Genomic DNA, 72,089 nt, shown 5'->3' on the forward strand with positions numbered 1-72,089 from the left:
GCGAATATTTCTTCCTGAAAAGTGGGTTTTAATAAGAATATTTAATGGAATCTTTATGGATCCGAAATCCTTAAATTCCTTATGATTCCCATCTGGCTCCACACAATGAAAATGAGTTTCTTTTATATGAAATGACTTTGTGTGTCGAATACGATTATTTTTACGTAACGAGAATGAATGTTTAATTTTTTTAAGACGAGAACTTTGGTTTGAAATGTGCTTAATTGTTCTCAAATCTTAATGGTCCTTAAAATAGGCTTCTTCATACGAGATACCATTTCTCGTGCCTGTTTCTTTTGATTTTGGAGTGAAATGTGACCCGCACACTTCGTGAGATTCACTCAGAGAGAGAGAGAGATAATGAAAGGAGAAAGAACGAGCACGGGGAAGAGATGAAGGCAGACAGCTGTGTTTTTGTGTTGCTATTTTAAATGTCTGGCCGCTGCTCTACTCCCCTGGTCTGGCCCGGCCTATTTCTGTCCTGGGCTGGTCCTGCTGCTATTCTTGGCACCTGAGAGAGAGAGAGAGAGAGTGGTAAGAGAGACAGCGCTGTTAGGACGAGTAACAGAGAGAGCATGAGACAGAGCAAGAGTGCATTGTTTGTAGAGAGAGAGAGAGAGTAAAACGGTTGATATTGTCCATCTTTGATATATAGCTCGAAAAGAGGCCCGGGAAACTAGAACAGCTTTTCAGGAGAGAGAGACAGATCAGAAGAGAGGACGTTTGGACATTGAGAGAGAGGAGACAGTGCTCTGTTGAGAGGTGAAACACAAGTTATGCTGCAAACCATTTATGAGGCAGACTCCAGCATCTCTGCGGACTGGAGGAGGAGAATTGTGGACACACGGGACACTACAATCGAATCAGGTACCACATGTGAGGAGAAGTCCCTGAGGTTTCTCCTTCATAGCTCAGGAGACTTCACTGAAGCATTAACTTCCTCTAAAAGATGGTTCTTCTAAAATACCTTTGTATAGCAACACAAGTAGATGCAAATTAGACCATTGTTGGCATGCAGTATAAATAGTGAGGTATAGAATTAACATGGATAGCAGAGCTCGGATCATTTAGCCTTTGAGAAATATAACGAGAAACGTTTGAGATGCTATTGAAAACTCTAGACTTCGGTGTCTTGGTTTTAATTGCATGACAAATTCATAACAATATTTACAAAATATACATATAGTGAATTAAGCATGATGTGAAGTACTTCGTTAAAAGTAAACACTTCACATTTATGCTAAATTTGTGAGAATGTAGATTATTTAAAGGTTACTTAACGCAGTTCGATGGCAATTTGCCGTACAATTGAAATGCGTACGTAGACGTGCATCACGGAGGATTATTTTGCACTTGTGCTTTTGCTATTTTGCCTACTATTAACTTAAAATGAGTATGTGAAACAGAATGCATTAGCATTTTGAAAAGTAGTATGCTACATTGTTGTCATATGACACCATCACAGCTCATGTCTCTCTTCTGTGAAACGCTAAGCACTTGTGTCTTCCTCTAAAATCTCCCATGATTCTCTGACGGACCTTCGGGAGATACCTGGAGTCATTCTGAATAAGATGAAAGGTCCTCAGGGTAGTGAGAGTGTGTGGTTGCGTCCCATTTAGCATGTTTTTGCTACGTGCTACAAGCATGCACTTTGCAGGTGATGAGAAAGTACATACTACACTACAGAGTGTGTAATAAGACAGGACATCAGTATTGGGACAGTCTATCATGTCATAAAATTGTGAATTGATACTACAAACCCCATTGTTGTACACTGTTTGCGTTAGCATGCAAACATTAGCATGTAGCTAAATTCATTCCCTTCACATGCGTTATTACATCACATTGTTGTTACATACCTGGTCACTTTTGTATGCTTGTAAAAGTTTAAAGAGAACCGTAACAGACTCATCCTCTTCCGTAGGGGCAAGGAATGCATGCACAGATGCACACTTCTAAAGTCGACTAGAAAAAGTAGGCCTTATGATAGCTCAAACACATCTTTGAGATATCGGTTTAAGAACGTTTCATCTGGAAATCATCGGATTCTGATTAACATCTGATGAACATCTTAAAAATATCCGATTTTCTCCCCAATTTGTAACGCCCAATTCCAAATGCGCCCTAAGTCCTTGTGGTGGCATGGTGCCTCGCCTCAATCAGGGTGGCAAAGGACGAATCTCAGTTGCCTCCGCGTCTGAGACCGTCAATCCGCGCATCACGTGGCTCATTGAGCGTGTTACCGTGGCGATGTTGCGCGTGTGCAGGCTTCACGTTATTCTCCGCGGCATCCACGCACAACTCACCACACGCCCCACCGAGAGCGAGAACTACATTATAGCGACCATGAGGAGGTTACACCATGTGACTCTAACCCTCCCTAGCAACCGGGCCAATTTGGTTGCTAAGGAGACCTGGCTGGAGTCACTCAGCACGCCCTGGATTCGAACTTGCGACTCCAGGGGTGGTAGTCAGCGTCTTTACTCGTTGAGCTACCCAGACCCCCAATTTACAAACATTCTTAATCATAAACGTTTTAAAGATATCTCCCGATGTTTGACAACCGAGAAGAAACACACATATCTGGTTGATGCTTGTGTGCCATCAGGGTACCATATAGGCATCTATAGTAGAGGTAGATCGATATATCGGTTTTACCGTTAATCGGTGCCAATTGTTGCTTTTTGGTTATTGGCAATGTCGATAGTTGCCAATAGTTTTATCTTCATTTTGTCATTTTAAAATAAGAGTCCCCAGTGTGATTCAGACTTGTAAAAACATTATGCATCAACTGTAAAAACAATTGAGTAATTTAACTAATGTGTAAATGGTTTGTAAACCCATTATGTATTTGAAGGAGTCTGTAAGTATGTATGTAAATGATAAAATTTTGCACATTTTGGCATCTCAGGGTTAAAATCCGAGAGAACGGGCATCTCGTATGGGATGTTGTGATTTTTAGTTGGCAACCCTAACTATCGCAAAATGTGTAGCAGGTGAATGTATGTTGACTTGATTTGAGTTTTTTCAGAAAAAGCTACGAGAAACACGTTTGGTCGTCCTCAAGTGTTTTTGTGCGTGGCAGTCTGCTTTAGCTATGGCGTGAGAGGGCAGTTATTTACCCCTCAGTGCCTCTGCACCCCGTTAATGCCCGCGGCTGCATGTTGAATGTTCTGGCCTCTTGACTTCAAGCTCGACTATTCTTAGCCGCTGTATTTCGGGCTTAAGGCATTAGGAGGCTAAGATTAGCCCCGGTTATCATTCCGTCTGAGTTAACTCCTCACACAACTACACACCGGAAGGCTTTATTTATAATGTACACTTGTTTCGCAGTTTTTGTCAAATAACAGCAGCTAATCTCAGTAGACACAATCATTGAGAGGTTTTCGATAGAAAGACTGAGTTTTATAAGTCACAGAGTTGTGTCTCATGAGCGTCTCGTCTCTTCTATTGCGATCAGAACACATGCGGCGGTATTTTTGGTGTTAAATGACACCTCTGGACAGTGTTGTGGTACTGTTTTGGTGGTTGGTGTATTCTGGGCAAGGGGCCCAATGGCGTCTCTGTGGCGAGAGATGGTTCTGTTTTTATTTCAATGCTTGCAGGCGACGTTATGCTGATATTAATAGTCAAATGCAACTGTCGCCTGTAACATAGTTACCCCAGAAGTGGCATCAAAGAATAACTGTGTGTGTATTACCTCAGATGACGGTTTTATTGCTCAGGTTGCTATTTCATAGCGTGGAGATTTGGAATTCTCAGTTATGTTGCAATTAAGTATCAACGGTGTCACAATGTTTCTCAGAACATTCCGTAGGAGAATAAAATGTGACAACTGAGACTGACAACAGTGACAGTATAGAGCTATACAATTAATGTGGCTTGCATAGTTCAGATATTCTGGTCTTGGTAGAATTTGATGAGAAATGTTTCAGTTCTTATCTCTCACTTTTGAAGCAGACTTTGATATCTTGGCAAATTGTAAGTATAGTTTAAGACATTGTTGAGATGTCTTCTGAAACTTCAGCCAGATAATTTTTTGCTCATTTTTTCAATTAAAGGAATATTCTGGGTTCAGTACAAGTTAAGATCAGTCAACAGCATTTGTGGCATAAAATGGATTACAACAAAAATGTTATTTAAAATGTCTTTAAAAAAGAAAAGTGTTAGATTGAGGCACTTACAATGGAAATGACTGGGGCAAATCTGTAAACAATAACACCTTGAGACCCCGCGTCCACATGCGTGGACGTTACATTTTGGCTTCGCTATACGCAACGCATAATTTAATTTCATTTAAAACAGACTGATCTCAGTTCAGGAGACTCTAAGCTCTCATTAAAGGGTTAAACTTTTGATGCACAGTGTCATGTGACATAACAACATGGTGCTGATCACAGCGGAGTTTGTATTTGGGAGAAACGCCAACAAAACTACGTCTGGTAAGAATACTAATTAAGTTTTTACATTAAAACCCATTTGAGTCAAAAGATCAGAGTCTCTAGTTTCATCCGATATGCCATTTCTAAAGTTTGAGCGATATATCGCGATACAGCACGCTGTTAAACACAACGACCACATTCGTGGACTATAGGCTCAGTTTCATTTAAAATATCCTATATATTTACTGTGCATTTTCAGAGGCTTTATATGGAGGCAAGATGAAAATAAGGTGCATTTTAAACTGTTCTGAGATCAGTGCAGACAGACAGCACACTGGAGGTTAAGTCATTCACTAAATAGGGAGCAAGGGAGCGTCTTATAGCTCTCAAGTGCGTTCACTCCTAAAATCTGATCAAAAGTTCAGTTTCAGGCTGCAGACCAACACTCCTGAAAACATTTCTGACTTTCTATAGCTTGATATAATTTAATATTTCACGACTTAGTCCCGCTGTCCACATATGTTATGTTTTTTCATGCTTCTTAGGGGCTACTATGGCTTCTATGCCATGATTACGCAATGCTGTAAACTGTAAAACCCTAACATGACTATAAAAACAACGATTTAACAACTTTACATGAGTTTTAACTGAAGAATTAATGCAAGTGCTTTTATAAGTTTATAAACTTCACATTTCTGCCTTTAAACCTCTAAAAATTGGCCCCATTGACTTCCATTGTAAGTGTCTCACTGTAACTTCCATTTTAGCAAATTGTAGTTTTTAACGAAAAGGACGTCCCAGTTTAAATACATTTATGTAGTAATCAACATGATGCAACAAATGCTGTCGTTTGAGTTGAACTTGTATTGAACCCGGATTATCCCTTCAATCTCATTGCTGCTGGGAGAAACCATTAAGGTTTTAACGAGATCTCACTGGGGATTTTTCTTTCCTATGGTTGTGCGTGATCTCCCTACAGAATGCATAAGGAAAACAACGCACAAATAGGTTTATTAGTGCACAGTTTGTCTTGGGCTATAGATTAAGGGCATGTTTATGAGTGAGTTTTACGGCGCCACTTTTTGGGCACAAAGCCAAATCATTCTCGCGCGCGCACACACAACATATACCCACTCCAAACCACTTTCCTTTTTTCTGCTGTTTTGTTGTGTAAAAATACTTCAACTGCATCTCAAATGTGACCGTCACATGGAGTCTCACTTTAGATGGCACTTAAATAAGATTTGGTCTTGAACGGCAGGGTGTTGAAATACCTCTGTGTTTATGCTCGGGGTAATTGAAGTAGATCCCATAAAAAGACCCTCCCTGCTGATTACACCCGTAATTGCCCTCGAGTTTATTTAAAGACCTAAAGAAGGGCTTTAAATTGTCTTTTTCACGCAGCTAACACAGCAATCCTTCTTTGCTTCAGCACGACCACATACAGCACGCGCATGAACTGAACTCTGAAAGCGCGGGAGATGTTTCTCGCTTTGGCCTGATACAAGGAGATGCACTGGCAAAAGCCAAGCGAAACAAAATAGGTATTTATACAATATTCAGTGACATATTCATACCCACTCTCGCAGTATTTGGCTTGAAACGCATGAGCGAACACTTCTAGCTACACAAGCTCGGTATCGTGCGTCACGGCGTATTTTATAATGGTGCATTGCATTGCATCGCCACTAGGGGAACTATAGCGGACATTAGCGTAAACTGGCACCAAAATACGTTAAATTTACGGTGTTGTTTTTCAACCGTTTCATAATTTGAACAATTTAAAAACGACATATATTATCTTGTTAAACATAATATAAATGTACTGTTAATTATTTTATTTTACAATATTTTAGTGTAAAATTAAATGTATTGTCTTATTTAATATATTATAATTTTTATTTTTCAATATTTGAGTGTAAAATTAAATGTATTGTCTTATTTAATATATTATAATTTTTATTTTTCAATATTTGAGTGTAAAATTAAATGTATTGTCTTATTTAATATATTATAATTTTGTTTACAATATTTGAGTGTAAAATTAAACGTATTGTCTTATTTAATATATTATAATTTTTATTTTACAATATTTGAGTGTAAAATTAAATGTATTGTCTTATTTAATATATTATAATTAGAATTTTACAATATTTTAGTGTAAAATTAAATGTATTGTCTTATTTAATATATTATAATTTTTTTTTTCAATATTTTAGTGTAAAATTAAATGTATTGTCTTATTTAATATATTATAATTTTTTTTTTCAATATTTTTGTGTAAAATTAAATATATTGTCTTATTTAATATATTATAATTTGTATTTTACAATATTTTTGTGTAAAATTAAATGTATTGTCTTATTTAATATATTATAATTATTTTTACAATATTTTAGTGTAAAATTAAATGTATTGTCTTATTTAATATATTATAATATTTATTTTACAATATTTTTGTGTAAAATTAAATGTATTGTCTTATTTAATATATTATAATTTTATTTTTACAATATTTTTGTGTAAAATTAAATTTATTGTCTTATTTAATATATTATAATATTTATTTTACAATATTTTTGTGTAAAATTAAATGTATTGTCCTATTTAATATATTATAATTTTTATTTTACAATATTTTTGTGTAAAATTAAATTTATTGTCTTATTTAATATATTATAATTTTTATTTTACAATATTTTTGTGTAAAATTAAATGTATTGTCTTATTTAATATATTATAATTTTTATTTTACAATATTTGAGTGTAAAAATTAAACGTTTTGTATTATTTAATATATTATAATTTTTTTTTAAATGTTTTTTTTTTTTTTACCATATCTGTTAATTTAACTACCCATTAATCAATTAAAAATTACATTCTTTAACTGTTAAAGTTACGAATATCAGTTTTTACTTAAAGGACATCAAACTGATCTGTCCAAACTAACTAACCAGTTCAATAAAATGATTTTAAATTCTTAACGCTACTTGAGAGAAATGGAGGATATTTTAGAAGTAGCTACTTGCTGTAAAAAATGTAGCTAAGTTAGTAGCATCGTTACTTTCAGTTAGATACACCACAACACTTCCTCTAACATCTCGACATTTACTCTCAAATGTAACTTTGGCACCTTTTATATTAACTGTATTTGCTTTCTGTCAGGTTCAGAGGCGTTGTCTGCGGTGGACAGGTCTGAGGTCAGTATGTTGGACTGGGATTGTGACTCTGACGAATGGGAGAAGCAGTTACAGCACGAGCTGCTTCTGATCCAGAGACAGCAGCAGATCCAGAAACAGCTCCTCATCTCTGAGTTCCAGAAACAACACCAGAACCTCCTGAGACAGCACCAGGCGCAGCTCGAGGAACACATCAAGGTCTCAGGCTTTATTACACGACTATCAGGAATATATTATTCTAATCTGTTTACATTAGTAAGACAACAAGACACTTAAACAACTCAAATTGGATACAGTGAGTATTTGAATGTTTACGGATTGGCCCATTCACTTTAAAGCAGGTCAGTGGGATTTAAGTTCACTTGGTTGGAGAAAACGTCGACTAAGAGACTGGAAGAAAAACATGATTGATTAAGTCAGAGCGGCTCAGTCAGGGATTATTGTGGTAGTGCTAAATCTCATTACACTGATGTGTATGTGTGTGTGTCATGCTATATAGCCCTGTGCAAATGTACAGCGGCTATAATACCATTATATCTACATACTGCTCACAGGTATTTCTGTGCAATAGCATTACACACGGTAATATGATGGTATATTCAATATATACCATTGTACTGCATGATTACCTTATTCAAGTCTTATTATATATTTGTGGTTGTCTTACGGATTGCATGACAGTCCTTAAAATGTCAAAAATTCCTTAAAACAAAATTTTCCAGCATGAAGTTTTCAGTCTCAAATAACTTTAAAGAAATGTTGTACGCACAACTATGCCAGAACGTTTATTGAATACAAATGAAGTTATAAAGATTAACATTATTTTAACATTGTCCCTACCCTTAAAATAACGTTAGCTAAAACTGTTGTGACTTTCCCAGTTTAATAGAAAACTATTTATCTCTTAACCTATAACGGCACCTCCATCAAATTGAATTAGCTATTTTCTAGAGCCTGTGCATCATTAACATAATCAAAGTTTTGCTGACAACCCTGTTGTCTGTAATGTACTAGATGTCTGCTGCCACATGGTGGACATTTCTGGCCATTTCTTGATGAAAAAATATTTTAACCTTCCTTTCCAAACATGTTTGCTTTTAAAAGTGACAGTAATGATTATACGGTTAATGATATTTTAAAATGAATATTTGCTGAATATAAGCAACTTGTGCTTGATTAAACTTTTGTATATCATTTAATTGAAAATGTCCCTTTGAAATCCATGTATCAAATATGATACAACAGGCTTTTGAGGAATATCTCTCAATCACCATTATATTACATTCATGCTCACCACAAAAAACATCATTTACTTGTTACAAGATATATTTAAAGTGTGAACTAATATTTCTGTGCGTTTTCATACCTGTCATTATAAAGATCTCATTATTTTACATTACAAGCTATTATGATGTCATCTTACCATACAAGCTATTATGATGTCATCTTACCATACAAACTATTATGATGTCATCTTACATACATGCTATTATGATGTCATGTTACCATACAAGCTATTATGATGTCATGTTACCATACAAGCTATTATGATGTCATCTTACCATACAAGCTATTATGATGTCATCTTACCATACAAACCATTATGATGTCATCTTACCCTACAAGCTATTATGATGTCATGTTACCATACAAACCATTATGATGTCATCTTACCCTACAAGCTATTATGATGTCATCTTATCATACAAACTATTATGATCTCATTTTACCATACAAGCTATTATGATGTCATCTTACCATGCAAGCTATTATGATGTCATCTTACCATACAAGCTATTATGAGGTCACCTTACCATACAAACTATTATGAGGTTATCTTACCATACAAACTATTATGAGGTTATCTTACCATACAAACCATTATGATGTCATCTTAACATACAAGCTATTATGATGTCACCTTACCATACAAACTATTATGATGTCATCTTACCATACAAGCTATTATGAGGTCATCTTACCATACAAACTATTATGAGGTTATCTTACCATACAAGCTATTATGATGTCATCTTACCATACAAACCATTATGAGGTTATCTTACCATACAAACCATTATGATGTCATCTTACCATACAAACTATTATGATGTCATCTTACCATACAAACCATTATGATGTCATCTTACCCTACAAGCTATTATGAGGTTGTCTTACCATACAAACCATTATGATGTCATCTTACCATACAAGCTATTATGATGTCATCTTACCATACAAACTATTATGAGGTCATCTTACTATACAAGCTATTATGATGTCATCTTACCATACAAGCTATTATGAGGTCATCTTACCATAAGTTCAAATTTTTTATTCATATTGTATTTGATGTGCTGAATTACGGAAGCCCTGAACCGCACGCAAGGTGAAAAAAAAAATTGGGGACCAATTTGGGGACCAATTTGTTTGGGTTGAGCATTTTACATCGGTGTAACTGCCTAGCTCATGTTTCGACAGACCAACAATATTTGGATATTTATTTGACATTCTTCGTCTGGAACTCTTCACTCCTGCAGTAGACAGTGTGTTTCAAAAGCATAGAGAACTTATTATAATTATATTTCACCATGAAAATCTGCACATGACATATAGCAACAGAGAAAGCATTAAAAGCATAAGATTACATGTTTTCTGATAGTGGCACCTGGTGGTCAATGTTGGTACCGCATGGCTTTTTTTGTACAATGTTTTTGAAGAGAGAGAGAGAAAAACACTTTTTAAGAGAAAATTGATTTTTAAGAGAAAAAAAAACTTTTTGAAGAGAGACATTTTTTTTAAGGCTCAGGAAGGAACTTTTATTTTGTTTTCTCCACCATTTTGTTTTTCTCCACCTTGCGGTTCAGGGCTTCCATACTGAAATGAACTGTGATACATTTCAGTCCATATTTACAGAGCAAGGAGAGGAAGTTGTCACGGCCAAACTCTCAAACATTTGGTATCTCTGAAAAGCCCAGAGAGTCCTCTGATAATACCCCAAGATTTACCCCTGTAGAAAAACGTACTTAACAAATGTCCAACACAAAAATGAATCGCTGGAACTCAGGAGGAAAATGACCTTTAAAGCCTAATTACCAAATATGATAAAAACAAAAAACGTGCAGTTTTTTATAGTTTGTCTAATGGTACTAAAATGAATCAATCAATCAATATCAGTAACCCTATAAAAGATGTTTAATTCTACATGGAGAAGGTCATCTGAAACTGAAAATTATTGATTTTAAATGATGCTGCATCCAAACCACTAGGTGTCAGTGTAAGTCCAAGATGACACAAAGACAAACGTTACAGAGTACACATTTAAAGGTTTGCATGACTTTTAAAAATGGCCAAATGTTGCACAAAGAACACTTATAATGTCATAACGGAGTTCCATTAACATTATTTCAACATTGTTTGTTACTAACGTTACCAAAACGTTCCCTTTGACATAAGGGTGGTACTTTGACATATAATGGTACTGAATGATTACTATGTTCAAGAATCATGTTCTTTCTAGATACTTTAAAGTATATTATGGTGTTAATGCAGTATATGTCACAAAACAAACAAAAGAAAATACAAGATAATAGCTTTATATTTCATGTCAGAGTGAACAAGCTCTCTCTGTGTCTCTCTCTCAGCTCCAACAGGCTCTGTTAACTCTCCGCCAGCAGCAGGAGGTGTTCACTGAGGAGCGTCGGCTGGTGGAGGAGGAGAGAGAGGAGGTGCACGAGGAGGAGAAGGAGATTCACAGGAGGGAGACACAGAAACAGATGCAACACAGGAGGAAGGAGCGATCTAAAGAGAGTGAGCAAAACATCCAATCCCCATGTGAGGCCTCAGTGATGTCACTGTCATCAAAGTTCCATTTCATAAACATTTCATGCACAATGTGACACTATTCGGAATGTTCGGAATAGAATAATCAAGCCAAGCAAGTACAACCCCCCCAATATTTATACAATACAAATGTACTGTAGTAGGGTTATTTGACTTATTTCAACATTTATTATCTCTCTAGGCCAGACTTGTTTTGAAGCAGGGTGCCAGTTACAGACCACAAAAATAGTCACCTAAAAATGTCACACTGAATACATACTTCATACTACTTTCTTTCAAATATGGTAGTTAGTATGCTAATTCCAACGTACTGAGGTGTTCTGCCCTGCAATGTGCTGATATTCCCACAAGGTGGCACTGTTTAGGCACATGTCAGTCCTCTCTTAATTTCACAGATGCATATTTTTATATTTCAAATAATAAATAGGCAAAGACTATCATAAAACTATTACAGTATGTGGACTATTTGAAAGACTATTTTCAAGATGACACCTTTGAAGGGGATCAAATAAAAGACTCTTTCATCAATCATAAGCTCAGCAATCAGGACTAAACAATGCATTTGTGTCATTTTCTTGCAGGTGCGATGGCGAGCACTGAAGTTCGACAGAAACTGCACGACTTCCTGATGAGTAAATCGGCTAAGGATCCATCTACATTCAGTGCTGGTTACCCTCTCAGCCAGCACGCAAAACTGTGGTACAGGTGCGTCATATCAGACATGCTAAAGCTTTAATAGAACAAGAGTAGAATACACATTAGTTGTAAATGAAGAAAGATAACAAAAGCGTGCTATTGTATTGTGATGTCATAATATGTGTCATCACTCCTTCTAGCTCCGCCCACCCAGGTCCCGCCGAGCAGAGCTCCCCACCACTAGGAGAGACCCCTCCCACCTTCAAATACCCTCTGACCTCTGGTCTGGACTACAGAGAGGACTTCCCTCTCAGGAAGACTGGTAGGTCAGAGTTCAGTGGTCACACCGAAGAATTCTGTTCTATGATCCTTACAAAATCAGGATAATCTGAGACATGTTTGGATGGCAAACCCTGTAGCGGGTTTGGGTCTTTAAAAAGGGCTTCTGGGATATATTGTGTGGTTATGTCCAATGAACGGATTATAAACAGAAGTGTTATACATGTATACAGGGTTTGGATTAGATGGACGCCTGTGTATTGTGCATCAGAACATTCTTCACTTCGGGAGCATACCTATGATGGCTTAAAATGCTGCCTGCATAGGCAGCTCAATAGGTTTTGGAACAGAGCCTATAGTTAGCATAAAAACACATAGCACGCACAAAACATTTCCCTGTAGCATTGTTAGTGTCAAGGTGTACTTTGGCAAACCTCAGGCGCGCAGCAATATTTTTATTAGAAAGCAGTGATGTCCTGCCAAGGACACCATACCTGTTTAATGTTTTCTGTATAATAGACACATAAACAGAGATGATAACCAGTTCCAATGATTTCTTCAAGTCTTTATCTGTCACTCTAGAGATCCTTTTTATCTCATTGTGCATTCTGTGGTGTGTCCTTTGAGTCATTTTGGCAGGACGGCCATGCTAGTGAGAGTACCTATAGTACTAAATCATCTCCATTTATAGACAGTTTGTCTAACTGTGCACAGATGAATATCTAACGGCCACTTCTAGTGAGAGTACCTATAGTACTAAATCATCTCCATTTATAGACAGTTTGTCTAACTGTGCACAGATGAATATCTAACGGCCACTTCTAGTGAGAGTACCTATAGTACTAAATCATCTCCATTTATAGACAGTTTGTCTAACTGTGCACAGATGAATATCTAACGGCCACTTCTAGTGAGAGTACCTATAGTACTAAATCATCTCCATTTATAGACAGTTTGTCTAACTGTGGACAGATGAATATCTAACGGCCACTTCTAGAGAGAGTACCTATAGTACTAAATCATCTCCATTTATAGACAGTTTGTCTAACTGTGCACAGATGAATATCTAACGGCCACTTCTAGTGAGAGTACCTATAGTACTAAATCATCTCCATTTATAGACAGTTTGTCTAACTGTGCACAGATGAATATCTAACGGCCACTTCTAGTGAGAGTACCTATAGTACTAAATCATCTCCATTTATAGACAGTTTGTGTAACTGTGGACAGATGAATATCTAACGGCCACTTCTAGTGAGAGTACCTATAGTACTAAATCATCTCCATTTATAGACAGTTTGTCTAACTGTGCACAGATGAATATCTAACGGCCACTTCTAGTGAGAGTACCTATAGTACTAAATCATCTCCATTTATAGACAGTTTGTCTAACTGTGGACAGATGAATATCTAACGGCCACTTCTAGAGAGAGTACCTATAGTACTAAATCATCTCCATTTATAGACAGTTTGTCTAACTGTGCACAGATGAATATCTAACGGCCACTTCTAGTGAGAGTACCTATAGTACTAAACCATCTCCATTTATAGACAGTTTGTGTAACTGTGGACAGATGAATATCTAACGGGCATTTCTAGAGAGAGTACCTATAGTACTAAACCATCTCCATTTATAGACAGTTTGTCTAACTGTGGACAGATGAATATCTAACGGCCACTTCTAGTGAGAGTACCTATAGTACTAAACCATCTCCATTTATAGACAGTTTGTGTAACTGTGCACAGATGAATATCTAACGGCCACTTCTAGAGAGAGTACCTATAGTACTAAACCATCTCCATTTATAGACAGTTTGTCTAACTGTGCACAGATGAATATCTAAGTTCTTCCAGATAACTTTGTAACCCTTTCCAGCTTCATGCAAAGCAACTATTCTTGATCGTAGGTCTTCTAAAATCAATTTTTTGCAATGCATGGTCCACGTCAGCAGATGCTTTTGTAAATAGCAAACTCAAAATGTTTGAGTGCTTTTTATAAGTCAAAGTAGCTCAAACCCACACCTCCGATCTCGTTTCACTAATTGGATGCCAACTCCTGACTCTGATTAGCTTTTGTTGACATCATTAGCCTAAGGTTTCACATCATTTTTAACAGATTGTGTTTCTGTGGAGCGGAGGGGGGGGGCCGGGCTAGAATGTCACATGCCCAGTCCCCAATCGGCCTGATTGGGGCGCGCGAGGGATAAAGGCGGCCGATGACGACGGTTCGAGAGAGAGAGAATTATGGGCATCCCTCCTCCTTCCCAGGTTTCGGCACCAATGTAAGGGGTTAGATGGGCAAAGAGGAGGCGAGAACCGGCTTGTCAATATAAATAATAATTTAATGGAAACTTAAACCAAAAGCACAAACATAAACACACACATGACGGACATGCCCGTAATTCTCTCTCTCTCTCGAACCGTCGTCACGCCACCTTTATCCATCAGGCCGATTGGGGACCGGCTTGCGACATTCTAGCCCGGCCCCGCCTACTTATACATCATTATAAAGCATGGGAGCGCACATGCTTTATAATGATGTATAAGTAGGCAGCTCACTAGGTTTTCTGAGATATGAATCAATCCGTTTTCTTGCTCAAAGCTCGTGTAGAATATAACAGCATTATACAAATGTCACAGGGGCTTGGCGGAGGTGACACTGCCTGAATGTTTGCAGATGAATCTTGCCGATATTTAATCACTGAGGTCAAGAGTGAACTGTGCATGTCAGTGAGTCTGTTGGCCTGTGAGTAATGCTAAATGGGGCTGGTGAGTGACCCTGTTTAGCTTTAGGGTCAGCCTGGTCAGAATGACCACGCTTATGTCCGTTCTGTGCCCTGAGGTGGCCGGTGCAGAGGTTTGCAAACAATTACCTACTGGAGGGGGTTCCTGAGACTGGACCCTGGCCGAGGCAGAAGGGTCTGGCTCTCTGCCCCTAATCAGTGAGGAGAGGAAGGGGAGAGAGGTTAACTCCTCCTGGGCGTAAGCAGGATGTAGGTGGCTTCCCAAATCACCCCGGAGTAATAGAAGTGTCCATCTGTTACTTGTCCTCGGAGTGGTCAGTGTGGGCATTTGATCTTTCACCCCACGCTTAATGTCTTCTGAGGAGCTAGAGAGATATTCAAAATTTTCATATTTTAGATTTGTACTTTTTCAAAAAATGTGAGTGATGTGCAAAACTTGCCACTTGTGGGTGGTTGCCATTGTATTGCTGTGTGGTTGCTAGGGTGTTGTGGATGGTTGTCAGCATGTTGCTATGCGGTTGCGAAAAGCACTCAGATCAACATAGCAACCGCATGGTGCTACAGTGTTGTGGATGCTTACCATTGTGTAGCTATGCAGTTGCTAGGGTGTTGTGGATGGTTAGGGTGCTGTGGGTTATTGCCAGTGTGTTGATATGCTGTTGCTAGGGTTTTCGGGTACTTTTTAGCATTTTGCAATGCATATGCCAGGGTGCTTTGCTAGGGTGTTGTGGGTGGATTCCAGTGTGTTGCTATGCAGTTGCAAGGGTGTTCTGAGTGCTTTTTAGTATGTTGCTATGTGGTTGCAATGCAGTTGCTGGGATGTTGTGGATGGTTTCCAGGATGTTGCTATGCAGTTTATTGCCAGTGTGTTGGTATACAGTTGCAAGGGTGTTCTGAGTGCTTTTAGGATGTTGCTATGCAGTTGCAAGGGTGTTTTGTTAGGGTGTTGTTGGTGGTTTCTAGTGTGTTGTTATGTGTTTGCTATGGTGTTCTGAGTGCTTTTAGGATGTTGCTATGCAGTTACAATATGGTTGATAGGGTGTTGTGGGTGGTTTCCAGTGTGTTGCTATGGTGTTTTAAGTTATTTTTAGCATGTGTCAATGTGGTTGACAGTGTGTTTTGCTAGGGTGTTGTGGATGGTTTCCAGGATGTTGCTATCCAGTTGCCAGAATGTTTAGGGTGTTGTTGGTTATTTTCAGTGTGATGCTATGTGGTTGCCGGGATGTTGTGGATTGTTGCCAGGGTGTTGCTATGTGGTTGCCAGGGTGTTTTACTAGTGTTTTGTATTTGGTTTTCAGTGTGTTGCTATGCAGTTGCTTTGGTTCTAAGTGCTTTATAGCATGTTGCTATGTGGTTACAAAGCAGTTGCTAGGGTGTTGTGGATGGTTACCATTATATTGCTATGTTGTTGTTAGGGTGTTCTCAGTGCTTTTTAGCATGTTGCTGTGTGGTTGCCAGGGTGCTTTGCTAGGGTGTTGTGGGTGGCTCTGGATGGGGAGTCTGGCAGCTGTCCTTTCTTTTAATTTAAATGTACTGGATTATTTTTTGCCAGTTTTATCGTCCTCAAGGTGAAAATATTACATCTCTGATCACTTTGAAGAGCAATAGCACACCTCTCCTCAACAAGCGCATCATTTGTTGTATTATTAATGTCTTTAGCACAATCGGGATGGGACAGGTATCCACCAAAGTTAAATGCTTAGGATTAGAGGTTTGTTCAAATCCCCAACAGTATGATCAATAGGAACAGTGATGCTTGCTTTAGCAAACAGTGCACACAAAAAAAAAAATACGAAAACACGTTAACTTTTCTGGGAACTCGTATATAAGTCAACATGATCTTCAACCTCTGATTTTTTCGGGAATATTTAAGCATTTGTGAGGCTGGTTTTGAGGTGAGTTTGTAGAGGAAGATGATACATCTGAGTCAATGATAAGAACGAAACTTGTTTCAAAGGGGATGTAAAAATAGACTTGATTTTCATCCAGGCCCTGTTTTCGCGGAATTTCCAGCATGCCGAAAAACTGGGAAGGGGGTCCTGTGGCTTAGTGGGCTGGAATACCGCAAACCTCCGGGGAGATTGCTCCAGAGTGCAGGGGTCTGCACTGCCTCAGGCCGCATCAGAGATCAGCGTGAATCTATGGGCCGTCTTTTCATCCGGTCTTAATAACTCAGGTAACGGCTTTTAAAAAGAGGCCCGTCCTGCACTTTAGGGGGATACAAAAACAACAGGAATGAAACAGAGGCGAAAAAAAGACGAAAAGAAAAACAGCCTGCTTTTTTGTTAATGGAATAATTTGTCTACGCTGACAAGACAGTCTACAGGCCCACTTCCTGTGGCTCCGGTTTCAAACCGTACATCAGAACGGGCAAAGATAGAGCTGAGACAGCCAACTAAAACACAAGATACCTCACTGAGCTGAAAAAGAATGATTTTGATGATTTTTTTTACGAGTAAAACTGCATTCCCACTGCAAGCAGTTTCGTACCAACATTCAAGGTGTTTACACTACAAAAAATGATTTTCTTATCAGTATTATGGGCTTGATTTCCAAGTAAATGTAACTGGAAAACAAGACAAAAATACTGATTAAGAAAACCGCTAAGCATTGCTAGCAAAACAAAAACGGTCTTACGGTTCAATGTTTGTATATATAAATTACATAAATATCAAACATCCTATATACTCTTGTGTTAGCAGTTTTAAATGACTTTTTGAGGACTCCTTCCCCCACTTCCTGTCTGTCCCGATAGATGCCTGCTCAGATTGTGCCAGGCAGGGGGTGAAGGGGCTGATCATGAAGGCAGCGTTTGTTCTTTGCCCTGGTCAGGACCCTTCACGAGTGATTGACAGGTGTGAAGGGGGGCGGGATGTTGAGTGCTCGTGATGTGCAGGCGACAGGTCTGTTTGTGTAAGGAAATATAACAGCAGGAGAGACACTCGAAAACTGCAGAGGCAAGCATCACTTTCACTATTGCTCATACAGTATGCAGGGTTAGGGATTTGAACAAACCTCTATGTATTACACACAAAAACTCCCCTAGACATGCATTGAAGGAGGAACTCAAGCCGTAAAAACAACAATATCATAGAGACTGGGGGAGGGCTATTCTAGGACAGTAAGCAACCACCTAGCAACCACCCAGATCGCCCTAGCAACCACATATCAACACACTAAAAACCACCCAGAACACCATAGAAACTGCATAGCAACATGCTCAAAACCACCCAGATCACCCTAGCAACTACATATCAACACACTAAAAACCACCCAGAACACCATAGAAACTGCATAGCAACATGCTCAAAACCACCCAGATCACCCTAGCAACCACATATCAACACATTAAAACCACCCAGAACACCATAGAAACTGCATAGCAACATGCTCAAAACCACCCAGATCACCCTAGCAACCACATATCAACACACTAAAAACCACCCAGAACACCATAGAAACTGCTTAGCAACATGCTCAAAACCACCCAGATCACCCTAGCAACCACATATCAACACACTAAAAACCACCCAGAACACCATAGAAACTACATAGCAACATGTTCAAAACCACCCAGATCACCCTAGCAACCACATATCAACACACTAAAAACCGCCCAGAACACCATAGAAACTGCTTAGCAACATGCTCAAAACCACTCAGAACACCTTAGCAACCACATAGCAACACACTACCATTGTTGTTGGAGTTTTACGAGGGCAAACGTCACGTAAAAATATAGCTGTTTCTAAGTGAGCTTCTTCTTATACTGTTTGAAAGGGATCCAATATGCATTTATTATGAAGTTACAATTGTAACATAACTGTCCGGTAGTTTTGAACCTACCCAAAGGTTGTAGGTTCAAATCCCAGAATGTTAGTCAGAAATTGTGTTCTTGACCTACATGGTCATATGAGAATTCAACTTGGATCGAAAGCGTGTCGCGTCAGCAGCATGGGACAACCGGGTTCAAATCTCGCGTTGAAACAGGGATGTAATCACTTTTACCTAATCAGTGAAAACTGATGGTTAGGTTAAGGTTTAGGGATTGGGTTGAGGGGGTTCATTATATTAAATATGAATTCCTCTTCACTGTATTACATCCTGTACAGCTGAAAACAACTCACTTCACAACTCGCTTTTGGCACCCCTCCATGGATATTTTACCCGGAAAATGGAGTTCACACCTGCCCATATAATAATAATAATTCATTATATTTATATAGCGCTTTTCTAGGCACTCAAAGCGCTTTACGTAGTATAGGGGGAATCTCCTCAACCACCACCAGTGTGCAGCATCCACCTGGATGATGCCACGGCAGCCATAGTGCGCCAGAACGCCCACCACACACCAGCTATTGGCAGAGAGGAGATGGTAGATTGATGTAGCCAATTCAGGGATGGAGATTAATACAAGGCCATGATAGATGGGGGCCAATGGGGGGAATTTGGCCAGGACACCAGGGTTACACCCCTACTCTTTACGAGAAGCATCCTGGGATTTTTAATGACCACAGAGAGTCAAGACCTCGGTTTAACGTCTCATCCGAAGGACGGTGCCTTTTTACAGTATAGTGTCTCCATCACTATACTGGGGCATTAGGACCCACACAGACCGTAGGGTGAGCACCCCCTGCTGGCCTCCCTAATACCACTTCCAGCAGCAACCTTGGTTTTTCCCCAGGAGCTCTCCCATCCAGGTACTGGTCAGGCTCAACCCTGCTTAGCTTTAGTGGGCAACCAGGCAAGAGCTGCAGGGTGATATGGCTGCCCAACAACACTTACCGCTTTGGCCACTAGGGGCAGTTTTCGAATTTCGGTAAACACAGAACGATTTTATCTAAAAGAAAAGTCAGCCTACTGTTTCCGATTTCAATGTGAGATCAGTCGGTCTTGACCAAGACCATTTGAGAACGAGTAACATGACAGAAATGTATTTTTAGGTGAACTATACCTTTTACATCAGGTTATTCCAGGCTTACTGTATTAAGTGTACTGTAAGTCACTTTAGTTAAGAATGCATATGCTAAATGAGGAGTAATGTACTGTTGGTGGTGTATATGTTTCACCTTCCTCCTTGCTTTAGTGCTGGACCAACATATGGAACTGGTCAGCACCAGCTAAAAAAAGCCTTGCAGGTGTGCGTGTGGGATTTGGTGGACGTACCACCAGCCCCCCACCCTTTACCCTCTCATGCCATGTAACTCCTTCCCACGAGTGTTTGTTTAAGGAAGTTTGAGTCTGGCTTCTTTCGAAATGCCCTTTAATGACGTGGCCCAACATAAACACGCCAACCACTCTGCATATTTTCCCTACGAATTAAAAACTTGTAAATCCTTCCCGCTAATTGCTGGGCAAATATTTTTGCTGTAATTTTCTAATAGCTCTTATTCATCATGTGTCACATGAGGCTAAATTACAATATTTTGCCATGGCAGTAATTTGGCTATCTCCGCCAATATTTTCCTGAAACTCAAAGCATCCTTTTCATTACGATCTGCTTTTTTTGTAAGTGGTCTTCCATTTTCTTAATCAGCAATGTGGGATTTTTAATTAATTGTAATATTTTTCTGGGTTAATGAGGCAATAGCGTGTTGGGTTTTTCCTAAAGGAGAGTCGTAAGGTTCTGGGTTTCAGTATTGGTTATCAAAATGGATGAAACCAAACACATTTTTACAGATGCAATGAGAGACATCATGCTCAAGTTGTGTGTGTGTGTGTGTGTGTGTGTGTGTGTGTGTGTGTGTGTGTGTGTGTGTGTGTGTGTGTTTGTGAATCTGGTTTTGGCTACATTGTCGGGACATTTGTTCTCCATAAGTATAGTAAAACCTGAAATCGCCTAATCCCCTATGATTGAAAAACAAACGTGTATGGATGTCTGTTGGTGTTTACTTCCTTTTATGGACGCCCTCAGACGTAATAATGGTGTATAAATATATATTTTTAGAATTCTAAAAGGTTTCTTTGCGGGCTTGACAAGCCATATACTTTATGTACTGTATATATTTCTCTACAAACTTCTGTTACGGTTTTTCCAAAACCCCTAAACCAATCTACATTCACCAGACTTGGCACAGACCTTCAGACTGTTTTGACTTAGTGTGCTCTATCTTTTCGAACTTATCAGACTTACAGTTTTCACAAAACTGACCTTCAAAAATCCAGTAGCCATACATTGATTGAATGTTAAAATGAGCCAAGAGTCTGAAATGGAATGTTCATGATATAAGACTGTCAAAGTCCAACTGTCACAATGTTCAAATGTAAACACACCATTAAAGGGATAGTTCACCCAAAAATGAAAATTCAGTCTTTGTTTACTCACCCCTGTGTTGTTATAACCAAAGACTATTTAGCAGAGATGGGCCACTTCAATTTAAATGAATGGGAGAAATTGGAACGCCAAACCAAGAAGCTCTAGCACCCACATTTCTTTAATTTTAGACCATAATATCGGAGTTACTTTTTAAATAAAGTAACGCCTTGCTTTTGTTCACCTCTACTTTCCCTGTATTGCGAGAAATCTGCAGTAAAAATTAGCAAACTTCGGGGAGGAGACGTAGTTTATGATGGGCATTGCAGTTCTATAGTGTGTGAGGCCAAAGACTATTTAGCAGAGATGAGTCACTCCTATTCAAATGAATGGGAGAAATTGGAACGCCCAATCAAGAAGCTCTAGCACCCAACAGTCAATGGAAATATAAAGTAAATCCCACCTTGCAGGTAAAGAGCCAATCACCTTTTAGATACAGACATTGCCTGTCAATCAACTCACTAACGCGCATGCGTATTAGCAATACAAGCTGGGAAAATTGTGTGTTCTATCGTATATGAGGTCAACATTCGGTTGAGTGAAATGCAATTGATTCATGTGTTAATACTGTGGGGCAGTGGTGGCTCAGTGGTTGAGGCTCAGGGTTACTGACCAGAAGGTTGGGGGTTCAAGCCCTAGCACCACCAAGATGCCACCATTGTGTCCTTGAGCAAGGCACTTAACTCCAGGTTGCTCCGGGGGGATTGTTCCTGTAATAAGTGCACTGTAAGTCGCTTTGGATAAAAGCGTCTGCCAAATGCGTAAATGTAAAATGTAAATGTAATACACACTGCATTCAAAAATCAGTAAATGCATTTAGGCAGTAGGATTATAAGACTAGTCTTCCACTGGCCATGACATGATACACAGGGTGAAAAACTTGCTAAATTCACTGAATTATGCAGCCAAACTGCTCCGTGTTACAGCTCACCGTAACTGGGAGAATGGGATGAGAATAGCTGACTATGGATCAGTGGCGCTGAGCAACGTTCTACATCGAATGTGTACGCAGTGAAAATGTCTGTATGATTCTACATTTTTATTTTATATACATGATACAAACCATTTGAATCTTGTACAGGAGCTAGCGTGACCTGTAATGTCTCTTGTATGCAATGCATGGATTATTTGTATGGAATGCATAGCAGAAGAGAAAGTGGATGTCAGAAAAAAGAAACGCAAAAATAATATAAAACTAACGTAATGCTTTACTTTCCTTAAAAATTAACTTTTTCATTAAGTTACTTTTTAAAAGTAACATTACCCAACACTGCTGGAAATAACCTCCCACTTAAGAGCGTTCCAAAGATGGCCGACAGTGGATTGACTTGCTAGAAAGACTTGTAATAACCCTATAAGACTTCATTTATTTTTCTTAGCACAAAGGGAGAAATTGTGAAAACATTGTGTGCTCAGTGATGTCATACAATGGCAGTCTATGGTGACCACCTCTTCAAGCTTCTAAAGGACACAGAAGTATAATTAATTATTCCATGAGACTCATGATTGTTATGAAAACAGATGATAAGTTTTTTTTTGGATGGCATATTTTGTTCTGGACATTGAAAATATAACATTGATATATTCATGCAAGCTCACAGAGAAGCAGACAATGGCTCCTTTTTTAGAGAACTCCCTAAGGTAAAAGCAGATGTAACTTTTTTGGCTATTTGGGGCTTACAGCAGCAGTTATCGGAGCATAAAGAGACGTTTGTATTATATATTATATATATTTCACTTTGTGATTATTTTGAAATTCTTTTGAACTGTGGTATTAGGGCAAAATAATAATCTGTACAGTCACATTCCTGAGAGTGAGAGCTTTAATTTGATATATGACTTGTCCATTTATATATCATTTTATTTTCATATAAATATTTATATTTCTCCATTACCTCTAGAGGGCGCTAATTTTCAACGCGAATGTTTTTAGGACTTATTTGGTTATTTTTAGTAACACAAATGCAGCATTTATTGGTTATTATATGGTCATCTCTGAAACATTCAGATTCCCAAATAAAGATACATTTGTAAATAATAATTACAATTATTATACATATATAATAATAAATTATTATAAATCAGATCATTCAAATATAATTACATATAGGCTACACATATTGGGGCAACATTAAGACTAAACAAAAAGTGGGTTTAAAAGTCAAAATGAGTCAACATAACCCTATGAGTGGCCTACTTCCGTCTGCGTTATTTTTAATTGTTGGTATGCATAAAAACGGAAGTATTTGGCTATAAGTGTATCAGAGTTTTAGTTAATTTTTTGTCTTCGTTACATAACAGAAACTCAAGTTATTTGGATGTGCCAAGATCATTGATGCTATCTAATTATCTGATATCCCACAGCGTCCGAGCCCAATCTGAAGGTGCGCTACAGACTCAAGCAGAAAGTTTTCGGGAGAAGAGGCGGCCCCATGCGGCGCCGAGATGGCAGCATACTCGTCACTCCGCTGAAAAAACGAACCCTAGAACTAACAGGTGAGTCGTTTGAATTAAACAACTCTCCACCTGCAACCTGAAAGAGAAATAAACAGCCATTATAACGGAAAACAGAGATCAGAGACCAAATTGCTTTTAGCATCTGCTATTAGCATTTTAATAAAAGTACAAGGTCAGCCTCTGTTTTTAAATCACTTCCTGTTCTCCTCTTCTCTAGATTCTTCAGCCAATGAAAGCCCTGCTGGTTCTGGACCGAGCTCACCGATTGGCTTGTGCAACAATGAGAACGGAGCGCCATACCGGTGCAGCACAACCGAGATCGAGGTACCGAAACTGAAGAATTTATAGCTCACCTCTTAAGTGTGACTCAAGTGTGCAAATGACCCTTGTACTCATTTAAACTGTTGCACCAATCTTCTCTTTTCAAACATTTCATGAACTTGAGTGCAGTTTCTAGAGATTGCATTATTGGGAAATGTACCATAGAACCCCAAAAAAACAGAAAAACAAATCCCTGGTTAGGGTCCAATGTCTCATTCCTCTTATCAAACTAAGGGTTGAAAGAAAGGGGCCCACAAATTTTTCATTACTTGGAGTTGAGAGTACACAGATCCGTGCGGGGGCTTCGCATTACACCGACCTGCCGAACAAACATTCATCATAAACATATAGTTTAAAATGCCATTTTAACGTCAAAACAACTCATTCCAACAGATTCAAAATGTCAGTTTGTTCTTGTTGTAGAGTTATATTGAGTTTGAAGGTGTTCGATTGTTTATGTATGTGTGTGTAGTGCTGAACTAACTTTGACAGCTCTTTTCCGCTGTGGTTTTGGCTGTGCTGGCAGTTGGGGAAGGGGGTGAGGGCGAGGGGTGCAGGGATGGCGAGGTTTAGATCCCCTGTGAAGTTTTGCCCAAGCATTTCCTCACGGGCACTGGGCCAGAGAGCCGCCGCAGCAGCAGAACTCTCTCTGTCATACCGCCTACAGAGTTAATGCTCACATGAGAGACACAGAGTGTGTGTTTAACTACTTATGGCCAAAAAGTTGATAGCTACAATGCTAAACTAAAGCTCATTTGATATATTAAACTTCACTGTGTAACTTGTCCCTCACGTTTGTGCAATGGACATGAAAGTTACCTCAATATCGTTGAAGTCTTGTTGAAGAGAGGCGTTCTTTTACATTTCTAAGTGATCAGACTTACGATATTCACCTTGTGGACAATTAAATGGGCCAGAAAATCTGAGAATTGGGTGTGGGCTTAACCCCCTTAAATACCCCAGCAACCGCATAGCAAAACACTGGAAATCCCTCAGAACACCCTAGCCACCGCATAGCAACACTCTAAACCACTCAGAACACCCTAGCAACCACATAGCAACACACTAAAAACCATCCAGAACACCCTAGCAACTGCATAGCAACACACTAAACCACCCAGAACACCCTAGCAACCACATAGCAAAACAGTAAAAAACACTCAGAACACCCTAGCAACCACATAGCAATACATTAAAAAACATTCATAATACTTTAGCAACAATATAGCAACACACTAAAAAACACTAGACGCCCTAGCAACTGCATAGCTACAAACTAACAAAACACCCAGAACACCCTAGAAACAGCATAGCAACATGCTAAAAACCATTCAGAACACCCTAGCAACCACATAGCAAAACATAAAAAATCATCCATAATACATTAGCAACCGCATAGCAACACACAAAAAAAAATACTAGAAAACCCATTACAACTGTATAGCTACAAACTTAAAAACACCCAGAATACCCTAGAAACAGCATAGCGACTCACTAAAAAACACCCATAACACCCAAGCAACTGCATATCTACACACTAAAAACTACTCAGAACAAACTAGCAGCCATAAATCAACACACTAAACTACTCAGGACATCCTAGAACCCACATAGCAACAAACTAAAATCCACCCATAACACCCTTGGAACTGCGTAGCAACAAACTAAAAACCACTCAGAACACCCTAGCAACCACATAGGAATACAATAAAAACGTTCCATAATACCTTAGCATCCACATAGCAACACTCTAAAAAAAAAAACACTTGAACACCCTAGCAACCGCATAGCTACAAACAAAAAAAAACACCCAGAAAACCCTAGAAACAGCACAACAACACACTAAAACCATCAACAATACCCTAGCAAACACATAGCTACAAAAACACCCTGAACACCCTTACAACTGCATAGCAACACACTAAAAACTACCCATAACACCCTTTCAACTGCGTATCTACACACTAAATCTACTCAGATCAAACTAGTAACTGCAAAGCAACACTCTAAACTACCTAGGACACAGATGTCCCCTAGCAACCACATTGCAACACACTAAAACCACCCAGAACTCACTAGCAACCACTTAGCGACATCCTAGCAACTACATAGCAACCCACTAAAATCCAACTAAGAACGCATTAGCAACTTTGTTATAACCCCCTTGCAACCACCACAACACCCTTGCAACCACATAGCAACACACTAAACCACTCAGGACACCCTAGCAACTACAACACACTAAACTACTCAAGACATCCTAGCAACCACATAGCCACAAATTATTAACCACCCAAAACACCATTGCAACTGTGTTGCAACACATGTAAAGCTACTCAGATGCCCCTAACAACCACATTGCAACACACTGAAAACCACACAGAACACCCTAGCAACCACTTAGCAACATCCTATCAATTGCATAGCAACACTCTAAAATCCCATTAAGAACACTTTATTAATATAGTTATAACCCCCTTGCAACTACCAGAACAATCTAGCAACAGCATAGCAACTAGAACAACTTACCACCTAGCAACAAATTAAAAAACACTCAGAACACCCTTGCAACCACAGAGCAACACACTAAACTACTCAGTACACCCTAGTAACCATATAGCAACAAACTAAAAACCACCCAGAACACCTTTGCAACTGCATTGCAACACATATGAAGCTACTCAGACGCCCCCTAGCAACCGCACTGCAACACGCAAAAACCACACAGAACACCCTAGCAACCACTTAGCGACATCCTAGCAACTGCATAGCAACTCACTAAAATCCCACTAAGAAAACTTTAGCAGCTTTATAGCAACTCCCTTGCAACCACCAGAACACCCTAGCAACCGCATAGCAAATAGAATCCCAAGCAGCTTCTTCTTAAAGCTGCACTTTATTCTCTGTGAGAGTGTAGATAAAAACAAACTCGCTGCTAAAATGATTTACTTTTCCATTGTGAATATTCAGTGTAGCTGTGTATAAAGCACCGCCCACACAGAGGTCACTGCCAAACCAAGCAACTTCCTATTAAACATGGCAAATTCAGCAGTTAAAGTACATGCAAAATCCACGAGAGGAAATCATTCGCCAAAGGAAGTCCATCGCACAGATTCCCATTGAGATGAATGCACTCTGGAATGAGGATGTTCGTGTTTGTGGTCTGGCATCACTGTCTAAATCTATCCCTCAAAATGCATACGAGAGGTTATGTCATTGACACAAGGAACCCTGATAGTTCTCGGATCTAAATCAACCAACACTCCTCAAACTGCCAGCGAAGCACAATTCTTTGGTGTGTTCTTGTTACTTCATTTGTGTTTCTCTGTCTTACATAACAAACGATGTAATGCTTTCTCTCTTCTCCAGCGATGTCTGTCACAGAGTGGTGTCCTAAAGACAGATGGATGCATGTCTCTGCTGAATCTCTACACGTCTCCCTCTTTACCCAACCTTACGCAGGCACTGCACCCTGCTCATGCACACATCTGCGTGAGTTCCTATCCATCACAGACACGTCACATTTATGAACCCTATGTAGGACTTTTCCCCTTCAAATTACAGAGCAACCAACAAAGAAATACTGTAAGAAATGTCCTCTAGGGTTAAACACAAAAACAGCATCGACAGATCTCGTTCTGCTGGCAACAGATATGAATAGATCTCACAGAAAAAGCAGCGACTGCGATACAGTATTTTTAGGAGACAGTGAGACATGGAGTCGCATCTATTTGTGGAGAAAGCACAAAATACTATAGGAGGAATTTGCTGGGTACATTAAGAGATGGAGATGAGACTGCTTTCACTGGGTTGTTGTGTTGAAGCCCGGCTGGATTAATGTAGAGCCCTGGGGGCTTGTGACCTCTGACCTGTGGGATCTTTAGCCCTTAGGTAAATAAGGCACTCGGGTTTAGGGTTTCAGGGCATGAATTTAGCTTGTCGTTCATCAACTGCCTGTTAAAAAGTTCAAGAAATAATGCTTGGAAACCACGTAACATGCCAACAATTCAAAACACGCATCGCTTTAACGTCAAGACGAGAATACTTTCAACGCGTTCACATTTTAAAATAGTTAAATGTCCCATCGGGGAATTCTAAAAGTGGTGCGATCATTATGCGCACGTACGGACGATGCAGAACACAAATGCTGACTGTACGTGTTTTAAAAAGTTTGCAGTTATTAATATTTCATATGCAAGAGGCATGATGTAAGTCTCTCATGCTTGAGTGATTCGGACCAGTGAATATTTGATGCCAAAAATGACTCTAAAAGCAAAGATATGGAAATATGGCAGTGTTTAAGAGCTCATGGAATACTAAACTATAGCTCATATAATTAGGGTTAGAGATTTGAGCAAACCCCTAACCCTAAGTATTAAACTTTATTGTACTATGGACATGAATGATACCTCAAAATATGCTGAGGTGAGGTGTACCAATATGTTTCTAAGCGATCAGATTTGCGTTTTTGTGCAGCAGACAAAAAAACTGGTAAAAAGATGGACCTGAGACCAGAATGTCATAGAGACAAGCAAACACCCAGAGTAACCTAGCAACCTAATAGCAATATGCAAGGATAACCACTCAGATCACCGTAGCAACTGCATAGCAATGCCCTGGCAACCACCCAGATCACACTAAAAGCCATTGTGAACACCCTAGCAACTGCATAGCAACAGTCTAAAACTCTCTCAGATCACCTTAGCAACTGCATAGCAATTCCTTGGCAACCACCCAGATCACACTAAAAGCCATTTTGAACACCCTAGCAACTGCATAGCAACAGTCTAAAACTCTCTCTGAACACCTTAGCAACTGTATAGCAATGCCCTGGCTACCACCCAGATCACACTAAAAGCCATTTTGAACACCCTAGCAACTGCATAGCAACAGTCTAAAACGCTCTCAGAACACCTTAGCAACTGTATAGCAATGCCCTGGCAACCACACAGAGCATGCTAAAAAATATTCAGAACAAACTGACAACTGCATAGCAACCACCAGAACACCCTAGCAACTGCATAGCAATGCACTATCACTACCCAGAACACCTTAGCAACCACCTACAAATTGTTGCCATCACTTGTTCATCTGAAAATCAGTAACTATAACTAAATTAGAAGTTTACATAAATAATGTGCTCTTTTAACTTAACAAGTAACCACCTAGCAACCATCCATAAACCCTCGCAACTGCATAGCAATACACTATAACCCCTCAGCACATCTTAGTAACCACCTAGCAACAACCCAAACATTGTGGCCATGGGTTTTGCATGACAAGCACAATTAAAAAAATATTCTGAAAATGTAAAAATCTATAACTATAAATTAAAACTTGACATTAATAATGTGCATTTTTGACCAGTAAGCAACCACCTAGCAACCATCCAAAACATCCTAGCAACTTCAAAGCAATGCTCTAAAAAACACTCAGAATTCTTTAACAACCACCTACACATTTTCACATAAAAATCGATAACTATAATAATTTGCTTTTTGACTTGTGCGAATAAGCAACCCAGACCACCCTAGCAACTGAATTGTAACACTTTAAAAAAACAACAACACTCAGAACACCTAGCAACCACATACAAATTGTGATCATAACATGTTCATCTGAAACTTTGAAATCGATAACTATAAATAATTTTTAAGTTCATTTAAATAATGTGCTCTTTTGACTTGTACAAAGTCAGAACACCTTACCAAGCACCTAACTTCATCCTACTAACCACCTAGAACATGTTAAAAAACACTCAGGATACCCTGACAACCACCTAGCAACTACCCAGAACACCCTAGCAACTACCCAGAACACCCTAGCAACTACCCAGTACACCCTAGCAACTGCATAGCAACACTCTAAAAACACCTTAGCAACCACCCACACATTGTGGCCATCATGTGTTCTTCTTAGAATTCAAAAAGTGTTAACTATATATTATAAGTTAACGTAAATAATGTGCGGTTTTATCTTGGGCCAGTAAGCAACCACCTAGCAACTGCATAGCAATGCTCAAAAACACTATCAGAACACTTAAGCAACTGCATTGCAATGCCCTGACAACCCAAAACATGCTTAAAACAATTTAGAACATGCTGACAACCACCTAGCAAAAAATCGGTAACTGTAACTAAATTGTAACTTCACATAAATAATGTTTAGATTTATTAATGTCTGGCTGATGTGTCTGATCTCTTCTCTCTCAGAAGGGTACGGCACTGAAAGATCGGACTGCAGAGGGTCTCGGGGCCGCCACATCGCCTGTCTCACTGGAGTCTAAAGTGAGCAATGGTCAACAGGCGCTATTGCAACACCTCCTGCTGAAGGAGCAGAGACTGCAGAGACAGATGACCCCTGGTGAGTGAAAGAGAGCAATGAATTAACCATTCATTCTCGTCTTTTCCCTGAAGGATCCTCTCATTTATAAACGGACCAATCAAATGAAATTCAAATAACGCAGTGTAGGATTACCTTAGTTTGCTTACTCTTAAATTGACCGTTGCACTTTGTGGCAACAAACAAAACAAATAATCTCACAGAAAGTGTTCTGGGGAAGACATACAGTATTTTCTGCTCTCATGGCCATTCACAGGTAGTGTTCCTGTGCAGTCTCCATCTCCTCTGGTGATGAAAGACCGTCCGGCAGTGAGCTCTCGCGCCAGATTACCGCGGCATCGGCCCCTGAACCGGACCCAATCGGCTCCGCTGCCCCAGAGCAGCCTGGCCCAGCTCGTGCTACAACAACAGCACCAGAACTTTGTGGAAAAACAGAAACAGTACCACCAGCAGGTTCACATCAGCCAGGTATCTTAATTGACAAAAACTCTAAGTTAGCCGTAAAGATTTACATAAGGTCAATTTCAGCAGCTTTATCTAGCAAGACTTCAGTCGTTATATTTTAAGAGTATGTCTGCAGTGTGTGAGTGTTTCACGAGACTTTGGCCTTGCAGCGTTTCTGTGTTGCTAATAGACATTTTAATGACTCTTTTCTCTCAAATGAGGCTGTTAAATGATCTGACTGAGGCCTCGTTGGAACAGGAAGTTGGTTAATACAGGGACAGGAAGTGAGTAAATCCCAGCAGGCTGTTGTATTGTCCTCTTATTACCTCTCTATGTCTCTATTTCTTTATTTTACATAATTTAGTTTACATTTAAAGGGACGGTGCACATTAATAAATATTTCTGTAAATGTGCTAGTTTAGTCACTAATCACACAAGTTTGAAACTTTGCAGTGTGCGTATTATTGCAATCAGTAAAAATGTCAAACTCATCAAATATCCATGTGTCATATCTTGTTGGAAAGGTCTCAAAGAGAAGAATACAACCAGCCTGTTTGTTTTACTCACAGACAAAAATATAGCGAGTAATAGCTAAATATGTGTCTTTGACAATTATGTTGATATTGCTTATATGCTGCGTTTTCGCCTATAACTTCACGGAAATAAACGGAACATAAAATACATACCATTACTTAGAGGAGGCGATTATCTTTCAAACAAGTCCACACACAAGGTTATCGGATGCATAGATCATTAGATAATCCACATGAAGCACAATATTACATATGGCCACCAGGAGATGGCGCCAAATACACGACACAGACTCAATGATGACTCAAATGGCACAGAATGAAACTCGTTTTGTGAAATCTCTTTACAATATGAATTGTGCTGTAATCACTCAGAACACCTTAGAAACTATATAGCAACACCCTAGCAACCACCCAGAGCAAGCTAAAAAAAATCACTAAACAGCAACAAAAAATACGACAGCACTTTCCTAAAAAAATTGTTGTCACTATGCACTAGTCCATGAGGTCATTGTGTGCAACATCTAAAGCTCAATTTTGAGGTAATTTAATAACTTTTAAAATGTTGAACTTGGGCCTTTTCCCTCTCGAGGGCTAATTAGCCTGATTAGGGGCCCCGCCCTCCGCCCTGCCACATTCCTCCCTTGTTCTCTCAGGCCGGGGAGCCCCCAGCATGACGTACCCCCCCCCCCCTCCCCCCCCTTCCCTGGGGAGGGGCGTGCCTTCCGCAATATGGGAGGGGACAGGGGGAGTGAAACATTAATAATTAAAATCACAGGGGGTACTCCCTGTAACAGTACAGTACCCCCTAAAAACCAAAGTAAAATTTAAAAGAGAGGGCAAGGCCAACGCGTAACAGCAGCGGGAGAGAGAGAGGAGAGAGAAGAATACCCTGATAGGCCGTAGCTTGGTCCCTGACCACTCCTCCACCCTCTAGTGGACGACGGGTAGATCGGAGGCAGTCCTCCGGCCCCTGGCGGACGGAACGCCCTGCCGCATTTTTGGTGGATGGTAGAGGTCTCCCCCGCCCCTGGCAGTAGTAACCGCTCCAGGCTGTTGGTTGGGAGCCCCTCCTCCCCTCGTGGTTGGCAGCCGTTCCTCCGTCCTCCGGCGGATGGCCTCGGCTGCTCCTTTCGATGGATGGTAGCGGTGAGAACTCTGCTACGGTACGTCCCTCCTCCTTCCCAGGTTTAGGCACTAGTGTAAAGGGATTAATGGAAAAGAGGAGTTGAGAACCTGCTTGACAATATAAATGATATTTTAATATAAAACTGAACCAAAAAGACACACACACACACACACACACACACACACACACACACACACACACACACACACACACACACACACACACACACACACACACAGGTGTCGGACAGCTGTCTGTAAAACTGTCTCTCTGTCACACTGCCACTTTCGGTCAGCCCTTATCGCTCTCGAGGGCTAATTAGCCTGATTAGAGGCCGGGTGTGCGGAATCACGACCCGGCTCCGCCCTCCGCCCTGATACATAATAGTGCTACTCATCCAAAAGTATTTATTTTAAACATGAGTGCAAATTAGAAAAAAAAAAGAATTTCTCCCCTTTTTATCCCTAATTTGTAACGCCAAATTCCCAATGTGCTCTAAGTCCTCGTGGTGGCATAGTGACTCACCTCAATCCGGGTGGCGGAGGACGAATCTCAGTTGCCTCCACGTCTGAGACCGACAATCCGCATCTTATCACATGGCTTGTTGAGCGCGTTACCGCGGAGACATAGCGCATGTGGAAGCATCACGCTATTCCAACGCGATAACCACATTATAGCAACCACGAGGAGGTTACCCCATGTGACTCTACCCTCCCTAGCAACCGGGCCAATTTGGTTGCTTAGGAGACCTGGCTGGAGTTACTCAGCACACCCTGGATTCGAACTCGCGACTCCAGGGGTGGTAGTCAGCGTCTTTACTCGCTGAACTACCCATGCCCCCAAATTTGATTTGTTAGCTCATATTATAAACGAAGGCGACGAATGCATGAATACGTTTTCATTTGAAAAGCATTGATTTCGCTACATCTTGAACCTTGAACTAGGATGCTGTTTTCCTTCACTAAAAACACAGAATTTCAAAAATGCTCTCCAGTACAGCAAACTTTGGAAACCAGTGATGTTAGGAAACTGAACATTTCTTTTTCAAGTGTGGATGTTTACTTGTGGATCATCTCACACTTTTGCGTTCTCTTTCCGTAGGTTCTGTCTCAATCCATCGAGCAGCTGAGGAACCCCTGCACACATCTGGAGGAGGAAGAGGAAGAGGAAGAGGGATCTTCAGCAGACCACGGAGAGTGGGAGATCATAGCGCCCCCTGCTGTAGTCATCCGGAGCCGCAGTTTCCCAAACTCCACCAGCATCACTGCATGCAATGAGCCGAGTGCCTCCCATGCCAGTGTGGTCAGACTGAAACAAGAGCCTCAGGAGGAAGAGAGAGAGGGCGAGAGAGGAAGAGATACAGGTGAAAAAGACAAGAGGAATTCAGCTCAGTTCAAACGAAGAGATGCTGAACAATGCCTTGAAAGTATGACCGAAACTGATGTGTGAAAGAATGAAAAGAGAAGAAAGAATTTACATTTTAAGACATCATATATATATATATATATATATATATATATATATATATATATATATATATATATATATATATATGGTGGTGAAATCCATCATGTGCACATTTTCATGAGATTCACCCAAAGATACATTTTAAAGTAAGAATTAGAAAAAGAAAAACACAAAGTCAAGTTGAATACTCAAAGGAGGGAGAAAGTTTGCAGGTTTGAGAGTGAAAATACACCTTTCCTTGTTGGCGTCTCTGTCTTGTGTCCCTCCTTCACCATCTTCGGGAGTTCGCCCTGTCGGTGTGACACTGTATGTGACCTCTGACATCTGTCTGTGCTGTGATCTTCCTCCTCTGGTTGTTGTTGTTGTGTTTGAAGCTAAACAAAGGAAAGCAATGAGCACAGATTTTCATTACACCCCCCACAGTCCACAAACAGTAGCACACCAGCTGTTTTTCCTGTGAAAGGTCATGTGACTAAAGGAAGTGTCGCAAATGAGCATTTCTGTTGTCTGAATGGTGACGTGCAAAAAAATCGAAATTGTTTACCATCAATCTAGATGCACTGAAACACCCTGAGGGAAGGTGACGCAACAGGATTCCAATGCCAAGCTAAAATACTGGCACCAAAAATTAAATCACAGCAAATCAAAGCATATTTAATGTTTCATTTTAAATTCTTATATTAAATATTAAAGTCATTAGCCTTACTTAATAAAATGGTTTTTACTCAACTTAAATAAGTTCGCCAAACTCAATTTACTAAAGTTTATTCAATACTTTTTCTTATGTTGGTCCAACTTAATTTATTTTATTATATGCATAAAATAACACTTAATTTCAACACTTCCTTAAAAACTCAATTAATCCATCCATCTTCAACCGCTTATCCGAAGGCGGGTCGCGGGGGCAGCTGCTCCAGTAGTGGGCCCCAAACTTCCCTATCCCGAGCCACATTAACCAGCTCTGACTGGGGGACCCCGAGGCGTTCCCAGGAAAGTGTGGAGATGTAATCTCTCCATCTAATCCTGGGTCTTCCCCGAGGCCTCCTCCCAGCTGGACGTGCCTGAAACACCTCCCTAGGGAGGCGGCCAGGGGTCATCCTTACCAGATGCCCAAACCACCTCAACTGACTCCTTTCGACGCAAAGGAGCAGCGGCTCTACTCCGAGCTCCTCACGGATGACTGAGCTCCTCACCCTATCTCTAAGGGAGAAGCCCGCCACCCTTCTGAGGAAGCCCATTTCGGCTGCTTGTACTCGCGACCTAGTTCTTTCGGTCATGACCCAGCCTTCATGACCATAGGTGAGGGTAGGAACAAAAATTGACCGTTAGATCGAGAGCTTTGCCTTCCAGCTCAGCTCTCTTTTCGTGACAACGGTGCGATAGAGCGAGTGCAATACCGCCCCCGCTGACCCGATTCTCCGGCCAACCTCCCGCTCCATTGTCCCCTCACTCGTGAACAAGACCCCGAGTTACTTGAACTCCTTCACTTGGGGCAAAACCTCATTCCCTACTTCCTTAAAAACTCAATTAAGTTAATTTTAATTAAGTAAACTGAACAAGCAGCAAAAAATAAAAATGGTGGTACAATTTTTAATGGTGGTAAAATGCGTTAAAGGAATAGTTCACACATAAACGAAAATTCTGAATAAATTTCATACATTTTGTGCGTAATTTTATGCCTCGTAATTTTAATGGCGCGTTCACATTCAACGCGAAGCGAGCGTTTCGCCTGCCGCGAATAAATACAAAGTCAATGCAAAGACGCGAATTAGCGAATGGCGCAACTCGAACACGCAAAATCGTTTCATTCGCGTATTCGCGCGAGTTTACATTTTTCAACTATAGCGAAAAATCCGCATGGCGCATTATCGCGAAAGCCTATCAGCATTGAGATTGTCCGGATGTCACTGACATACTGACGTAGTAGCAGAAGAAATCTGGAAAAATGGGTGAGAAAATAGTTGTAGCGGTGTGTGGGCACCCGGAATTGTACAACACAACATCAACGTATCTGGGACTTCCACAACAGACACAGAGCAGCAATCGTTGTGATATCAGCCATGGTTGATGGCGGAAAGAGAAGTTGTTGTAGAAGCCCCTCCTACTGTCCTTTTCCGGAAGAGAAGGGGGAATAATCGCGGGTTTGCATTACTCGCGTGAATGCGATTTTAAACTAAAATGTAATCCAGCGGTCAAATTTTTCGTGTTTTATGTGAACGCACCACTAGAATATGATTCTGGAGTCACATGGATCTTTCTTTTAAAGTGAGGCACTATCCATGGAAAATGTATATATTTATATAAAGAAAGTCATACAGACACGAGGGTGAGTAAATTATGACATATTTTTTTTCTTCATCACATTTTTGGGTGAACTATTCCTTTAAATGACGCTCTTATTGGTGTCTGAAAGCATAATCAAATTAGACAAAATATACAATAAAAAAGCATGCAACAGGCAGGGAATATGTCGAACTTTGTAAATGAGGGGTGTTCCTTATGAATTCTGCAGGCGATCGATTATCTCCCAAAAATGGAGGGGATGAATGTAGAATTTGTTTTAGTGATTTCTATGTCATGTGATGGGAATCTGTGTTTGTGACAGACTGAAATCGTGGATGATTTAATTACAGCAAGTATATGTGGATGAGAACAAATTATGTTTCAATGTGTCTTATGTCTTCCTTGGTGACGTTTTAAAAAAACACTGTTGTCTAAAATCTCGATATTTAATGTAAAAAGTTGCATCCAGATTTCAAGAGCTCAATTCACAATGATGCCAGCATAAATCCTCATAAAGATGTATAAAGTTTTGTGAATTTGCAATATCATTTTGTGATCATACACTGTGTATAAAGGCATATGAGATATCACATTTGATGTACAGAGCAGCTTATAACATGTTTCATAAAGATGTTTAGCAACACACACTGTTCCATGATGAATAAGACAAACATTGTGTTTAATGACTTTCACTAATCACTCATTTTCTTAAAATTGTGGCCATAAAAGTTTTTACCTCACTGCTATGTAAATAAAGTTCATTATTCACTGTTGCGATAGAGATTGAATCAATAACTGCATGAAAAACCTTGGGTCAAAGGTCATGTTTATGTTGACTTAGTTTTAAAATAAAAGTTGTTTCAAAATGCTTGGCGGTCTTATTGCTTTATTGACATTTTGTGGGTATTTTTGAGGGATTTAAAGGTAATTTTGAGTAAACAGGACAGCGTTTATTCTCTAGAGACCAACGGTGGGGTTGACCTCTCTGTCTTTTCCTCTGGCACCCTGGACATTTTTCCCACACTGTTGAGGGAACGCTACGTTAACCTCATGTGCATTGGCAAAGCGCAGGGATCAGGTTAACCTTTTGAAGTGTGCTTAAGAGAATCTGTGATCTTCTGGCTCAGATATTTGACCATCAGATCCAGTGGCGGCTGCTGGTCTTTCAAAGAGGGGAAGCTCATTTTCGGCCTACATTATAAACTTATTTACCCTATTTTTTGCACTAAATCAATCTTAGGTGTTGATCTGCCCTGCTGTTTAATTGTAATTTTTTCCTCGTAAGGAAGACTTTCAAATGGCTTCGCCAAAATCAGGTCGACAATATTAGCACCGTCTGCCATCGTGCACAGTTTCACCCGTACGACGCTAGCCTAGCCTACTGTATGAATGAATGAACGAACGAACGAACGAACGAACGCTCTAAAACAAAATATATTAAACTTGGTAAAACTGAAACAAGGAATGTGGTGTATAATTGTGTGAAATGTATTATTGTGTGAATCTTTTTATTTTTTTATTAAATAACTGCGTTTGGATCCAGCCTTCTATTGTTACAGAAAAATCGACCAAAGAAATGTGTCCAGCAGTGGAACTAATATCTCTGAAGCAGAAGGTTGAAACAATTGAAGAGTTCAGTAAGCTTTTTTGTGCCCTTGCAGATTGTGTAAACTGGGGAGAGCTTGTCTTAAAGGACCTACTTTGATTTGGGCTCAATGAGTCCATCAAGTCATGGATGCCAGGATGCAGTTTTAACTGTACTTTGGAACAGTGCCCTATTGCTAAGTTCCTCCCTCTACATAGTGGGGTACTGCTCCAGTCCCCATGCTAATCTTAAAGCTTCCCTCTCAGAGATTACCATAACGGAGGTCCCAGTGGTCTCCAACTCGGTGGACCAGCTGACCACGCCTGCCACGGTGAACGAGCCAGCGCCCACAGCTGCCATGGTCAACGAGCCAGCGCCTGAAGCCTCGCCCATCCCAGAGCCTGTGCCTGAAGCCTTGCCCGTCCCAGAGCCAGTGTCCGACGTCTAGTCTATCCCAGTGCCAGCGTCCTCGGCCATGGAGGCCATTCCCTCAGCAGTGCTCACAGTCATCCGGAAGAGGAGGCCGTTCCCCAGTCGCTGCCAGCGCTCCCGGCCATAGAGGCCATTGACGAACCTGTCCTCATTCCCTGAGGCCGTCGACGAGCCTGTCCCCATTCCCTGAGGCTGTCAATGAGCCTGTCCCCATTCCCTGAGGCTGTCAATGAGCCTGTCCCAGTTCCCTGAGGCCATCGACCAGTCTGTTGCTCAATCCAATGGTCAGCACCTGTCAGACACAATCTACCAGTCTGTTTAGTCTGCTGATCCTTGTCCAGTGGCACCGCCCTCTGAGTCTTCCATGGCGAGCCTGTCCAGTCTCCAGCAGCCATCGGCCAGTCTGTTGCTCAGTCCAGTGGCCAGCACCTGTTAGACACAAGCTACCAGTCTGTAGCTTGAATTTTCTAGTGCCATGCTCTCGTACTCCCCTAGTGCTATGCTCTCGGAGTCCCCAGCCTCTCTGAACACTTTGAGTCCCATGTTGACTTGACCTCTGAGCCCTCTGAATACCCAGATGCTCCACTTACTGTGGCACCGCCTTCTTCGGCTCCGTCTACTGTGTCTCTGCCCTCTGAGCCTACACGTCTTGCGGCTCCTCCTCCTGGACCTTATGTGGCCCCGCCCCCTGTGGCTTCACCCCCTGGTAATCTATGCCCTGAGACTCCTGCGGCTCCGCCCCCTGAGCTTCTGCTTCCTGCGGCTCCGTCCCCTGAGCTTCCGCCTCCTGGTCCTCCAAGGAACTATTTTTGTTTGAATGTGTTAAGGAGATTCCCTAGCCATTCCTTAGTTGGGGGGGGGGGGGGCTCTGTAAGGATTACCTGGGCAACTACCAGGGGCCGCTAGGTATGTTTATTGTTCATTTTGTGTCTTTCATTTGTTTATGGGTTTTGTAGCACTGTAAATATAATCAGCAAAAATATCAGACTGATCGAATATCCATGTGTCATATGTTATAGGAAAGCTCTCAAAGAGTAGAATACAACCAGTCTATTTGTTTTACTCACAGACAAAAATATAGTGAGTAATAGCCATTGACAAACATGTTGGTGTTGCTTATATGCCGCATTTTCGCTTAACTTCACAAACAGTTGACAGAACATAAAATATCACATACTGTTACTTACTCTACGAGGAGGTGATTATCTTTCAAATGAGCCCCCACACATAAGGGAATCAGATGTATAGATCATTAGACAATCCACACAAAGCACAATGTTACATATGGCCACCAGAAGATGGCGCCAAATACATGACACAGATTCAATAATGACTCAAATGTCACAGAATGAATCTCATTCTGTGAAATCTCATGACTAAAATCATGTCTCCACACAGTGCATACCTTTACCTTTATGTTATCTTTGCATGCGTAGTAAGTTCTTATGTACAATTATTATGCTTTATTTGTTTTGAGAGGCTTTTGGACACATAAAGACATTTCTGGACACTATGATAAAATATATTTGTAATGTTATAACTTTTGATTGCTTTGTTGTATCAACAAATTTTTCTCAGAGACAGTTGACATGATTGGGATCAAAAAAAGCAGTTTTTCTGAGCCACCTTATTTATACCCAGAGATATATAATGTCAAATAAGAAAAAAAAAATTCCTTCTGCAATTTATTAGGCTGAGAGTCTCAGAATGTATCATAATCTCATTAAAAACAGAAAAACACCTTCGGATCTCAAAGGGGTAATATAAAGTTTAATAAGTGCTTTTATCACACTAAAATCATGTTTACATGCATTCTTCATATCTTTTGGCTATAATGTTGAAACAGTGAGTATTTTAATGTCTACAAATTGGCCCCATTTACTTCCATTGTAAGTGCCTTTTTATTTGTATTTAAATAAACAAGGGGCAAGTCCAATTTTTTTTTTTATGTAATCAACGTTATACCACAAATACTGTCAATTAAGCTCAACTTGACCTGAAAATATTTTATATTTTATATGATGATTAGTGAACTTTAACATTGTCAGTTAGAATGATAATGCATTACGTGAAATTAAAAGCACGTTATAAAATTTTCACACAACTTTTGGGGGACGATTATGTATACAGTATATAAGTGTAAATTCATATCTAGGCATGATGCCGGACACAAATTAAAGGCTGCTGAGTTGCTCATAATCTATGGTTTGCACACTCTGTCTAATATCTAGAAAAAGGATCCATAACAATCTAGAAAGGTCATTCGTCTTTCATTAAATTAGTATTTATTTCCCAGGCAGTTATGCAAGAAGGAGCACGTGCCCCAAGAGATTGGCAGCTCTTCCTGCGGCTGTAAACCGACCCCTTCCTTTGGTTTTCTATCCTTTGGAACCTCTTTTCGCAAACAGGCCAGTTTCTCTAGTTCACTTGCTTTTTGGAAAATAATGTGGTCAGACCTCAATTGTACATCAGCTCTCTATTTTCAGCAAGTAGCCATTTGGTTCTCCGCAAATAAGGGTAAACATCATTCATAAATAGATTAGGAAGCGCTTCAAAATGGAGAAATGATTCCATCCCCCCTTATTATACAGCGTTTCCATGCAAAAGTATTCCATTCCTCTTAGGGGCTCACCAGGGTTTCTCACCTGCACCCCGCAGCCAGCTGTAAAAGCAAACTCTAATGCAGCAGTGAGATCCACAGTTTAAACACTACTTTGCTTCTTATGTTTGCAGTTATTCTTACTTGGTGTGAGGTGTCGTTACTATAATACTGAAATGTTTACTAGTGGATTTCCTGTTGAGGAACTACACAACCCATAATCCTGAAGAGAAAGATTCACCAATCAGAGAGTCGCGGCAAACAAAGCGCACCAAAAGAGCTCTGCAGTGACCGCCCACTTCCCTGATGCACTGTGAAAGATGCAATAGTAGCTCTCCCTACACTCTCAAACTTTTGAACAAATATATTGTTTCTATACTTATAATCAACCACTTTAAAATAAATAGTTTATTTGATGTCATTCACAAAGCTTCATGGGATTGTAGTTTATTCCCTCATGAAAGATGGTGATTACCAACCTTATAGAATAAATGCTAGTATAGCAAAATGTTTGCAAACTGAGTTGTATGTGCCGCCCGCCACAGTTTCCTGGTGAAATTAACACTAGAGGTGCGACAACAACTGTGTGTTTTATTGACTTTCACACAAATCATGACTACAACGGCCAATTACGACTTTATAAACACGTATTTTTAGCTCTATTACTCACACACTGCTATGTTAGGATATCAAAACACTTTTACTCTTAACACACATCGTTTGAAAAATGATACATTTTAATGATTGTAATACAGACCTACAAACATTTACTTCCGTGGTTGCTCTCTTGATAGAGAGTTGTACTTTGGACTCGGAAGACAGAAGCTCAAGCCCAGTCAAACACACAAGCTAACAGGTGAGATGAAAGTGTGATTGAAGTGACTTGAAATGACTTGGCTGCTTCAGAAAATGTGCTTTTTATGTTGAATTTGCTTTTACGACACTTTCGATTAGGTTTATGTTTTAGTTTAGGGAATGGATTTTTGTTGTTTCTATACTATTGTTAGGTTAGCTTAAAGTTTTTGGTTAGTGGTACATTTTACTCAATACCTTTATCTGACATGCACCTTAAAAACCTTGCCTGAAAATGACACAATTTGACTTGCTTTTGGCACCCCCCACTGGACATTTCACTGGGAAACTGCAGCAAAACGTTTAACACCGTTTCCTAACCAGATGTGACACGATGCCGCAACACTTGATTAAATGAATGTTTTTCATGTTAATCTGAGTTTTTGTCCTAACGAGCGACAGGGCTTTCTATTTTTGGAATGGTTTCTATTTCTGCGACATCGCGCCATTCAGCGCAGTCAACAAATGGGTCTAAAATTATTATTTTAACAGTATATTAAAGCCACATCTCACTGGCCAGTTCAGAACAACTTGATTTGAGGGACCTAATATATGTTGTGCTTGAGGTCTCACTCTCTTCAGCCAGAGCTCTGTCACACACACACACACACACACACACACACACACACACACACACACACACACACACACACACACACACACACACACACACACACACACATGTTGTGTTTCCATGTTTTATGGGGACTTTCCATAGACATAATGGTTTTTATACTGTACAAACTTTATATTCTATCCCCTAAACCTAACCCTACCCCTAAACCTAACCCTCACAGAAAACTTTCTGCATTTTTACATTTTCAAAAAACATAATTTAGTATGATTTATAAGCTGTTTTCCTCATGGGGACCGACAAAATGTCCCCACAAGGTCAAACATTTCGGGTTTTACTATCCTTATGGGGACATTTGGTCCCCACAAAGTGATAAATACACGCTCACACATACACACACACACACACACACACACACACACACACACACACACACAGGTTCAGAATGGCAGTGGGGAGACATGCCAGCTTATTCTGATTTTCTCTCCGCTTCCCTCTCATATGGAGATCGGCAAAATAACAACAGGAGTAACACATGAACATAAACAATCATAACAGACTAAATAAGGATGTGATTCATAACATAACTTTGCCCTGTGTATGTGTGTGAAACAGTGTGATTGTGTATTTATCCCCTAGGGGGTTGCCATAGATAACATTATAGAGCTTATGTGAAAAAATGAGTTGCGTTCAATAAACAGACTATTCAACCTGTAATTGCTCTGTTTTCTAAATGTTATTGTTAATTATCCTCATTTTAGTGTATTAATATCACAGTGACACATCGTGTCTGGTGTGGACAGACAGATAGCTTGCTGCTGGAATCTTATCGCGTCTTGTCTGGTTAGGATGCGGTGTTATGAAGCACGTAATTTTGTTTTGCAAAAATGTTGCCACAGTCATGTCATTTTCATAAGATTATGCTGTTAAGTACACACTCTAGCACCTTTATCTTTATGTCCAATTTTCAAATACTTTTTTGCTTCAAATCAAAGTTTGTAATGTGGTAAGAACTCTTTTATTAAGAATTTAATTAAATTCCTATGAAAAAACAATTCTATCGGGAAGACACGCAGGCTTGAGTGAAGTTTAAGATGCCATTTATTTGATAAATGTAAAACAGAAAGTAATGTCTCTCTTTGGCTTAGGCCCCGTCCGGCGGTCCGAGGGAGTTGTACCCGGAACCGCCATGTCCTGACGGAAGTAGTAGGCAGGGACGAGGAGCCTACCCCCGTGCGGGACGGGGCTCAACAGGTGGTGGTGGGGTGGTGGAGGTTTCCATGTTAGCACACTGAAACAGCAATGTGATAGATTGTGAGCAGACTTATAAAGCAACGGCTTACATGCGATTGGCTAGGAGTTACCCAGCTAATGATGTGATGATGTACAGCTGCTAGTCTTCGCGCTAGAACTACGCTGCGCTTCCATTTATGGGAAAAATACTTACGGAAACAAGACGGCTGAACAAGTGGGTGGGCTCCATTGCACTCTGTTGTTGTATAATTGTGCTAGATAAACCTGCCCCTAAAAGGCACATTAAAACAAATCAAACTGATTGGTCACAGTTCATGTCACTCAGACCGACCTATACAGTCTAAGTCAGCGGTTCTTGGTCAGAATAAGCTAAAAATGTGGCCAGACTTTAGTGAAAATCTGGCTACACGAGAACAGCAGGCCAAAGGTTTGGAACCATTTCAACCTGTTGGACTTCAGCTCTGGGGATAATAGTTTATTATTATTATTCACTTTTTAGCCACATGTATCACATGCTAGTCAAGACTAAGAAGCTTCATGGGTCTCCAATCTCATTTTTCAAATGGGTAAATTTGGTCTATTTTATGTTTAGGCTTTTACTTATTACTTAAAAGAAATATCCCAAACATTACATATTCTTTTTTTTTTTTTGTATTATTGATAGAAATCCTGTAATGTGAGTATATGTGTAATTTGCATGCAAGAGTGTTTGCCAGTGTGTTTGTTTGTCCATGTGAAAGAGATTGTATGTTTCTGCGTGTGTGTGTGTGTGTGTGTGTGTGTGTGTGTGTGGTCGTAGTTATGCAAAAGAAGTTTCCTGTCATTTAGCTTAATGATGTAGCTCATGCACACAGATAAACTCTGGCATAGAAACAAAAACAATGTAACTCACCATGAAGAGAGTCCAAGATCTTCAGTTTACAGGAATATTCCAGGTAAAATACAACTTAATATGCATGGGCAGTTTCAATGAAATAGGCCAAGTATATTCCAAAAATTGGCCCCATTCACTTCCATTTGAAGTGCCTCGCAGTAACTTTCTTTCTCTCTTTTAAAAAAATAAGAAAATAAATGTGTAGTGTGTAATTTCTGCACCACTAGCATCACCAAAAAGAATTGCAAAAACAATGACTGTTTCCAAAAACAGGTTTCTCAAACACTCCCCCCATCTGCCATTGTTTGGAAAAAACCTTACCTTTTAGTTGTATTTGGCCCTGAAAATTCCTGTAACTAGGAGCATTAAAACTAGTCTGGAAGACATTAAAATTGAGAAAATGTAAACTTGAACCCCTTTACATATTTTAGGTTGTTTATGAACTGTGAAACAAACTAAGTCACCAGAAAAGTTATTTTACAATGCAGTTTTCAATCTTGTGCATACAGAGATAACACAAAGGGAGTGTTAACATAAAAGAAGGCAAATTGATTGAATAAAAATGGATATCCATGTTGTTTGTAGAACAGTTAGACACATGAACCATAAACATACAGGGTTATGGAAACCGTACCAACTCCACCAGGCAAATAATCATGACAAACTGTTCATGTTCACTTTACGTGCACATCACAACTATCCAGTTAATCTTGAAATGCCACGGCGCCTGGTCATTAACCAAACAAAACATTTATCTCTGTTATTGCTGTGACACTGAGAGCATGGTCAGGTCGCAGGATATGTTTATAATTCTCTTCTTTTACTGAAGACAAGCAAAAGCAAAGAAAAATAACCCAGAAGGAAGCACATTCTTTGACTATGAGCTGTTCCGCAGAGAGACCCTGGTGTGAAATATAATAAATTTGTGTTGTGTTAAAATATGTGACACCCACAGCTTCACAAAGCTCAAAGACTCACCTTGCACAGTGCTGAGATGCAGCATTAACAATAACTGCTATAAAAAAAAGCATGAAATGCTTTTATGCTCTGAAATGGGGCTGCACTGCTCAAATGAGGTCACAATGGGAATGATGTGGCCTTGGAGGGAATAATGTAAGAAAAAATTCCTAGATCTCAACCAGGGGAAATATGTTTAAGGTTGGGGCCGATGTAGGGCGGACTGGCCACAGGGCGAACCCAGCGGGCCGGTGGGTCGGCCACGAAACGTTCCGAATGGGCCGCGAAACGCTAAAACGAGCTGCCTTGTTATGCAGAACGGACCACAAAACCGTGCCGCGATATGCAGAAAAGGACAGCGACCATTTTATTCCATGCTGCTGTTTATGCATTGACATAATTAGCAATTATCCTATTCAGCCTGTATGTCAAGTTATATCTTTTGGCCTATGGGTGGGGGATATAAGTAAGTTGCAACATTCTTGAAATTTTCAGATAATATCGATATCACAATATAAACATTTTATGGAAAGTGATCCAAAAACTTGCTGTCAGTCGATTACATATTTTAATCGCGATTAATAAAAAAACCTTTTTGCCGCATTTTTTGAAAGTGCTGAAATTTGACACTGTATATATATACACACTCCTTTTCTTGTCAAAATGCCTTTATTTCCATCTTAGGAAAGGAAGCAAAACAATATGTAACAATATAATGCTTTATTAACATTTTCCAAACAAAGCTTTCACAGTATAAAGATAAAAATGCTCTAAAATATCACCAATTCAAGTAACATATAATGTGTCACAAAGACTAATTGGGAGAACCAGTCTCCACATTATTGCAATGGGCATTAAATCTTAAGGCATAAAATCATGCAGATATGGGTCAGGAGCTTCAGCTAATGTTCACATCATCCATCAGAATGGGGAAAAGAAATGTGATCTCAGTGGCATGATTGTTGGAGCCAGATGGGCTGGTTTGAGTATTTCTGTAACTGCTGAAAGAGACGTCCGACTCACGGTTCTCCGCCATTTTTTTAAATCCAGCATATTAAGCATGATGTCGCCTCAGCTCCCGAGGTATTATGGGATCGTAAAGTGTCCAGTGGATGTGCACTTCACAATCTCGCCAGAAATAATAGGTCGTCCAGGCATTTCTCACGTCCTCTGTTATTAAAACTGATGGTTCAGACATACTACTCCACTGGCATACTGGATATTCGGACGCAGCATGTGTCAAGTTTTAAAGAAACTTCATCAATTAAAAACGGGTTTTGAGACACATTTTTTAGAGAACTTGTTCTGTGTGAACAGCCCCTAAAAGGTTAATTCTTTAAAGGTTGTTTTAAAGCTACTGTATAGCTTCACAAGACTTAAAATATAACGCATGTCTTGCATTGACTACTTTTAAGATACTTTTGTGATGTTTTAGTCCTTTTTGGAGTTTGACAGACATCTGTTTTCGATATGTGTCACAACATTTGTGAGGGCATTAAACAAAATCTGGCCCTCAGAAGTGTATAGTGAAACCTGTACACACACACACACACACACACACACACACACACACACACACACACACACACACACAGAGCTCATATATAGAGAGATAAATGATCCTTTAGTAGACCTGGTTTATGAGTGTGTCAGGCTGATTGTTTGTATCGTTCATGCTGTTATCTCAACCTCTTCTGAGAGATCAGCACTCCCTCTAAAGCTATGGGAGATAAGATCCGAGGGGCGAAAGGAGGGGTTCACTCCTGCAGGATTTCAAAAGAAATGCTTTTATCTGCTGGGTGATGGAGAGATGTTTTGTGGATGGGAGGCAGATTCAAGCCCAACCTTCATCCATTTAGGTCTGCTGAAGATTCAGGTCTCTTCCAACTCTCCCCTCTACCTCATCAAAAACAAGTCCTCAGTCTCTCGACCAATGAAACGTCACATTGGCAGAAAAGACTCAAGACAATGCTGTCAGATCACAAAGAGACTCACAGGGGCTTCATCCATATTCACATAACAATACGATATACTGTATGTATAATATATTTAAAATATGAATTATGTTCAGACGTACGTCTGTTTCCATTTCTGTGAGTGAGGAAATAAGGACATTATTTAGAAATTGTTTAGCGTGAAAAAACTGAGAAAGTAAATGAAAGTAAAGTTATTAGTAATGTAATTACTTTTTAAAGAAAGAAATTGTCAAGTAATTGGATCACAATTTTAGAAAAGTAATTAGTCATTTGTAGTGAATTACTTGTTTATGTAACTTACCCCGTTGTACTGAAAAGACATAAAAAGTCATTCAGGTTTGGAACTATATGAGGGTGAGTATATTATAACACTGCGTGTATCAAATATGATATACAACGTTTGACGCTCGGTTTCATTCTCTGTTCAAGCTGACGAGCCAAACAACCAATGGCAGTTACGTTTCACATGTTTATGGCACCATCTAGTGGTTATTTGTGTAAAATAAAGTGGTTTCAATGTTTATATCGATATATTAACAGTGAACTTGCGTGAAAAATTACTCTTATGTTGGGATAAACGACAGCTTATTTTAATCAAGTAAAAGTGACAGTAATGATTATATTGTTACTAATATTTTAAAATGAGTATTTGCTGAATATAAGCAACTTGTGCTTGGTTAACATTTTGTATATCATTTAATTGAAAATGCCCCTTTGAAATCCATGTATCAAATATGATTCAACAGGCTTTTGAGGAATATCTCTATCACAATGATGATACATGCATGCACCACAAGAAATTTCACAGAGCTTTGAAAAGTCTGACTGTGGCAGGGCGGAGGGCGGTCGTGGTCCTACACACCCGGTCCCGTATTAGGCTAATCAAGCCTCTGCCTGCCACACTGACATACTTTTTACAAGACATATTTAAAATGTGTACTAAAATTTCTGTGTGTTTTCATATGTGCAGCCTGCTCTGTCGTTATAAAGATCTCATTATTAAACATTATAAGCTATTATGATGTCATCTTACCATACAAGCTATTATGATGTCATCTTACCATACAAGCTATTATGATGTCATCTTACATACATGCTATTATGATGTCATCTTACCATACAAGCTATTATGATGTCATCTTACCATACAAGCTATTATGATGTCATCTTACCATACAAGCTATTATGATGTCATGTTACCATACAAGCTATTATGATGTCATCTTACCATACAAGCTATTATGATGTCATCTTACCATACAAGCTATTATGATGTCATCTTACCATACAAGCTATTATGATGTCATCTTACATACATGCTATTATGATGTCATCTTACCATACAAGCTATTATGATGTCATCTTACCATACAAACTATTATGATGTCATGTTACCATACAAGCTATTATGATGTCATGTTACCATACAAGCTATTATGATGTCATCTTACCATACAAGCTATTATGATGTCATCTTACCATACAAGCTATTATGATGTCATCTTACCATACAAGCTATTATGATGTCATCTTACCATACAAACTATTATGATGTCATGTTACCATACAAGCTATTATGATGTCATCTTACCATACAAGCTATTATGATGTCATGTTACCATACAAGCTATTATGATGTCATCTTACCATACAAGCTATTATGATGTCATCTTACCATACAAGCTATTATGATGTCATGTTACCATACAAGCTATTATGATGTCATCTTACCATACAAACTATTATGATGTCATGTTACCATACAAGCTATTATGATGTCATCTTACCATACAAGCTATTATGATGTCATCTTACCATACAAGCTATTATGATGTCATGTTACCATACAAGCTATTATGATGTCATCTTACCATACAAGCTATTATGATGTCATCTTACCATACAAGCTATTATGACGTCATCTTACCATACAAGCTATTATGATGTCATCTTACCATATGTTCCTGAGACCCAATGAAAAAAGTTTTACAATTTCCCTTTTAAAAATGCCAATATAGTGTTTTGTGCATAAAATATAAATAAAATAACTCTCAAACATTTGGTATCTCTGAAAAGCCCAGAGAGTCCTCTGATAATACCCCAATATTTACCCCTGTAGAAAAACTTACTTAGCAAATGTCCAACACAAAATGAATCGCTGGGCCTCAGGAGGAAAATTACCTTTAAAGCCTAATGTACCAAATATGATACATATTATAAATAAAACGTGCAAACATGCTTTTTATGATTTTTTTTAATAGTTTGTCTAATGGAACTAAAAACTATTTAATGTAAAATAAATTGAATTTTCTGAAAATGTTTTCATATTTCAGACTTTAAAGGGTTAAGTATGCAAAATTACGTCTGACCACACAACAAAAAATATAAACAACCAGATATGATTTCAACTGCTTGAGCTGCTAAATATGCTAAATTGTAACTAAATATCAAATGAAAGGGGGTCTGGGTATCTCAGCGATTATTGATGCTAACTACCCCCCTGGAGGCGCAAGTTCGAATCCAGGGTGTGCTGAGTGACTGCAGCCATATCTCCTAAGCAACCAAGTTGCTAGGGAGAGTAGAGTCACATGGTATAACCTCCTCGTGGTCACTATAATGTGGTTCTTGCTCTTGGTAGGGCGTGTGGTGATTTGTGCGTGGATGCTGTGGAGAATAGCATGAAGTCTCCACACGCACTAGGTCACCGCGGTAATGCGCTCAAAAAGCCATGTGATAAGATGCGCGGATTGACGGTCCTCCGCCACCCGGATTGAGTCACTACACCACCACGAGGACTTAGAGCGCATTGGGAAATTGGGGCGAGAAAGGGGAGAAAATAAACAAATAAATACATAGAAAATAACAAATTATAATTCATAAAAAAACAAAATTAAATATACAATATTATCTACTAACGTTCCTATAACTCTTTTAGCTTTGAGGCCCTCCGTGACCATATCTTGAATATTTAAGCTGATTTTTCTCCTTGTTTTAATCACAAACATCTTCACATGCATGCTCAAAACTAACACTAAAGTGTCTGAAAACAAGTCGTAACATCTTCTCTTGTAAATGTATCTTGTTTAAAGGATATTTGACTGGAAATCAGGACAAAATGATTTTTTTTCAGTGCAATACTCTCATACTGTCTTTATACTCTAGTATGTACTTTCTCATGACCAGCTAATAATTGCATACTTTTAGTACTTTAGATACATCGCTGGACATTAATGACTTTACTGCATGCACAGGAAGTGCTTTTATCATATTAACTAGAACGATTTTCTCTCTACTTCACTTCTAATATGTTCTCAGCGGTAACAGTTTTCTCACACTTGTCTTGCTTTCTCTAAAAATGAATCATGTCCCGTAACCTTCATCATCAAAGTCTCCGGTCTCGCATTTCTTATGTTTAAAAAAACGTAGCATGAGGAATTCAATTTACCAAAATGTTGTTGAAACTCACTATAATTTAATAAAGGCCCCTGAAAAAATGCAATGAATCTAATTACGCACATATCTCTAGGAATCAACACTGCTCTGCCCTTTGTAATACATCCGTGTTTGTCTTTCTTCATTGAAGAGCCACATAAAAAAAGAGTTTTTTCTGGTATGTCAAGGCTAAAGAGGTTATACTTAACTTACTTACTAACACAAATAGCCCAAAGCAAGGTAGCTTTTCATTGGCTCGTCTCTCTGACTCTCTATTTGAAGTCATATTTAAAGGAATAGTTCATCCGAAAATACAAACTCAGTCATTATGTACTCACCCTAATGTTGTTTCGACCCGTCGGAACACAAAAGGTCAAATTTGATGGTTTCCATCTTAAAGTAAGATAGACATGTTTCCTGTGTGTTTTAAAATCACAACAGGACCACAGTGTTTACACTTTTCTGGGCAATCAACCTATAAATGTCTTATGGCTGTCTATGCATATTGAGCTGGAAGAGTAAAGTACTTTAACCTCCAAAAAATGACACACTTCCCCTTTAAATCAAACTTAAATCAGTTACGCTCTGTGCTGTTATCAGGCTGTGATGTCACTGACGCCTCATTTAAAAGAATTCTGTGAATCTTCCGTTCTCCGGTGTCCCACTGTGATGAGTATTATGTGTCTGACTCGCTGTGGTTTTAATCAGAAACTCGATCGCGTCTTCTAATCAGTGCATTGATTTCCCTCCCGCCAACCCGGGTCAAATGGATCAGATCTGCTTTCAAACGCGCCCACAAATCACCCGCTGCCGAACAAATCCCCTCTGTCTGCGTGAGACGCTGCTAAACCAAAAGCCCTTCCTCGAACCCTCGCTCAGCTTTTTGATCAAGCGCTCAGTAAGACAGAACGGTTCCTTTGCTTTTGCAGTCTTGCATCTGATTAGCGGAAAAGCTATTTTGCAATGTGAGATGAAGATTTCGGGGGTTCTACCCCTTTGAACTGTAACTGTACGGAAACCTCAATTTGTGGCTTTTCCGAGTTCCACCTCTAGCCATCACTAACGCAGATGTGAGTTTTGTATGACCGCGGTAAAGTCAAAGTAACTTGACTGTACACTACGCTAATCACAACCAATGCAATGAATTACAGGAGTTTTGTGTGGTGGCATGGAGATGTAAAAACGAATCCTGAACCTGACCCATACCCGAGAACATGTGGCCTGACTTTAAAAACAAGCTAGATGCAGCGCAACGAATGAAAGAGAAATTCTCGGCATGTTTTTTTCAATATTGACTCTTGTACAGTGTCTAAAAAAATGTGCCGGTCCTGCGCAAGATGCTGAAGAAACAGCAAGACATGGTGCAACATCAAAGATGTTCGTACTGCATGTGTTGTATGGGAAACCAATGGAAAAACAGCGCAGATGCACGCAAAAACACGTTAGATGTGAACGGCCCCTAACGCATGCGTGAAACAAGTTAGGTAGGCCTGTTTATTTTTGCATTAATTAAAAAACCAACCCGATTCTAATCCAAAGTCATACTTGAAAAACTGACCCGAACCCAGTGCCAGAAACCCAGTGGGTTCTTGGGTCCCGTCGGGCCCGGGTCAGGTTGCAGACCTGTGAATGGGACCTGCCTATAAACATTTCAATACTTACTGTTTCAAAAGTATAGCAACAAGACATAACAATATGCATGTTAACATGATTTTAGTGTGATAAAATCATTTACTAATCTTATCTGTGCAGAGTTATATGCAATATTAAGCTCTCCTAAGCAACCAAATTTGCCCGGTTGCTAAGGAGTGTAGAGTCACATGGGGTAACCTCCTCGTGGTCCCTATAATGTGGTTCTCGCTCTCGGTGGAGTGTGTGGTGAGTTGCACGTGGATGCCACGATGGATGGCGTGAAGCCTCCACATGCACTTTATCTCCGCGGTAACACGCTCAACAAGCCACGTGATAAGATGCGCGGATTGACGTTCTCAGACGCGGAGGCAACTGAGATTCGTCCTCTGCCACCACGAGGACTTAGAGCACATTGGGAATTGGGAATAAGTAAATCCCCGATTTGGAGTTAGGATGAAAATAAGGTGCATTTTAAACTGTTCTGAGACCAGTACAGACAGACAGCACACTGGAGGTTAAGTCATGCACTAAATAGGGAGCAAGGGAGCATCCTATATCTCTCCTATAACTGTTCTGAGACCAGTGCAGACAGACAGCACACTGGAGGTTAAGTCATGCACTAAATAGGGAGCAAGGGAGCATCCTATATCTCTCCTATAACTGTTCTGAGACCAGTGCAGACAGACAGCACACTGGAGGTTAAGTCATGCACTAAATAGGGAGCAAGGGAGCATCCTATATCTCTCCTATAACTGTTCTGAGACCAGTGCAGACAGACAGCACACTGGAGGTTAAGTCATGCACTAAATAGGGAGCAAGGGAGCATCCTATAGCTCTCCTATAACTGTTCTGAGACCAGTGCAGACAAACAGCACACTGGAGGTTAAGTCATACACTAAATAGGGAGCAAGGGAGCATCCTATAGCTCTCCTATAACTGTTCTGAGACCAGTGCAGACAGACAGCACACTGGAGGTTAAGTCATGCACTAAATAGGGAGCAAGGGAGCATCCTATATCTCTCCTATAACTGTTCTGAGACCAGTGCAGACAGACAGCACACTGGAGGTTAAGTCATGCACTAAATAGGGAGCAAGGGAGCATCCTATAGCTCTCCTATAACTGTTCTGAGACCAGTGCAGACAAACAGCACACTGGAGGTTAAGTCATACACTAAACAGGGAGTAAGGGAGCATCCTATAGCTCTCCTATAACTGTTCTGAGACCAGTGCAGACAAACAGCACACTGGAGGTTAAGTAGTGCACTAAATAGGGAGCAAGGGAGCATCCTATAGCTCTCAAGTGCGTTCACTCCTAAAATCAGATCAAAAGTTCAGTTTCAGGCTGCAGATGATGTTTGGATCACTCAACATGTTTGACAACTTCACATATGTGGACTTCGGGACTCAGTATTTGAAATATATATATTTGCCACAGAATTCACACTCTTCTTAAGCCTCGATGAAATAGTTTCATTTAATTCATCCTCTTCATTTGGAGATGTATATATTTTATTTTATGAGCCTCTGTATTGAGCCTCCCAGTCTTATAAATCTCACAGAGCAAATCTTTGTGATGCTTTGGACCATTCGTGCCTTTCAACAAGTCTGATTTACAGCTCTCTCAAATACTGCGCTGGCTTATCTGGGTGGTGAGGGCAGGCTGGTTTGGAGATGAATGAAGTGGCATGAAGAGAGAGCGACAGATAGGGGTATGGAGACAGGCGGAGAGGTTTAGGTGCAGTATGATAAACTGGCTAATTAAAGTTTCTGTTGCAAAACAGCAACTTGAACATGGGCAACTCCAGTTATGAAACTTCTCAAGACAAATGGCTCCAAGTGAGACGGACCAACAGGTAAGACCATGTGACTTCCCAGTATGACTGAGGCAAGACACATACTTTACGCAAGTACACAAATGCAAACAGAATGCTCTTTTAATGCATTGCTATTGCAGTACTAAACTACAGTACTTAAGGGGCCGATAGAGTTACTTTTTCAAATGTCTGTGCAAAAAAGTGCAATTTTATGACCTGAAAGAGAAAACGTGGCATAGAAGATAAAGGTTACATTTTTCTGGTGCACCAAAAATGAAAAATCATGTGTTTTTCAATGTTTTTTCCAAACTCGTTTGACATACTTTCTTTCTTCTAAGGAACACAAAAGAAGATTATTTAATGATAATTTAATCCAGTCCTGTAGTCTGTATTCAATATAATGGCAATAATCAGTTTAGTGTTTAATAAAGCACCCAAAAGTGTCACAAATGTAGTCCATGTGGCTCATGCATCACATTCCAAATCTTCTAAAGGTTCCTGTTTTTGATGTCTTTTATTAGGAACTCTGGCTCGGTGGCCATGTCGAGAAACTCTGGCTTGGAGACCATGACGTGAAACTCTGGCTTGGCGGCCATGTCGAGAAACTCTGGCTTGGAGACCATGACGTGAAACTCTGGTTTGGCGGCCATGTTGTGGAACTCTGGCTTGGTGGCCATGATGTGAAACTCTGGCTTGGTGGCCATGTCGAGAAACTCTGGCTTGGCGGCCATGATGTGAAACTCTGGCTTGGTGGCCATGTCGAGAAACTCTGGCTTGGCGGCCATGATGTGAAACTCTGTCTTGCTGGCCATGATGTGAAACTCTGGCTTGGTGGCCATGTCGAGAAACTCTGGCTTGGCGGCCATGATGTGAAACTCTGGCTTGGTGGCCATGTCGAGGAACTCTGGCTCGGCAGCCATGATGTGAAACTCTGTCTTGGCGGCCATGTCGAGGAACTCTGGCTCGGCAGCCATGATGTGAAACTCTGTCTTGGCGGCCATGTCGAGGAACTCTGGCTCGGCAGCCATGATGTGAAACTCTGTCTTGGCGGCCATGTCGAGGAACTCTGGCTTGGCGGCCATGATGTGAAACTCTGGCTTGGTGGCCATGTCGAGAAACTCTGGCTTGGCGGCCATGACGTGAAACTCTGGTTCATCATAACATGTGATTGTTCACCTTCAGCAGACGAGGAATGTTAGAATATGAAGAGTTGGCACTATTCCTTTAATGCTAATGTTCAATTAGCGTCCCTTGCAGCAATGCTGAGAATGCAATCCGTACTTCCGTTGTGGCATGATTAACGGAGTGACATATTTAGGAATGCAATGATGCATGATATCCAGCTTGACATTTTCCTAACTTAATGGAGCGTCACTTTCGCAAACACTTGCTGAGCAACTGCCATTGAGATGAATGGGAATGCTAACGGATGTCTGTCTGTAAGTATTATAGACCTCCTTGATCCAAACATGGGCTTTAATTGGATCTTTCACAACCTAAACGGCATCAGCTGTGTCCTTCCATGTGCGCAGGAGAGAACGATTGATCCGGTTATGTTGAAATGTTTTAAACCCTTGAGACTGTTATGACCATCTGTGTCAAAACTCGAAGATGATGGTGGGGTTACAGTGAATCTTTGTTTGATTTCTGTCTTGGGTATTTCTATTGGCATTTCAAGTGGCTTTGGGGGTCCAGGAACCAAAGAATGGATGGAAACTCTATGATCCACTAAAGCAAACACACATTTTATTTGGTGAGTTGAATTTAGAATTTCATACTACCATACTACTTTTCTGCCATGGACAGATGTGGCAGGATTAGTAGAAAAAGTATGGGTAGTATGCAATTTCGAACTTCCTGAAAGATAAAATCTTACTGAAATAAGTGTCATGCGATATCTTACTGGTCTCTGTAAACAGCAAATAAGTGTCCGCGGGCTGCAGACAATGGCGCTTTCTGCCTGTCAATCATTTTGCTCATTCTCATAGTATTGTAGTTGCAGCAAATTATTGAGGCTTAATACCATTTTTATGCCATGTTGTTCAGAGCAGTTGTCAGTTGAGGGCGCTGTTTTGCTGCTGTTGTTTTTAACAACAGTTTCTGCATGATGTTGGTCTCAAAGCTCATTTGGTATCTTTGGGTTTTGGAAAGAAGGGCATGGCTAATTCAACAGCTCAGACTCGCAGAAGTAGAAAAGGTAAAATTGCTGATGCAGGAGGCAGTTTCGCCAAGTTTTATAACAAACCAAACAAAATACAAACAAACCTTTGTTTGGTTTCCTCATTGCCACATGTTTTTCTGTCTTGAGTAATATACATATTGAGTTGATACACACACACACACACACACACACACATACACACACACACACACACACACACATATACACACACACACAAACATATACACACACACACGCACACACACATATACACACACACAAACACACACATATACACACACACACACACACACACACACACACAGAGAGTACATATTATTACACAGTGTATATATACATAAATATATACTTTTATATACACACACACACACACTTATATACACACAAACACAGTATATATTACTACACAGTGTGTGTATATATGTGTATATACACATATACACACACACACACACACACACACACACACGAGAGTACATATTATTACACAGTGTATACACACACACACACACACACACACACACAGAGAGTACATATTATTACACAGTATATACACACACACACACACACACACACACACACACACAAACACACACACTATATTTGCTGAGAAAGCCCCTCATATAATGATAATTCAATATATAGTGTTAAAATAATTGTATTGTACAATGTATTGTTTACTACCATATTATTGATCATAAGTCAATTGATCATCATTTGGAGATTTATTATGAGGGCTTGTTTAAGGACCCGTCAATTTACACCAGCGTCAGACATGCTTGTGTTGTGTCTCGGGTGTGTTGCATCATAAATATAAATTTTTAGGTCACTGTGTCGAGTTAAATACAGTTTAATACTCAATCTTTAAACACATCTTGAGATCTCTTAGTTCAGATTTGCGCTCCTTCAAGTGTTTTGAACGCAAGAACGTAACGCATGATTGTGTTGTTCTGCTGAAGTGTTTTCTTCACTGTATAAACTGTGTGTTGCTCATACAACTGCAGTTTCACTTACTGCCCCCTGGAGTAAACAGGTGGTACTACAAGCTTGCATTTCTCAGGAATCTTCCTTATAAAGCTCCGGGGGCATTGCGATTAATTGCGTAAAATTTTTTAACGCGTTATTTTGGATACAATTATTCGCACTGAATTAACGCGTTAAATCAACAGCCCTAATATATATATATATATTAACTTTTGTACACTTTCATGTATTCATTGTGCAAGGTAAGTATTTTAATACATTTTACTTGATGGTTTTGTAGGAAACGCTACAAATGTTTAAAAAAAAAATATGAAACCAACATGGACACAAAGTGTTTGTTTCTAAACTAGATTTGTAACATATTTATCATGTCAGATAACATTATTTCTCAATGTTTTTGTCAGATTGTGTGTGTAGAACTTTCATCTGTATTTCAGTTCTCTTTTTCGTTTCAATTTTGATTTGAACAAACCTTAAGACGTCTGAAGCATCTGTGGAATAAATGTACTTCTGAAGGTTTTGTTTTGTGTGCATGAAAATCTTGAAAGCAGAGATGTGTGTGTGTGTGTGTGTGTGTGTGAGTGTGAGTGTGAGTGTGAGTGTGAGTGTGTGTGTGTGTGTGTGTGTGTGTGTGTGTGTGTGTGTGTGTGTGTGTGTGTGTGTGAGTGTGAGTGTGTGTGTGTGTGTGTGTGTGTGTGTGTGTGTGTGTGTTGATGTACTGTCATCGGCCTGCAGGACTCAAAGATCTCCCGCTGTGTGTGTTGTGCTTTGAGTGATGGAGGAACTGAAGATCTCATATGCCCATGAATGTTGTCTGGAGGTCTGTTCTGCTCTCTCAAACTTCTGTAACCGATATGGAGGAGGAGAGTTCACTCAAAAATGAAACTTCTGTCATCACTATATGCAGAGGCATCTACATGTAAGCCATTTGCAGGGTGATTTCAGCATAAAGTAAAAGTAAACACTGTGACTGTGAGGTGCTATCAAAACGTTGTGTTTGTTTGAGCATCCCTACGCAGGAACATTGGCTCAACCATTGGCGTGAGTCTGGGACTGGCCTACCTGTTTTCTGACCAATGGAAGATGCGGAAGGATCCCTCTTTAAAATACAGTGTTGGAAAAGAGGCTAGCTAAAATTGATGCCTTTATTGCATTGATTTGAAATTCTGTTTGTTGATTGGTTGGAATAAAAGTCTTACGATTATCTTACGATTTCGCCATCTCGTACAAGTTGTCATGAGACTGATATTTTGTATTAATGTGTGTGTGTGAAGAGTGAGCACACCTGCAGGGTCTCCTGCCATAATTACCCAGACTCTCTCTCTCTCTCTCTCTCTCTCTCTCTCTCTCTCTCTCAGGGAATGACACGCCAGACTCTTGCAGCACATTGAGGCTGGAACAGGATATGACATTGGACATCGAGTTGGACACACCACACATGGAAACGATCAGAACTCACAGCCCTTGTTGTGATGGTAGTAAAAAAACTTTCAGCCACAGTTTTCCCTCTCTGATTGAGGATTTCATTCAGGCTGGTCTTTGGCGATTGTTCAGCTGGTCAGGCTGGGAGATCAGCTGGGAGACCAGCTTAACCAGATAAGACTAGCAAACCATTTTGGTTTAAGGTGGTATTTGCCTTGGTTTAATGCTTTTAGCTCTTTACCAAAGCACAAAAAACTCATACAGTTAATGTTGTAAATTGTAAAGGTAAGATAGTTTAGCAGGTCCAGTGGAAATGACTGAAGAAAACCATCTTAATATTGATTATCGGTGAGTTCTGGCCACTTTAATGCTAGTTCTAGCATGGCTGGACCAGCTGACAAATACCCAAAACCCCTCTAAAACTATCAACCCAGACCATCCTGAGCAGTGAGAACTAGCTTGGTGGCAAGCTAAGACCAACAAACCACTACAAGTTGGTTAATCATCAACCAAGCCCATCTAAAACCAGTTAAGACCATCTTGGAATCTAGACTGGTCCTAATTGTTTGTTAGCTTTATTAGTCTTTGTTAGCTTAGCATAAGGTTTCTTTTTCTCTGACATTCAGCTCCATTAATCAAACTCGGCATTAATTCTTAGAGGTTTTGTTTGCAGTCCAATTGTTTATTTCTTTGTGATTACTCTCTTTCATTTATTCTGCTCTCTGAGAATAAAGAAAGTTGTGTTCCTGTGGCTCAAGACATTATCGCTTGTGCTGTGTTTATCTTAGCAGTTTCCTCTCTGCTAGCTGAATGGGGAGGCAATTAAACGTGGCATTTCTCTGAGTCGGTTCAGTCTGATTATGACACGATTCATTAGACAGAATTAGCCTTGCGCATGAGTCGGCGTCCGTGGAGGTTAGCGAGAGGGCTCTTTTTTCATTGTTTATTTTCTTCTGTCTTCTTTGGTCGTCTGCTCATAACATCTCGGTTAGCTGAGGCAGAGCTACGGAGAGATCTTTGTGTTTGATTTTTAGCTAAGTAAAAGAGTAAAGCATCACTGGTAAACCATGCAACAAAATACATTTTTCAAAACCCTTAAAAGTACTAAACTTTGTGGCATATCTTGTCCAGCGTCAGTCATGCTACAGACATGAATGATACATAAAATCATGTGGCTTATTTAGGGGAGAGGTTTGCGATTACTTTTCTAAGTGATTAGACTTACGATATTGCCTGGTAGACAATAAAATAGTAACTAAAGTAATTAAAGGAGGTCTCGAGTCATATCTAGAGAAAAGACTATCATAGAGACCTGCGGGTGGACTCTTTTGACAACATTAGGGGCTCTTCACACCAAACACATCCAACTGCACTGTTTTTCTGCTGGTTTTCTATTTAAACATGCATTAGATTGATGTCTTCGACCATTGCATTGCATCTTGCTGTCTTTTCAGGACCAACACGCTTTTAGACACCATGTCAGGTGATAAAAAAGTATATTGAGTTTTAAAAGCACGTCTTGAGACACTTTATTTCGGTTATATTCATTGTGCTGCATCTAGCTTTATTTAAAGTGCAATAATGTATTTGCTGTGACTGGCACATCAAGGGCAGAAACTAATTTTATGCAAGTACGCAAAGACCAATGCATTGCCAACGTGCGGTGAGTTTGAACATAAATAACGTGCATTCTTGCGTCACTGGAGCGGTAACTACCCTCAGTACTCAAGGGGGCGATAGAGTTAACCTTCAAAAGTTTGTGCCATAAATCCAGATGGTTTGTTATTCAGGTAAGTTGCTATTAAACCATGAAAGAAGTTGACTTGAAATAGAAAAATCACAGAAGCGGCCAGTTCACACTTATGTCTGCTGTAGCACCCCTTGTGGCAACTTTGAGAATGCAGTGCATACTTGCATTTTGTTACGAACTGCGGTCTGACACATATTGGAAAGCACCAATGCATGAAATTGAGATTGCGTAGATGGAAGCGCCTGCATTCAGGTACTTGCGTAGACTATGTTTCGGCCTTAAAACATTTTCGAGCCTTTTGAAAACGCTCTCCATTGCAGCTTACATAAGGAAAACTATGACTTTAGGAAACTTAAAACAAAGTTCACAAATGAAAACAGTTTATTAAGTAAGCAACCACCAAGAATAACTTAGCAACAACTTAGCGATGTTCTTGCAACCATTCACAACACCCTAGCATTGTGGCTACAAGTTTTGCATCATACACTGCCTGGCCCAAAAAAAGTTGCATACTCTAATATTCCGTTGGGCCGTGCATTCATCGTGCATTGTTTCGAAAACCTTATGCAACGTCACAGCATTTATTTCCATCCAGAGCTGCATTAATGTTTGGATGAGAACCACTCCGTAAAGTGTTCTCCAGCACATCCTAAAGACTTTCAACAGGGTTCAGGTCAGGACTCTGTGGTGAAAATGATTCCTCATGTTCCCTGAACCACTCTTTCACAATTTGAGCCCCATGAATCTTGGCATTGTCGTTCTGGAATATGCCCGTCCCATCAGAGAAGAGAAAATCCATTGATGGGATAACCTGGTCATTCAGTACATTCAGGTAGTCAGCTGACTTCATTTTATTGCTTCAGAACGTTGCTGAGCCTCGACCTGACTGATTGAAGCAACCCCAGATCATAACACTGCCTCCAGACGCTTGTATAGTGCCTCCCGACGCATGCATGACGGGTGCTTCATGTACTTCCCTTCTTACCCTGATGCACCCCCATTCCTTTGGAATAGGGTAAATCTGGACTCACCAGACCACATGACCTTTCTCCATTGATCCACAGTCCAATCTTTATGCTCCCCAGCAAACTGAAGTAGTTTTTTCTGATTAGCCTCACAAACAAGTGACTTTCTTGTGACTACACAGCTGTTGAGTCTCAATCCTGTAAGTTCTTGTCGCATTGTGCATGTGGAAATGCTCTTACTTTTACTATTAAATAAAGCCATGAGTTCTACGGGCGATTTTTACAATGTGACTTCACCAAGCGTTTTAGCCATCTCCGATCACAATCATTCAAGATTTTTTCCCGACATTTCTACCGTTGAAGCTGATGATTCATCACTATCCTTCCAGGTTTTAATTATGTGTTGGACAGTTCTTAAGCAATCTCCGGGGTGACTGTGGCTCAGGTGGTAGAGCGGGTCAGCCATTTATCGCGGGGTTTGTTTTTTCCCGTCCAGACCGAGCCATTAATCGCATGGTTGGAGGTTCGATTCCGGCCCACACGACTTCATGTGCCGAAGTGTCCTTGGGCAAGACACTGAACCCCAAGTTGCTCCCAATGGCAAGCTAGCACCTTGCATGCAGCTCTACCGCCATTGGTGTGTGAACGAGTCACAGTGTAAAGCGCTTTGAAAACCGCTAAGGTTGAAAAGGCAGACCATTTACCATCTCCTCAGTTGTTTTATTTGCTTGATGCAGGCCAATATTTTGCCCCTTCTCAAACACAGTAACATCTTTTCCATGGCCATGGGATACGTCTTCAGACATGGTTGTTTAAGACATGAGAATCAACACACTGCATCATTAGGGTTAAAAGAAGTGTTGCCATCTGAAACACATTAATCACTGCAATAATAATCCAATCACAGGCTCTTAAATATCTGCTTATTTAAATCCAATCTGCAGCCAGTGTATTTACATCATACCGCTAATATTTACTTCAGGAAATGAACACATTTAGTAACTAAATGTTTTAATATTTTGGATGAAGTTTTTGGATGCTGTGCAGATGTCTCAACATTTTAAGCAGTAAACTAAAGAATTCGTTTTTAATGTTGTTTTAGTTGTGAGTCCTGAATGACACTTAAAATGCTGTAGAGTGAAAACATCAGCACTCCTTCAATGAAAACATTCCCTAAATAAACCAACTTCACAGAAATGCCACTGAGAGAAAAAAAAAACCCTGTAATTACTTAGCATTTAAAAATAACAGATAATCTAAAATGGCATTTTTGAGTGTTTTTAAGATGGTTTGAGAGGGTTACCAACAGTAAATTGGTTAGAGGTTTTTTCCGTTGTGTGAAATGGGGATTTCTGCAGGTATGTGCGCTTCAAATATTTGCTCATACAGTGTTTACATGTGTGTGTTGTGTGTGTGTGTGTATAAATATGCTGAGTGTATGGTTACGTGTATGTGAGTGTATTAGGGAGAGTCTAGATCAGCGAGCCCGCTAGTCAGTCCAGAGATGAAACAGATAAGGTAATTGGCTCTAATGAAATCCAGACCGAGCCGTCCAAATATACCTCTCGGTCCTGTCTCTCTCTTTCCTTTTGTGCTCTTTCCATCCATTTCAGTTTTTTCTCTCTCAATTAAATATGTCTGGTTGAAATTGCCGAAACTTCAGGCTGAAGTGAATGAAACCCCGGGTTGCTGGACCCGTCGTCACTGTCGTGTTTACGGCACAGGAAAAGAGTCGTTAGGCGTCATATAGTACATCTTCTTTTTAAATGTGGAGAGTGTAGGTGAAGAAAAAACGACTTTGAACTTATAAGTAAGGATGAGAATTGGAAGAAATTAAAGCAATTATGAGCCGAAAGTGTCACTGAAACAACACTGTAGAGCGGAGGAGAGCGGGGTCGGGCTGGAACAACGCACGCCCGGTCCCCAATCAGCACGATGGGGGCGCGTGAGGGCATAAAGGCGGCTGGTGACGACGGTTCGAGAGAGAGAATGACATGCAGCTGCTCTGTGTTTATGTTTGTGAGTTTTTCGTTCAGTTTATTATTAAAACTATTATTTATATTGCAAAGCCGGTTCTCGCCTCCTCCTGTCCCTTCACCCGCTTTACATTGGTGCCGAAACCCGAGGAGGAGGACCGATGCCGTTGCAGATTCCTCGACACTGCCGTCCACCCAGGGGAGCGCCGCTGCCATCCGCCGGGGGACGGAGTAGCCCGACCGCCCGGATGCAGGGAGCCGCTGACAGGTGTGGAGGAGTGCCCTGCCATCCCCCAGATATGCGGAGGGGTCGAGAGGACCGCTGTCTGCCTTCCCGACCGCCTGGAGCGGTGGGGCCACTGCCAGGGGTGGAGGAGAGTCCCCATGGGTCGCCGAGAATGCATAGGAGTGTTCTGTCCGCTGGGGGTCGGTCTGACTCCGGTCCGCCCGGGTAGGAGCGGTTGCCGTCTGCCTGAGAGTGGGGACCGCACACTCGGGCCCCAATCAGCCTGATGGGATCGCGCGAGGGATATAGGCGGCCGGTGACGACGGTTCGAGAGAGAGAGAGAGAATGACAGGCAGCTGCTTTGTGTGTTTATGTTTGTTCAGTTTATTATTAAAACTATTATTGATATTGTCAAGCCGGTTCTCGCCTCCTCCTTTCCCTTAACCCGCTTTACAAACACAAAATATTGTGATTGTGTTTTTCAACTCAAACTTGCTTTTTATGATTTAGGTTTAAGGTTTAGTGTAGGAAGGTTGGATTTGTTGATTTTAAACTTGATTAACCTTGATTAACCATTAACCGTGAAAACCTCATCTGTTTGGGAGAACATTTATCTCACTTTTAGCGCCACACAGTGGACATTTCACCCCAGAAATGCCGCCATATGTGTGTTGAGCCACGTGTTGTCATTTTGTAAAAATGTCGCCCCAGTCACGTAATTTACAGTACATGAGATGGGGCTGGATTCCACGCAAAGATTCGGTCTCTTTGACAATTCCACGAACTATTCTTTATATTCGATTTACTGTTTATCTATAGTACAAACAACAGTTTATAATCCTCTTAAGTTTAGTGGTTAAGGGTTTATTCAAAGTGAGTGATACTAATAGTGATGCTTACCTAAGCAAACAGTACTAAAAACTCATTTCAACACCCAAACAGATCCCTGCGAAGAGGGTGGAGACGAAATTTTATGAGAAAGGATTTACAACACCCCACAGAGACATAAAGCAGAGTTTGGGCTTTTAAAACCTCTTATCTGTCTCCAAACTTTTAACTTGAGCTTCACACTTCCGTATACATCAGGTGGGCTCCCCGCGGAGGGGTTGGAGGGTGCAAGAGGGTCTTTTACCCTTGCAGGGGGGCCGAAAATGCAGGACTGATGAAGTGTTAGGATTGTGGGTTGTTGGTAAAGCCTGCATGGGGTGAGAGACCATCTGTTTTCAGTTTTCTGGTGCTCTTTCGCTCTCTCTCTCTCTCTCTGTGGAATAATGGTGCATGTAAAACATCAAGAGCTACCTGCTCATGACTAGACCTAGAAGGAATCTGTGGACTTTTTTGTGAAAAATGTGTAACTTGGTATTAAACTGACTTTGGAACATACCCAATGAGTACACAATTATATTAGCCTGTTTTCACACTGCATACATTTGCTGGTCAATGGCAGTTTATTCCAAGATAAGCAGCTTTGAGAAATGCATTATTCTTTAATACGTATTAGTATGCAAATTGTTCATCATTAATAGACTGCAAAGGACAGTTTGAACTGCTGAGCGGATTATTGGTTGCCCCTTGCCCTCCCTTCAAGAACCGTACACATCCAGAGTGAGGAAATATGCGGGTAAAAATATTTTTGCGAATAAAATTTATATTTAGAAGTCTACATTCATCCTACTGGATGAACATGGATGAAAACAATCTCAAGATGGCGCCACAGATGGCAGCCTCGGTGTAGAGCTCTCCAATTCTTAATTTATTTTTGTTTATTTGTCCTGTGTTTAGCATTTTATTTTCCAATCAGTTTCACAACAGAGAAACTGCTAAACATTTGGCAGCACATACCAGAAAATCTTTTCCTGTTTTTTGACTATTCAGACGTTTGGCTGGGCATTTTAATCAGAGACATAACTGTGTTGTTCAAGCGCGTTATAAGACGCAAGCGAGGGAAGCGAGCTAGCGCACTGGTCAAACTCAAACACGGCTTTTGAACAGCATTGCTGATGCTGCTCACCCATACAAGCAAGGACTTTTCAGATTTCAGCGAATCTTCAGAGCGAATCACATGTTAAAGGGGAAAACGAGAGGCAATGGAACATGCTTTTACACCAATGAAAGTTGGTGTACTGATGTAACAGCATTAAAGAAGATGTGCTGTCCAAATTTGAAAGTGCTCTTCATCAACTTTAAGCCTTTCTACTCACTGCAGGAGTTTTCCTCGTTTATTCTGGTGAGTGTTTATATTCCTCCACAAGCATGTGGGAGCGCAGCACTGCAACAGCTGGCTGATCAGATCACAGACATGGAACAACAATACCAGGACTCACTTATTATTGTTCTCGGTGATTTTAATAAAGCCAACCTTACCTGTGAACTGCCAAAATAAAGATAGCACATTATATTCCCCACCAGAGACAGAAATATACTGGATCACTGCTACACAACATTAAAGGAAGCATATCGTTCTGTCCCTAGAGCAGCTTTGGGACTCTCTGATCACTGGTTCGTCGTTTTCCGACCAACAGGCAGCTAATTAAATCAGCTAACTTGTATTAAAGACTGTAAAAAGATGGACCAATGAAACAGAGCTGGAACTACAAGCCTGCTTTGACTGCACTAATTGGAGTGTTTTTGAAGCTGCAGATACTGTGACATCATATATTAGTTTCTGTGAGGATACTGTATATGCATCCCTACTAGGACTTATTTAACATACAGCAATGACAAACCATGGTATACAGCAAAACTGAGGCAGCTTCATCAGGCCAAAGAGGATGCTTACAGTAGTGGGGACACAATCTTGTTCAATCAGGCCAGAAACACACTGAAAAAAGGGATTAGAGTGGCTACAAGAAGCTACTCTGAGAAGCTGAAAAAGATTCGTTTTCAGCTAACGATCCTGCATCAGTGTGGAGAGGCCTGAAAGTCATTAATAACTACAAGACACCATCCCCCAACTCTGTAGGGAATCAACAACTGGCTGATGACCTTAATGTTATTTACTGTAGATTTGAAAAGCCTTGTCCCACACCCAATCTGACCTTCACTTCACACAAACATCAACACCTCCTGCGACTTCCCTATCCTGCTATTCAACCTGCACTTAAGATCTGTGAAGAGGATGTATGCAGGGTCTTCCGGAAACAAAAAACAAGGAAAGCATAGGGCCCAGGCAGTATTCCACAAACTTGTCTAAAATCCTGTGCACAGATCTTCAACAGATCACTGGAGCAGTGTGATGTTCCCTACTGCTTCAAACACACCACCATCATCCCTGTCCACAAGAAACCCAAAATCACAGGACTTAATGACTACAGACCCATCTCTCTGACATCTGTGGTCATGAAGTCACTTGAGAGACTGGTGTTGGCCCACCTGAAGGACATCACTGGACCCTTTCTGGATCCCCTTCAATTTGCTTATTGAGCAAACAGTTCTGTGGATGATACAGTCATCATGGGATTGAATCATATCCTGCAACACCTGGACGGACCAGGTACATATGCAAGGATACTTTTAGTGGACTTCAGTTCAGCTTTCAACACCATTATCCCAGCTATTATCTAGACTAAATGAAACCAACTCTCTGTTCCAACCTCTATCTGCCAGTGGATCACCAGCTTTCTGACAGATAGGCAGCAGTTAGTGAGACAGGGTAAATTCACTTCCAGCACAATCACAATCTGTACAATCAGCACTGGTGCCCCCCAGGTATGTGTGCTCTCCCCACTACTCTTCTCCCTCTATACCAATGACTGCACTGCCAAAGACCTCTCTGTCAAGCTCCTGAAGTTTGCAGATGACACTACTGTCATCGGCCTCATCCAGGATGACAATGAGTCAGCATACAGAAGGGAGGTTGAACAGCTGGCTCACTGGAGCTGGCTCATCCTGGAGGTGAACACGCTCAAAACAGTGGAGATGATAGTGGACTTTAGGAGGAACAGCCCAACATTGAACCAGCTCACAATTCTGAACAGCACTGTTGCAGAAGTGGAGTCATTCAGGTTCCTGGGCACTACCATCTCACTAGACCTGAAGTAGGAGACACAAATTGACTCCATTTTAACAAATGCCCAGCAGAGGTTGTACTTCCTTCGCCAGTTGAGGACGTTCAACCTGCCACAGGCGCTGCTGATACACTTCTACTCAGCAGTCGTTGAGTCTGTCCTCTGCACTTCAATAACTGTCTGGTTTGGTGCAGCAACGAAATCAGACATCAGAAGACTGCAAAGGACAGTTCGAACTACTGAGCGGATTATTAGTTGCCCCTTACCCTCCCTTCAAGAACTGTACACATCCAGAGTGAGGAAAAGTGCGGGTAAAATCACTCTGCACCCCACTCACCCAGCCCACTACCTTTTTGAACTGTTGCCTTCTGGCTGGCGCTACAGAACACTGAGAACCAGAACCGTCAGACTCAAGAACAGTTATTTCCCTCAGGCTATCCATCTCATGAACAGTTAAAACTGCCCCATTGGGCAATAATCATGTGCAATACACATCTTAGTCTATTTATGTTTATCCAACATACTCTACCTTTACTGCCATACATTCCCTTGCACTGTATATAACAGATTTGTTTTTGCACACATGTATATATATATATATATATATATATATATGTATATCATATCCCTGTCTTGTTGTATTTTTTTGTGCACTAACAGCTTCTGTCACCAAGACAAATTCCTTAAATGTGTAAGCATTCTTAGCATTAAAGCTCATTCTGATTCTGATTCTGAAATTAGCAAGCGACAACAGTCAGTTTCACCTCCACCTCAAATGCAGCATCATGTGTTTAATAGTTGTCCGTAGGTGGATTGCATGTCAGCGTCATGAAAACAAACAACTAGAGGACAACTCCCAAATTCTATTGATGGTTTGACATTTCAAAAATCACGTGCCTTTACTTTGGCGACGACTGTGGCCAAAAGTACATGTTTGACGTGTAAATAACATTTTCAAAAAAAACCTAAAATACAAGCTCACTCCCTTGGAAAGATTTTCTTTCAGAATTTTCAAAACATGGAGCACTTTTCTTGTTTCCTCTGAGTGCTTTGAGTAGAACAAACGGGTTGTGAAACAGTTTGAGTCACTCTTATGGCGAGCTTAGCAGTAACGCAAAGCACTTAAAATGCCACAGACATGACTCAGCACACACACACACACACACACACACACACACACACACACACACACACACACACACACACACACACACACACACACTATAGCTCTGCTCTAGAGCTTTGTGAATTGCCTCGCTATCTACTTCCTACCCAGGGAACTACCTTCTAAGCCAGCATCACAACTGAAATGGAACCTTATAAGTGACACATTTGGAATGCTGTACATAGGCAGCAACTGATCACCACACAAATTAATTTGAATAATTGACCATACCTTGTTACAAAACGAACACCACATACTTTGTACATAAAATATGTTGCATGCACAAAAATCGGTTAAAACAATAATTGTTTTGATCAAAATTTACAGTTTTCATATTGATGTTTTTCGGTAGTGAATAAATGTATGTGATGCTGCTACAATGACAGTCAGTACTATTTCAAACCATTCTGGTACCCTAGACAAGATCTCAGTTTGATCTTCCCCTATATGGCAGAGGCCTCCTCTTTGGCACCCTCCCAGCTAGGGCCTAGGCACCGCCTAATTTGCTTATGCCTAGAAACGGCCCCGATGACAGTAGTTGACCTAAAAGACAGTGCACTCTAAAGGCAGATTAACACCCCTTGTGGCAACTTTATGAAAACTTTGTACTTGTGTTGCTTAGTGAGTCTTATTCACTAACCCCATGCAATTAATTTTAGCAGCCGCAATTAGTACTGAAATTGAATATTGAAATTGTTAAGAATGAATTGCGTCTGCTAAAATTGACGGGGTTTTTTGCATGCGTTAACTGCACTAATTTAGCGCCCAACTCACTAAAGTAATTATGGAGATCAGACGACACGCAAACTCGCCCACAAAATCGCCGCTAAACCTATTTTGCATGCACAATTGTGATCTTGTGGTCCCATTCTGAGCGCAAAATAGCTGAAGATCCCTCAAACCACCGTTTTTGACCCACCCTGTCAGGACTGAACAGCATCACTTTGATCCAGACATCTGGATAATCTCTTAAACGTGCAGATCGTGCACTTGACATCTGGATTTATGCCAGGTTATAACGCCCTTCAACATCATTTGAACGGTGCTGTCAAGTGCACTTTTGGCATGTTTAAGAGATGATTCAGGTGTCCGGTGTATGTATAGTGTGATCAAAATTGTGTGTGCAAATTGCGTTCACCAGTGGGTTTGCACCATTGCCTGATCTGCATAATTTCTTTAGTGAATCTGTGAGTGTTTTCCATCATATACTTGCATTGTGTTTTTGGCCAGTGTGGTGAAAGCTTTGTTGAAATTTCTACAAGTTACAAATAACCTAAAGGCCTTTTCACACACATGAGCATTAGCACATTCACGCCTTTACAATAGATGCTGCTAATCGACAAGCAGTTTCCCCGCGGCTCAGAAAGTGGCTCATCCGTCCATCACAAGTGAGAAGAAGAACTAATCACTTGACAAAGACAAGCAAATGAGTTCACTAGTGGAACATGGATAAGTTGACTGAGAGTATTATCATGTATACACAGTCTGAGGGGTGATCAGAAAGAATTAAGTATAAAAAATGATGTAAAGTTTGTAACAATTCTGATTATATGTAACTGTCACCCATACTCTACTGTACATGTGTTAAGGGCATTTGTTTAAAATCACTGTGTAATGTACACTTGACATAAAAACAAATGGTTTATTGTATCTTAATGCCATATACATCTACTTGTGTTATACAATTGCTCAAAACCCTGCATGTTATGCATTAAACATGAAGTTGATATGATGCACACAATAAACCAAAATCCCACCCAACAAAACCCATTGATGTGGTGGCATGCGAATGTTCGCTCCAGGTGTGAATGGCTTCATAGGAAACCATTGTTTCAATTCAAAATGTTAATCACGGCGGAAATTCATATTTGGTGTGTAAAGTCCTTAAAGGAGTTAAACTAGATTCAAGATGAACTTACTATTAAAAAGTAGTTAACTACACAACAAGCTTCTAACAAAAAAATTGTTAAAGCTATTGTAGAGCGGAGGAGGGCGTGGCCGGGCTGGAACAACGCACGCCCGGTCCGCAATCAGCCTGATGGGGGCGCGTGAGGGATAAAAGCGACTGGTGACGATGGTTTGAGAGAGAGAGAGAATGACATGCAGCTGCTCTGTGTGTTTGTATTTGTGTGTTTTTGGTTTATTTCATCATTAACTATTATTTATTAAGCCGGTTCTCGCCTCCTCCTTTCCATTGTACTGGTTTACAGCTATTTAAAGAAAATAATATTTTTGGATGTATGTTATTATTTAATTTCGCAATTAGATCATGGTTTAACTGCAGTAACCATGGTATTTGTAGTAAGATCATAGTAACCACAACACTACATTCATGGTTACTACAATATTGCATTACTAAAACCATGATTCATTTTCGATTGGGTTAAACTAATATGGCTGACAATATTAAATTGAACATAAATTTATGTTTAATATCCACTAATAAAGCTAGAAAACTTGCTAGGTTGTATAACTGAATCGAAATGATAAACAGTGATGAACAACAGCAAGTAACTAAAGTTTTATATAATATAGCGTTTTGTGACGCTACAGTGCTACTCGTGGTTTACTCGAACAAATACACAATTGTGAAAATAGCTGAGTTATGGGGCTTTTCCACAGGACGGTACGGCTCTGCTCGACTCGACTGGGGGTTTTCCACTGGACGGTACGGCTCCGCTCGACTCGACTGGGGGTTTTCCACTGGACGGTACGGCTCGGCTCGACTCGACTGGGGGTTTTCCACTGGACGGTATGGCTCGGCTCGACTGGGGGTTTTCCACTGGACGGTACGGCTCCGCTCGACTCGACTGTGGGTTTTCCACTGGACGGTACGGCTCGGCTCGACTCGACTGGGGGTTTTCCACTGGACGGTATGGCTCGGCTTCGACTGGGGTTTTCCACTGGACGGTACGGCTCCGCTCGACTCGACTGGGGGTTTTCCACTGGACGGTACGGCTCGGCTCGACTCGACTGGGGGTTTTCCACTGGAATGTACGGCTCGGCTCGACTCGACTGGGGGTTTTCCACTGGACGGTACGGCTCGACTCGACTGGGGGTTTTCCACTGGACGGTACGGCTC

At 40.4% G+C, this 72,089-nt stretch overlaps 1 protein-coding gene across 3 annotated transcripts; it reads left to right on the plus strand.

The window, feature by feature from the left end:
- Window positions 1–560: 560 nt before the first annotated feature.
- LOC127619791 (histone deacetylase 9-B-like) lies at window positions 561–34,059 on the plus strand. 3 transcript variants are annotated; one of them, XM_052092777.1, is made up of 12 exons: window positions 561–867; window positions 5,815–5,926; window positions 7,548–7,759; window positions 11,206–11,395; window positions 11,986–12,109; window positions 12,241–12,362; window positions 23,741–23,872; window positions 24,051–24,157; window positions 27,524–27,646; window positions 30,367–30,517; window positions 30,753–30,964; window positions 33,701–34,059. In XM_052092777.1, the coding sequence occupies exons 1-12, from the start codon at window positions 793–795 to the stop codon at window positions 34,046–34,048; spliced, it is 1,908 nt and encodes a 635-aa protein (XP_051948737.1). In that variant the 5' UTR covers window positions 561–792; the 3' UTR covers window positions 34,049–34,059. The 3 variants fall into 3 exon arrangements, with proteins under 3 accessions (XP_051948737.1, XP_051948738.1, XP_051948739.1); XM_052092778.1 differs by having other exon boundaries at window positions 11,206–11,371; XM_052092779.1 differs by lacking the exon at window positions 5,815–5,926.
- Window positions 34,060–72,089: the final 38,030 nt, after the last annotated feature.

Source organism: Xyrauchen texanus, chromosome 26, assembly GCF_025860055.1.
Source record: "Xyrauchen texanus isolate HMW12.3.18 chromosome 26, RBS_HiC_50CHRs, whole genome shotgun sequence".
NCBI classification, from domain to species: domain Eukaryota; kingdom Metazoa; phylum Chordata; class Actinopteri; order Cypriniformes; family Catostomidae; genus Xyrauchen; species Xyrauchen texanus.

Excerpts from the sequence above, each read along its gene's own strand:
- LOC127619791 (XM_052092777.1), top strand. The coding sequence starts at position 793 with ATGAGGCAGACTCCAGCATCTCTGCGGACTGGAGGAGGAGAATTGTGG. Across the intron at positions 868-5,814 it reads GGACACTACAATCGAATCAG|CACGACCACATACAGCACGC; the intron begins GTACCACATGTG and ends TCTTTGCTTCAG. Across the intron at positions 7,760-11,205 it reads AGCTCGAGGAACACATCAAG|CTCCAACAGGCTCTGTTAAC; the intron begins GTCTCAGGCTTT and ends TCTCTCTCTCAG.